Source organism: Pinus tabuliformis, chromosome 4_1 (assembly GCF_031772625.1).
Source record: "Pinus tabuliformis cultivar Carrire ecotype Pingquan chromosome 4_1, CPIR1, whole genome shotgun sequence".
NCBI lineage: Eukaryota > Viridiplantae > Streptophyta > Pinopsida > Pinales > Pinaceae > Pinus > Pinus tabuliformis.
In genome coordinates, this window is record NC_142303.1 from 257,314,831 (window position 1) to 257,386,919 (window position 72,089).

The 72,089-nt window shown below is 40.5% G+C and overlaps 1 protein-coding gene and 1 pseudogene across 1 annotated transcript; both read left to right on the plus strand.

Moving 5' to 3' along the window:
• Positions 1-29,069: 29,069 nt before the first annotated feature.
• LOC149175252 (callose synthase 10-like) lies at positions 29,070-30,110 on the plus strand. Its single transcript, XM_089421089.1, has one exon. It carries the CDS (start codon positions 29,070-29,072, stop codon positions 30,108-30,110), a length of 1,041 nt encoding a protein of 346 aa, XP_089277215.1.
• A 17-nt stretch (positions 30,111-30,127) lies between these two features.
• Positions 30,128-30,934, plus strand: LOC149175253 (heat shock 70 kDa protein, mitochondrial pseudogene; annotated as a pseudogene).
• Positions 30,935-72,089: the final 41,155 nt, after the last annotated feature.

The following is a 72,089-nucleotide window of genomic DNA, read 5'->3' on the forward strand; positions in this document are numbered from 1 at the left end:
ATACTTGTCGTGAGTGATAGTGAAGCATAGAAAGGTTATGCTGCCGTAGAGGAGGTACATTGCAAGACACATATAGTTGCTCGCCCAGCCAGAGGAGAGGTTCAACGTCAGAACCTTGGTTGTAACTTTTCCTGTCTATTATTTATTAATGAACGACTGCTGTTATGGTTCCAATCTCATTTTCTATTATAGTGATGTTTGATTTATTTCCTTTCTGACTGAAATATAGTTGTGCCTTGGTGGATTTTATGCTTGTCTTTGTCTCTTCCTTTGCATGTGCAGGTGTCCATTTGCAAGGATCGCAAGGATTGTGACCTGCCGGAGCGAGGGACCGGGAATACCAACTCTGCTTCGACTATAGCGTTGGATTTCAGGTTGGTCTTCTTAATTCACCTTTAATGTACAACTAGGAACTTGCGTGGCAGCGTGAATTGATTGTGGCTAGTTCTGTTTTAGGCTAGTGGGATCGCCTCTATCCGCAGAGGGGATTTACCTATCCAACAATGACTATCAATGTAAAGCTGTTGTACATATGATTTAGTACTCCTAATATCACAGCCTGGATGGATGAAACTAGATCCGGGGTCTTCAATCTCATTCAACCATTCACTCAAGTACGAGTCTAACCATGTGAATATGTGATTTGAAGTCGAACATGGGAAGACACCATCTCATTACCAGCCGATGATGTAAGCTGTTAACATATGCGAGAGAAATCACCGATAATGATAATGATACTCAAGTTATTGCAATACATTCTACATGGTGTGAATTGATGATTTGATGTCAAACACCATATAAAGTCTTTTGGTCGAAGGCCATTGATGTATGGCTATCATTGTTATAGACATTTTTGTGCCTTACAGCATTGAGCATGAAATGTCCATAATCTAAGGGATCCAAAGTCCCTAAACATGTTGTTCCTACCCCTAGAGGAACAAGGCTAACAAACCACAACAATTCACAGAAGTTCTCCACCAGAAACTGCTCAAAAACAAGTCAATTCAGAATCAATTCAGTGGCTCCACTAGCTGTTTGCGCTGAATGTCAAAGCCAACACTGGCTACCTGCGCTGAATGTCAAAGGCAACACTGGCTACCTGCGCTGAGTGAGAGTGGACATGTGGAAAGTTCATTTCTCAAGGTGTCAAAACCCAGGAAGCTTCCAAAATTACACTTGCCTCAGGGAATTCGACTGGTGATGAGTAAGAGGTTCCAAATCTCCAAGTGGAAGCAAGAACCTCCAAGTGGAATCAAGAACTGACAGAGGGAGAGGACACTAGTCAGATCTCAAGCTGACTCATCCTCTCTCCAAACATCTATATATGGATCTCTCCTCCAGGAGATCTAGGAGGCTGGAATTTTGTTATTGCAAAGAATTGTTGTTGGTTTGAGATTGGAATCATTGGGTGCTTAATGCTTTGAAGGGGGTGAAGATAGGAATTCCATTTGCTGGGAAGGAGATGCTGGATTGGAGCCCTCTGGGTTGTATCTCTTCCTGAACCTTGTTATTCATCAATAAAGCTATCTTGTTTTCTCCTATATACTGATGTATCTTTGATGTATGATTGCATTAGTATGTTTAGTTTATCTCTAATCCTGAACTAGTTATGAATATGAATCCATGTCTTGTGTAGTGTTCTCTTCTTGTGATCTTGCAGAAACCTCTTGAAGTTGGGCGAGCGAGAAGGCAAGTAGCTGGGAACTCTCCAAGAGAAGAGAAGCCGGATCGAGGGACAAACGGAAGACACCGGTTAGTCCATCCTTCTCTCTCTTCATTCTCAATTCATAAAGGAAGAATACTAGAATAGCTGTCTCTGTTTGTTGCTAAGGCACTGTCACACCTTAAGTGGATAGGATCGTCTTGCATAGGCATTTTTCCCCACAACAAATTGGCGACTCCACTCGGGAGATCTGTTTAGTCATTTTATTTGTGTTTCTATCATTGTTTATTTCATAGACTCAACAGCAACAATCGAACTGCATCTGCTATTCTCAGATGCAAAGTAGACAGCTGCTGCTTTGATCCAATCACTGGATTTGTCTATGATCTGAACAATGGACTCACAAATGATTTGATGATCCTTTGTGATAGATCTTAGCCCTCCCTCAAAGCATCCCTTTGATTGTACCTTGCTTGTTGCTTTTATTTGGCCTGAAACTGTAGGTTAAATAGCAAACTGTGACCCAGAACCTAGTGAGAAACTCTCGTTTCTCCTTCAGCGCAGACCCTGTAAAGAGGTTCTGCATTTCAACGCAGGTCCCGTGAAGGCTACCTGCGCTGAATTTCAAAACCCCTGTGTTGAGGGTGCGCTGATCCAGTTAGGCCTTGTGCAGCTGGGGTTCTCTGCTCTGTTTTTCCTTGTTTTGATCTCAGTTTTTTGCAGCCTGTAACCAGCATAGGTACCAGTCTAATAACTCCTTTTATCTGCTTAGATTACGCCTCCTTTTGTACAAAAAGACTATGAGTGTTTTTATGTGTTTGTGGCATCATTTACAATTTTCCTTTGCATGAGTGAAATAATCATCCTGTAGCCCTTGATTCAGATCTGTTGATTGTGATCTTAGGAGAGAGTTCATTGGCTGTTTGCAGTTGATTATACATTTACTTTTGCATTTGGTTTGAGTTTGTCTCTTTTAAGTGTCGAAACAAGTATTCATTTCGAAAATTGTTAAGTGTTGTAATCTCTTCTACCCTCTCTGATTTCGAAAAAGTAAACTTGTTTGTATTTGTCATTTAAAAGCAAATTCAAAGTTGTACAAAAAGCTTTCTGTGTAGGCATCAATAATAAGAAAGCGGAAAACAAACACCTGCATTGTGCATTTGCATCTTGATAGTTTGCATGTTTGATTTAGGAAAAGTGAATTAGAGTGTGCTAATTGCTCTTTGAGAAAAGATGGTGTCTTTCTTTTCCCTTAGTAGCTAGGATTTTCAAAGTTGAAAAGATATAAAGCTTGCTTATCATCTTTAGACTGCATTTAGGAATTGTATCATACATCTCGTGGTGAACCTCAAAAGGCAAACTTCTAAAAAGATCAACCTAAAATATATTGAATGAACTTAACAACGCTTTGCAACATAACCCACAACATAGAGGTCTAGGTTAGAGACGTGTTCCGGCGTCGTAAAGCCTGGTGACTGTCGATCTCGTTGATGGTGGGTGATTCCTCCTGAGGGACGATAGCGCCAGTATGGATTGTGCTCCCACGTACCGTCGCATATATATTGGGAGACCCCTATAGGCATAAAACCTTTATCCTTAGGAAGCCGTGTCGGCCGCCCTACTGATCGCAATGCACTGAACACAACATTCAGGAAGATCGACTGCCCGTACCCTAAAAAGTATTCTGCGGTTTTGCGAAAAGTTTGGCACACCCTCTGCCTAGAACTCCAGAGCAGTTCCTTTTGGCCTTTTTCAGACTCTATAACAGAAAAAGTCCATCCGAGCATTTGTCACTTCGGGCTCGTTAAAACATCGAAGGAGACTAGAGTCATCTTTAGCTTTTTCTCGACTCTTTAAAATTGAAAAAGCAAGTTGTGTCTAAAAGCGTCTAAAAAATTCATTTAATTCGGAAACACACTTCCCCCTTTTTGTATTTTGGTTGATTGAGTAATCCGTAATCGTGGAAGAAAGTCAATTGAAACCCCGTCGTTCGTGGAGGCTTACGAGTCAACCGTCTTTGTCTCCGGCATCGAAAACAGTACAGACAAAGCGAACTCGTTTAACCGGTTCGAAATCTCCTATCAAAGTTAGAACAAGTGTTCCAACGACATCTGAGATTCCGGTTACTCCAAACATTTCTGGAAACCCTGCTTCTATAGAAGAAGTTCAACAGCCACAGAGGGACAGTAACACTGATCCTAGTCTGGGAGAAAATACTTGCGTTACTGAACCAGTTCCATCTGTAACTGGTTCAGAGAGTCTTGCTCCTCAAACAACTGTCGCTGTCGATTCAACCCCTTCTTCGGCACCAGAAATATTTTACGGACCTGACGGTCTTCCTCTTCCACCTAGTTTGATTGCGATAGAAGAAATTGTAGAGGATCCGCAAGCAAGTACTCCAACACATTTTGGATTCGGGGTCATCTATTTCCTTCATCAGAAGTTAGTCTACCACAAGTGGAAGTTCCTGTAGAATCGCTAGGTAATCTCTTGGATAGACTCGAAATGTCTAAACAACCATCAACATCTAGGACTGTGTCGAACGACACAGCGACAGCAGAAGCCCCTGCCGTCACTCCGACAATGTTTTTCGGCACACCATCTGTCCCGATTAGCTCACAACCGCTAGAAGGAGTCCACCAAGGGACTATTTCGACAGTTTGGTCTGTTCTAGTTTGTTCCTCCGGAATAATATCCGGAAACTCTTATGTTGAGACTCGCTAGATTGATCCATTTGGAGGTCAATTTGGGCAATCCAGTCCCCAAGGACAAATAATACCCTTGAGTTCCGGATTGCTACCGTATGGGGGGCAGTATGCCCTTTCATTACCCCCTCTGGGAGGCTATCCATACGGGAGTTCACAACAGTATTCATGTTATACTGGAGTTACATCAAATGGTTGGGTACCTATGCTACCTCAACAACCAAGGGTTGTATATTCTATGCAACAGTGTGTACCTATGTCGAACATCCCAACCACACCAGCTATTGTGACGGTGTCACAGGTTCAAACGTTGCCTATTGTATGTCAACCTCAGATTTCTCAGGTTGTAATGCAACAGCCCCTTGACCCTGTGACACAACCACAATCGCCAACTGGTGGGGCGACACAGGTCCAAACGGGTACAATTACCCCACACCTTGGTCCAATGGTTAGTATAGCGCAACAAAACATGGCTTCACAACCGTGGCTGGTGCAATACCAACAACCGCGATTCCAGCAAGTGTACCAAGGTTCTGAGCAGCAGATCTTTGCGAACAGTGGACAACTGTATATTCAAAACGGTCAAAACCAACCGCTTTACAGTGTTCAAGTCCACAAACCGTATCAATCATACCAACATCAATTACATTATGCTGGTATGCAAAGGCCCACTGCTCAAGCGATTCCATCGTACCCTGGTATGCTTCACCTAACCTGAATCAACAGTTACGATTCGTGGCAACTTTAGAGTTACCCGATTTACACCGGTTAACCAAAATGCAAATGAGGAACTTCTTGCCTCGGAAGTAAATGCCGCGTCGACCGACAAGGGCAAACAACTGAAGAAACCGGGGGGCAAGAAGAAAAAGAAAGGGAGAAAAAGGAAACCCCCTACAGGGTGTCATATATACGATGAGGATCATTGGACGAGAGATTGTCCACATATAGCTGAAGTTAAGAAACTCTTTAAGAGTTCAAAAACCTCAGCAGTATTGACTGATCCGTTTCCAAGCCCGGGTACCAAACTGGTTGCTAATCAAAATGCTTCCCGATCCCAAGTGCTTATGTTTTCTATCTCAAAGCAGCAAAATGATGCTTTGGCAAGGAATAAAGATTACGGGAATCCACAGGTGTCGAATAACAAGGCTAATGAACAACCTAGTAGTTCGACAACAACTTTGACCAAAGTGGTGCCACCCACCATTCCTGAACAAATGATAAAGTCGCCAAAGGGAGTAGTGTACAAGTCGACATTTAATCCTCGTGCAAAAATAGCACAGAATTATAATATAATAGAGGACCTGGCCCAATCGCCGTCTGCTATGTCGATGCTTGAGGTACCGCAAAATTGCCTCTCCCAAGAGCAAGCTTTATTATCAGCAATAGGTGAAATTGACCCAATGGACTCCAATCTTGTGGCCTTTGATCATAAAGGATATGACCCTCAGTTACCAGCTCAACTAGCTTTCCTTATTCAAGTGAAAGCCCTCAACAAAACTGTTCATCGAACAATTATTGATGAGGGGGCATCTACGTGTATTATGTCGATGAGTTGCTGGAAGAATTTAGGCTCACCACCCTTATCGAGATCATCAACGACGTTAAAAGCATTTGATGGACGATCATACACTCCATACGGGATTTTAAGTAACTTGCAAGTTGAACTAGGGGGCAAAACAGTAGGAATTGATGTTGAAGTAATTGATGGAAACCTCGATTACAACATCCTACTGGGAAGGCCCTGGATATATGCCATGGCCGCATTTGTGTCGACCTACTTCAGGAAGATTGCATTTCCCTTTCAAGGAGGAATTACAGTCGTCGACCAACAAACTTTTCTCCCCGACAGTTCACAAGTTACGGGAAGCATTCCAATGATCCATGGAAGCAATCATTCGCTTCAAAATATTGGAGTAGGTCTCCTAAAAGACCCTGCCTTAATGGGTACTTTTGCCCTACCGCCTGCAAGTAATCTAGCGGAAGTGGCCACAGTGGAAACCTACAATATGAAATCTTCTATATCTAATGGATTCAGAAGATTCATAAACATTTTGTCAGCGTGGATCATTGCCCTAATAGAAATACTGTAAATACAGTGGGCTCCGAGGACGGTTCTAATCTCGTGTCAACCTCGTTAAAAAATGAAACAAGGAGTCATGAGGATAGTTCTTTTACTATGTCAACCTCATTAAAAAATGAAACAAATCCCCTTTCCAAGTCTCAAAGGTAAACCTTCATTCCAACCACCGAGTTGAATGCAATGAAGCTTGGGGGGCATGCACCTCGATTTGCGTTATTATGCTGGGGGCATGCAAACTTATCGAGCAGTTTTAGCACACAGTTCATGCTCGTTAAAAAATAAACGCAATATTTGAGCAGATTTAGCGCATAGTTCATGCTCGTTAAAAAATAAATATAAGATCGAGCAAGTGTTTCAATCCACGTTTAAGCTCATTAAAAAATGAACTACCCGGTAAATAACCACAGTGAATGTAATATCATCAGCCATTAAAGCCTTGGTCGTGTTTGCACCGTCACCTCCACTTTTCATTGGTCGATTGTTCACCTCCATATGTTTGTTTACCCATTTTGAGGAACAGCTGCGAAGAGTGATTTCACTAGCCATCCTTGTGACACTGCCATGATTGGAAAATTCCAACCTGTACCTGGAATCAACTGCCAACCCTTTTATCACTCGTTCCTCAAAAGACGAGTCTTCTTTAAGCTATTTTCATCTGACTCGTAAAATATGAAAAGATTGCCGAGTCCTTGGCCTTCCAACTCGTTAAAGGGACAGGAAGTGCTATCCCTCCTCTAGATTTTAATCTTTTTGGACCTGAGGGATTATTGCACAAAAAGATCGAGTGCTTGTTTTATTCGGCTCGTTAAAACTATCGAAAACTCATCCCTTCTGTATTGTTTTATACCTTTTCGGACCTAAGGGATTAGATGACGAAAAATGACTTTTGGAGTTAACTTTACGTACCTTTTCAGACTCTCTAAAAATGAAAAGGATCGAGTTATCTTTGTCGTTAGACTCGTTAAAATCATTAAATAGCGACAAACTTGTCTTTAGACAAGAACGAGTTTCACTATCGCTAGGCTCGTTAAAACATAGAGATGGGCTTGCCCAAAGGGCAGGTTATAGAACAAGCATATGTTATCCTCCTCAAGCTTGACAAAAATAAAGAGGTACTGGTCAGCAATGACTGGGGAAAAATTGGGAGAAACTCGAGAAAACTTTGATGGTAGCAAGTTGCTCTTGAACATGACACTTTTCCTCCGTACCACAATCGGGTTGGGTTGTTTCATCCACCGGTCACATCACCATGGTCTCGCCATACCATCCATATTTGGGGTAATGCTACCGATCCATCGCATCAGTGTCTCCATATGTTCAAGAGAAGTCGTTCAGAGAAGTCAACCGTGTCCCATCCACTGCCATACATTATCCTTCATCCTTTCATGACCGCCACCCTGAATCATATGTCACAGATCGTTTTCACCTCCATCAAAATCATTAGCTCCGTTCCGTGTCATTGATGTGGGATTCATTAAGGCCCTCCTTTGACAGATCGCTTCTTGTCGACATCATCTCATTATCCAAGAAGTTGATCTAGGAACAACCCCTTCAGTACTTTGAAGCTTGCATGCCTCAATGGCAAGTTTCTCACTTTCGGCGACAGGTATACATCAATGACCTTCGACCGAAAGATTTTGCGTGGTGTTCGACACCAAGTCCTTTATTCACACCACGTGAATTGTACTGCAGTACCTTGAGGGTCATTATCATTATCGGTGATTCCTCTCGCGCTTGTTAACGGTTTACCTCATTGACCGGTAATCAAGCGATGTCTTTCCATGTTTGACTTCAGAACATTTCTCACATGGATCGACTTGTACTTAGAGTGAAGATTGAACGAGTTTGAAGACCCCGGATCTAGTTCCATCCATCCGGGCTGCGATATATATTCAGGAAAGATAAAGACATTGACATGTACATCATTGCAGCAGATAATCATCCTACTCAAAGGATGATAATTTCATCAAAATTATCAGTCTACCATCAGACGATTGTCTGTTCTATGTACAGAAAAATGAATTTATAAAGCTGAGCATGGGAATGCCCGCCTCAGCTAGATCATGAAAGCATGAAAAATAATGTATTGTATTGTATCTTATTACAGGTCTCCTCCCAGCATTGGATGAACTTCGAATCCCCCTGATAAAGCATTTCACCCGATAAACGGCCTCATACTTTAGGGGGCAACTGTTATAGACATTTTTGTGCCTTACAGCATTGAGCATGAAATGTCCATAATCTAAGGGATCCAAAGTCCCTAAACATGTTGTTCCTACCCCTATAGGAACAAGGCTAACAAACCACAGCAATTCACAGAAGTTCTCCACCAGAAACTGCTCAAAAACAAGTCAATTCACGATCAATTCAGTGGCTCCACTAGCTGTTTGCGTTGAATGTCAAATCCAACACTGGCTACCTGCGCTGAATGTCAAAGGCAACACTGGCTACCTGCGCTGAGCGAGAGTGGACATGTGGCAAGTTCACTTCGCAAGGTGTCAAAACCCAGGAAGCTTCCAAAATGACACTTGCCTCAGGGAATTCGACTGGTGATGAGTAAGAGGTTCCAAATCTCCAAGTGGAAGTAAGAACCTCCAAGTGGAATCAAGAACTGACAGAGGGAGAGGACACTAGTCAGATCTCAAGCTGACTCATCCTCTCTCCAAACATTTATATATGGATATCTCCTCCATGAGATCTAGGAGGTTGGAATTTTGTTATTGCAAAGAATTGCTGTTGGTTTGAGATTGGAATCATTGGGTGCTTAATGCTTTGAAGGGGGTGAAGATAGGAATTCCATTTGCTGGGAAGGAGATGCTGGATTGGAGCCCTCTGGGTGGTATCTCTTCCTGAACCTTGTTATTCATCAATAAAGCTATCTTGTTTTCTCCTATATACTGATGTATCTTTGATGTATGATTGCATTAGTATGTTTAGTTTATCTCTAATCCTGAACTAGTTATGAATATGAATCCATGTCTTGTGTAGTGTTCTCTTCTTGTGATCTTGCAGAAACCTCTTGAAGCTGGGCGAGCAAGAAGGCAAGTAGCTGGGAACTCTCCAAGAGAAGAGAAGCCGGATCGAGGGACAAACGGAAGACACCGGTTAGTCCATCCTTCTCTCTCTTCATTCTCAATTCATAAAGGAAGAATACTAGAATAGCTGTCTCTGTTTGTTGCTAAGGCACTGTCACACCTTAGGTGGATAGGATCGTCCTGCATAGGCATTTTTCCCCACAACAATCATCGAAAGCGAGAAACCTGCCATTGATGTATGAAAGCCTCAAGGTACTGAATGCGTGTTTCTAAGTCAACTTCTTGGATAATGAGTTGATGTCAACAAGAGGTGACTCATCACAGGAGGGCATTGATGTATCCCACATCAACAACACGAAATGAGTGTAGTGATTTTAGAGATGGAATTTGACTGACAACACAAGGTTCAAGAACGACAATCATGAAAATGAAGGTTTATGGTACTGTAAAGGATGACTTCTCTTGAACATATCAGTGACACTGAATGAATTAGTATCATTGACCCAAAACCAAGGTAATGGATGGTGTGATAGACCATAGGTATGATAACCATCAAGCAGACAACCCAACTCAAATAGTCTGAATGAATTGGTAGCATTGACCCAAAACAAAAGTGATGGATGGTGTGATAGACCATGAGTATGATAGCCGTCAAGCAGATAGCCCAACCCAAATAGTCGGTGATGGAGTCAAAGTGTCATGTTCAAGAGAGACTTGCTACAATAAAGTAGTTTTCCCTTTTTTCCCATTTCCCCCAGTCATTGTTGACCAGTACCTCTTTATTTTTATCAAGCTTGAGGAGGATAACATATGCTTGTTGTATAATTTCACCCTTCGGGTGAATCCATCGCTATTTTATGTTTTAACGAGTCTATCAAAGGTGAAACTCAGTCTTGTCTAGATGGACAAGTTTGTTGCTATTTGATGTTTTTAACGAGTTTAACGACAAAGATAAATCGGTCCTTTTCATGTTTAGAGAGTTTGAAAAGGTACAAAAAGAAAACTCCACAAGTTCTTTTTCATAAATTAATCTCTCAAGTCTAAAGAAACATAAAATAATAAAAGAAAGATATCTTTTCCAATCTGTTAACGAGCTAGAAAGGACAGGCACTCATCAATCTTTTCCTATTTAGAGAGTCTGAAAAGGGCTTAAAGAGGACTACACTTTGAGGAACAATTGGTAATATTCCATCTAGTAAATAACAATGAAAATGATCCATGTTTATGAAGGAATGAAATAAAATGAAGATTCAAACCAACACACATAGATACAGTGAAACAAAAAATCAATTAATAAATAGCAATTGTTGACAATTGTTTACATACATCAGAGAAAAAACTAGTTCAGCGATGATAGCTTATCTCTGAGAAGAGATGTAACAATTCCATACATTCTGAATTTTGTTCAAATGAGGCTCGAAGGTCTTCTTATAATCAAGAAACAATGCAAAACCCTAAAACTCCAAAAATCTAACCCTAAGCGATGAAATGCTAAACTTTTGTGGGCCAGCTAAGGTCAGTTGGAATATCAACTTCCCAAGGTCATACCTTTGGCATACGATGTATCTTTGGCACACATGATACCTCATTAGAAATATCTATATGAGGACAACATTGTTTTACTGCAAAAAATATTGTTGGCTTCCAATTTTCCCATTTCTTCAAAAAACACCATTTGAGGCCTCAAAACAACGCCCAAAGTTTAGGACCCGAAAATTTGACAAAAATAGAAAATTGTCGAAATAGGACAATGCTCTAGAAATTAGGAAACTAAAAGGAAACAGTGTTGGGGGTCCAAAGTGGATATAAGAGAGTCTTACATAGTGATAGTATTTCAATATTTCCATTATTCTTATTTCATGTGGTATTATGCCATTCTAATTTGGATTAAGATCACAACCATCATTGTTCGGTGAGTGAATGGCTATCAATTCAATAATTCTAAGATGTTGTTGCAATTTAGGTTGGAATGACAATAAATGTGGTTGAGTGTTATGATCCCCTAAAAATAAATGTTTAGCTTATGCAAGTTGCCCAAACTCATATGAATCTACATGAAAATGAACTTTTTCCTCCTCCTATCTCTTCAAATTATATAACAAGGCTCATGTCACATCCTCTCATAGTACCATGTGAGTAGCAACTCTAGAAGCTCATCTAACATTAATCATAATATATAAATTACAATATGTTCATCATGTAAATTAATATCAACATCTAGATTTGAAATGAGTGGAATCAATGTGATGGACCAAAACACTTTCAAATGTTTATCTTGTTTTATCATGGTTGGTTGTGTATGAAAAATATTAAGGTGGGTGTACAATTAAGTGCAAGGATGATAGGTCCCTATAATACTAGTGATTGCCCCATTACTATTGTAGTTGTATCCCTTATTGATATCATTGTGCCCCTATTGTCCCCATATTTTTATTACTGTGCCCCATAGAATCCCTCTATTGTTATTTTTATGGCTTTATATTATTATTGTTAGGTCGGCTGGGTTATATTGTGACTCCTTAGACTCCTATATATAGAAAGGAGGTTTTGTCATTTGAATCATCGAAGAATTTCTCATTTATGTAATGTAAAGGAGGTTTCCCCCTCGAAGAGGCTGAATTCTAAGGCGTTGATCTATCTTTTCTATCTTTTTCTTGAGCTGGTTTCATAACATTTGGTATTAGAGCTTTGGATTCTAGGGTTTCGCTGCTCCAAACAGGTCATCACGGTATTTTCACTATAACTTTTTTTCTGCAACGTTTTAGAAGCTAAAAAAAACCCATTTGAGAATAAATTGCGTTGAATCTCAGGTCTGAATTTCAGAGCTTTTAGCGCTATATTTGAGGAGATATTATCTAAGGAAGTTGTTATTTTTGCAGACTCCTGAATTACATTCCAAACGGGTGACCTAGGGAAAATCGTCATAACTTTCTTTCTTAGCATTGGATTGAAATTTCGTAAGAAGGTACAAAAAGAGGACAGAATATAGTTTCTTGTATATATTTTTTAGAGCCAAAAGTTGAAACAGTGACTTGTGGCATGTCGTACAAGTTCGCTCTACTGAACTAGTCTATAATCAGGTCACTGTGGGAGATTGTGCATAACTCTTTCTTGGAGAATCCAATTTGGATCAGAAGTCCTAGACATCCTGAAATTATTTTTAGAATATACCTTGACATGTGTGACTCGTGTTCAAAACAACATTGCTGATGCTCTTGCTAAGGCATTCAGTAGTTTGAAAATTGCAATCAACTCCAGTAATAAATTTGAAATTCATGTCAAGCATCGTCCAACTGCCCCCGAAAATCAGAGGTATTGGCAAGTTTTCCAAGATGATGAAGAGATTGATGATTTTCTGCAAAACAAAGGTAAGTTCAAAGAGACCTCAATTGATGAAGAAAATGATGATGGCAAAGATGAGGTGCAGATCAATCAAATGGACGTGTTGCAGCTAAAGGATAACATTATTCCTAGTGGCTTGATACCTTTAGAAGAACTCTTTGATCAAGATGACGTATCCCGCAAACCAACATTGCAACCAACAGAGAAGGGTGTTGAAGAAGTCAATATTAGAACAACTGCTAATCCTAAAATGGTAAAACTATCTAAGACATTGCCACAAAAGATGAAAGCCAAATATATCAGTTTGTTGTCTTCATTTGCTGACGTGTTTGCTTGGGACTATTCGGACTTGAAGACATATGATAGCAATATAATTCAGCACACTATACCCATTAAGCCTAATCAGAAACCTTTTAGACAGAAGTTGAGAAGGCTAAATCCAAAACTATTGCCACCAATTGAAAAGGAGATAAATAGTTTGTGCAAATCAGGAATCATCGTTCCCATCAGATTTTCGGATTGGATCTCCAATTTGGTGCCCGTGCGAAAGAAGACAGGTGAGATTCACTTGTGCATCGATTTTAGGAATCTCAATAAAGTTTCATTGAAAGATAACTATCCACTGCCCAAAATGGATCATATACTTCAGCGAGTAGTTGGGGCATCTCGTATGTCACTACTTGATGGTTATTCTGGATATAACCAAATTTCTGTCCATGAAGATGACCGAGACAGACAACATTCACCATTCCATGGGGAACTTTTCATTATGCTAAAATTCCTTTTGGTTTGAAGATTGTGGGTGCCACCTTTCAACAGGCAATGGAATTGGCTTTCGCAAATGAGAAGGATGTCTTTTTGGTCATATACCTTGATGATCTGACGGTGTTTTCCAAATCTGATGAAGAACACGTATATCATCTGAAAACTGTCTTTCAAAAGTGCAGAAAATATGGTCTATTTCTGAATCCGAAAAAGAGCTTGTTTGCCATGGAGGAGGGCAAACTACTTGGGCACATCATCTCAAAAGAAGGCATTCTTATTGACCCAGTGCGTGTGCAAGCAATTCAACAAATTGATCTGCCCCGGAATAAGAAGGAGATTCAGTCTTTCAATGGTAAAATGAGTTTTTACGCTGCTTTGTACCTAATCTTATTGAGCACCTAAGAGAGATCACAAATGTGCTCAAGAAGGACAGCCAAGTGAAGTGGACGGAAGAGGCTATAAAATCTTTCAATTTGGTCAAATTGGCTCTTTCCTCAGCTCCAGTTCTAATCAGATTTGAATACACTTAGGATTTTATATTGTTTTCATTCGCTTCGGAGCATACTATAGCAGCGGTGTTGATGTAGAAAAGAGATGATCATGAAAGACCTATTGCTTTCTTCAGCCGAACTATAAGAGATGCAGCCTTAAAGTACAACATCATTGAGAAGTAAGTCCTCGCACTTGTGAAAGCATTGAAATATTTTCGGGTATACATTCTGCATTCTCATATTTTGGCTTATGTTCCTAACGCTGTTGTCAAAGATGTTTTAGTGCAGACCGATCCGGAAGGAAGACGAGGCAAGTGGATTGCAACATTGTTGTAATATGATGTGGAGATAAAGCCCACAAAGTTGGTTAAAGGACAGGGATTGGCAAAGTTAATGGCCGAATCAAACTTGCACGCCTTAGACATAAATCTGATCGTTGCTATGTCCGATGAGAATGAGGAAGGTTCGTTAATTCAGGTATTTGAAATGTTTTCTCTTTATCCGTGGTATTCAGACATCATATATGTGCTTCAAAATTTGTCACCACCATCCGGCATGACTAGAAACAAAGCTAGAACTCTCAAATTAAAGGCTGCCAAGTTTTGCATTCTAAATCCTGCACTTTATTGGAAAGATCCCAGTGGCATTCTTTTGAATTGTTTGGTGGAAGAAGAAGCAAAGCAGGTCATGGAGGATTTCCACGAAGGAGATTGTGGTGGTCACCTTTTTTGGAAAACAATAGCAAATAAAGTTCTGAGAGCAGGATACTATTGGCCAACATTGTTGGCTGATGTATATAAGGTTGTCAAGAGCTATCATAAATGCCAGGTTTTTGAAGGAAGGCAGAAATTACAGCCTTTGCCGCTTAAGCCCATTGAGGTGAGTGCCCCTTTTCAGCAATGGGGGTTGGATTTCATTGGTGAAATTCATCCCGCTTCTTCCGGTCAGCATCGATGGATTCTCACGGAAACAGATTACTTCATGAAATGGATCGAAGCAATTCCCACCAGACAAGCTACAGAGACGGTAATTATTTCATTCCTTGAAAATAACATCTTGTCTCGCTTTGCTTTCCTGAATAAATTAATCACTGATAAAAAAATAGCTTTCAAATCGAAAAGGATGGTATAGTTTTGTCATAAATATCACATCATTTTGGGTCACTCAACTGCCTATCATCCACAAGGAAATGGATTGGCGGAGTCTTCTAACAAATCTTTGGTCAACATCATTAAAAAGATACTGGAAATCAACAAGAAGAGTTGGCATAAGAAGTTGGTCAATGCACTTTGGGCAGATCGGGTCAGTCAGAAGAAATCCATTGGTATGTCCCCCTTTGAGCTTGTGTATGGAGTTGATGCCTTGTTTCCTACCTCTCTTGCAGCCCCGGTAGTCAAACTTCTTCAGGAAGCTGGCAGTGAAGATGATCCTATGCAGAGAAGATTGAATCAAATGATCCATTTGCAGCAGACCAGAGAAGAAGTGTTCCAAAACACATCCAAGTTGCAGGAGAAGATTAAGAAAATTTATGACAGAAAAGCAAAGGCGGACAAATTTCAGCTAGATGATGTAGTGCTGAAGTGGGATGCAAGGAATGAGGAAAAGGATAAGCACAGTAAATTCGAGAATCTCTGGAAAGGTCCCTTCAAGATTGCAGCATATCGGGGTCAGAATGCTTTTCTTTTGAAGGAAATGAACAGGGAATATTGTCCAAGAGGGCCGATCAATGGTTGGCTGCTCAAGCGGTACCACTTCTGAGTTGTTTCTACTATTTCCATTGTCACTGTAAATACCATTTTGTTTCAGTTTTGGTTTGAGTTTGTCTAGTCAATCTTTGAGTCATTTTAAGTCCAAATTTGAGTCAGTCTGAGTCAAATTTGAGTTAATAAATGAATCAAGAGTTGCATGTCGTTTGTCGAAATGATGACTCCATAGCCCAATGGATGAAGGCACTCTCTTCTCTCCCAAAGATCTGCCGTTATTGGCACCTCCAAGGAGCTACCATCCCCATTTGGAGCCAATGCTAGATTCGGTCTTGTCAGTCCTCCACCAGAGATCAAAACTCTTTCTGCATTTCATTTGTAGGTGTCTCGCTCCATTCACTAAGTTGCATTCCACTAGGGGCATGCCATAATCTGACAAAAGGGCCTTATCATTCATTCCCCTCATGTCTTGTACCTGCTGGCTTAGGTCTTTTCATCAATGTGTATTAAAGTCCATGACAGTAATGCTTGATATTTTAATGGACAAGAGTCATTTCGGTTATTAAGTCTAAGGATTAGTTAGTTGGTCTTCAAACAATGTCCAATAAAGCCAACAAGGCCAGAGGGAGGCTCTTATAAAGTTGTGATTCAAAGATTTTCATCATCATATCGATAGATTATGACTGTTCTTCAAAAGTTTGCCATTTGTAATAATTTTCAAAAGTTTCTCAGTGAATTTCTCCAAGTGCAACCCTGGTCTCCTTAGCCAAATTCCATGTCGGCTACCCCTGCAAAAAAATTGACAAAAATTCCATCATTTTAGTCAAACAAATCAAAGGGAAGTGTGAAAAGCAGAGTTGTATTAATTGTGAAAAAGTGCCAAAGTGAAAACATTACAAAATGGGTTTTGGAGAAAGAAAAAATCAAATCCAACTCTTGCAAGATATTTCTCCAAGTATATAAATCATTTTTACCAAGTTACATTCATGAAATCTTATAGCAAAGTCGAATTTGGAGGTTGAAGAACTAATCGCAGTTGAAAGGCCGTGACTGTGTCAAAGGTTGGAGCACGGCGCACTGGGGAGTTCCGCCCAGTGTTAATTTGAACGGGCGCGACGCACATAGAGGGTACGACGCACTGGGTTCTTGGCGCGGTGCACACAATTCAGAGCCCGAAATTGTGTCAAATCCTTTCAAATTGCTCATCCCTTGCGTGGAGTTGTCAAGTAGGGTCTTCCATCTTAACATTGCTTCAGATTTTATGATAAGAGATGGTGGTGTAAGGGTGAATAAAGGTTGAAACAAAAATTCATACCCAACACAAACAAATTTGCTACCAGGGTTTCAGAGCTCACAATTTTGTCACCAAGGACTCTCCTCCTTCCCCATTCTCCCCTGTTGCCTCATTTCCTACCCCCCCGCCAAGTTGATCAATCCTACATTACATTCAACATCCCAAAACCCTAGCCCTTATTAAAACCTCCTCAACCCTATATGACTAATCCCAAACCCTAAACCTTATTCCCATATATAAATCCCCCTCCTCTCCCTAATTAAAATTATCCCAATAATTCTCATTCCTCAATATTGTTCCCACTTCCTAACAATCCCTAACAGTCCCTCTTGCATTGGTTTTTTCCCTTGGTGGTGGAAATTGAAATACAACACCAAAAAGAGCAGTTCAAGCGCAGTTCATACACAACAGTCATCTTGTCTTCAAGGTATTTTTTATAGCAGTCATGGATTCTGAGCATTCATCGGACTATGAGGTAGAAACCCAAAGTGACTATCCCATGGAAGAACAGGCACCCCGGAGGCCTCATAAGAGTGGCAGACATGTTAGAGAAGAACTGATGACCCTTACAGAATTGCAGGCCTGCCCTCTTGCTATGTCCTGTTTTCAGCATCAGTCATGCTATGAGTTTTGTCAAAAGGTGGCTAGTGTCCAATTTCATCATGAGTTGGCTCATCTTTTTGTGCTACACTTGCACAGAGATCAAGCTATCCTCGCTGGTGTCACCTGCACACTTACACCAGAATCTGTCTCATTAGCAACCGGTATACCGCACATTGGTGAACCATGGCACAAGAAACAAAAGATTGACCGGAAGCATTATGAGCCATACATCAAAACCAGTTTCTTAAGGCAGCTCAAGAAAGTGTTCCTGTTCCGATATCTGAAGGATGAATATGCTCCACTAATGAGATTGATCATGAAATATTTCAGCTGTGAGGGATGGTTCTCTCGTCTTTATGCTTACCACATCAGGTTGCTCATGCATTTCACCAGGGTACAGATGATGAACATTCTGTATTTCATTTGCTGGAACATAGAGAGGATGAACACCTTTATACAGTGCAAAACACCTCAACAACAACTTAACAATGTCTATCATTTTGCTCTTATTAAGATTTTGGTGGTTCATCAGCTTGGATTGCAGGGCATCACTTGGGATGATTTCATCTCGCGTGATTTCTTCAGAGCTTCACGGGGAGTATCAGAGGTTAAGCATGAGGGTGAACCTTCTCATCGGTATGAGCGCCATGAGACTGCTAGTGTGTCGGTTTTCATCACATATCAGAAAGGCACCAGATGTTTGCTTGCAGCGGCAAAGCAAGTGTTATCTCCACCCAGGGTGGAAGGGGCCTCGCTTCCTCCATCAGCATCACGGGAACAAGAAAAAGGCAAGGATCCAATGCAGGATGAGGGGCCTTCAGGTGAGCCATTAGGTGAACGAGAGACCAACTTCATTATCCTTCATGATGATGATACAGATACGGGTCCACAAAGCACCAAACTTAGAGAGATCATCCAGGAGTAGCAATTAGAGATCGAAGCCTTATCCCTTGACCTAGAGAGGGCTAAGTGGAACATGAAATATCTGGAGCAGAGGAACAAATAGCTTGAGGATCAGTAGGCAATCGTGGAGCTACAAAACATTCGCGAGAATCGCCAAGGTGCGCAAAGGAGAAGAGTTGAGCTCACGTCAATGGAGCAAGAGATTAATGAAGATCGGGAGGCCAATCTTGAGAGAGTTAACATGCACTTAGAGAGGCTGTTAGACAAGGCTAACAAGGACCATGCATTGCTGGGACACATGGCATTCCACTACATGGCGCGAAACAAAGTGTGCAAGGCTCGAATCAGGAATTTGAAGGCGAAATTGAGGAAGGAAATCAAGAAGCAAAAGAGGCAAAGGGAGCTCGATCGACATAAGATATTGGCCAAAGCCTCTTTAGCCCAGAATAACACTTGATGAGGAAGATCCAGCCCAAATTTCAAGAAATTTGGGGAATTTTTGGTATTTTTGGAAATTTTTGTGCAAAAAACAAGGTTTTTCTCCCTATGCGCCGCGCCACGTGGCGCGCGCTTACAATAGAAAGCTCCAAACGAAAAAAGGTTTATATTTTTGGATTTTCCATGGAAAAGCATGACTATTGGTGCATGGCCAAGAATTTTGGGCCAATTTTGTGTCCTCAGAAGGTCAAAAACACCCAAAAAATGACCTCTCTGCCCCTATTTTGACACACAGGAAGCAGTCTTGGGAGATTGCAGTTTTGGGGGTGCAAATAGGCACCAAATTTAGAAATTTCACTTGTGTTGGAGAGTAGATAGGTAGGGATTTCTAAAAATCACACTTGGGCTCAATTGGGACTTCAGAAGGTGCCTCAAAAACAGCTCCAAAGTAGCGCGACGCATATAGTTTTTGGCGCGGCGCACAGAGACCCAAAGGCAAAATTCACTCCCGCTTCGCGAAATTTCGATTCACAATTTTCTCCAAGTGGGCCTGCTGATTTACAATACATTTTTCCCGGCATAAAAGGCAAAGTTTAAAAAACCTTTTTGTCTTCTATCCAAGTGGCCAAATGAAGGCGAACAGCCACCCAAAAAATCTACGCTCATATTTTCTTTTTTCTAATTGGTCTTCATAGAAAATTAAATGTAATTGCTGATGGTTGGCTCTTCATTTCCTGGGTTGATCGACTTTCTCATGGCAAAGCTTATTTATTGTATTGAGAGTCATTTTGTAAAGGGTTGGAATTTCTGGGAAACTGTGGGAGAGAAACCCAGTCACTCATTGTACATTTTGACATAGAATTAATGAAAGATTGCAGCTCTCGTTCATGAGATTCCTGTGGCGTGAGTTTAGCAAATGTATCTTCTTTATGTTTCATATGTATTTCGTTATGTTTCGTATTTTCATTCATATTCATTTCCAGTGAAAGCTTTCTAAGTAAAAAAGGTAGAATTCAGTGTACTGCTCTGCCTTGGGATAGTTTTCACGTTTTATGTTTTCTTCTATTGAAAAGGATTCATTTATTTATGCCCATTTCACACTCTTAAACAATCTCTCCACTTCATATTATTTTGAATCTAATTGCTAGACTTTCCGCTTGTCTTGCCTCATGAAATAATCTGCGTCTTTGAGTTAAATTCTCTGCTCATGTTGTTCCTTGGCCCCACACATCCCAGAAAGCTCAATCATTCTTCAAAATACCTCCATCACATTTTTTTACCTTGCCTAAAATCAGTATCCATTTTTGCGTCATCTCAGACCCTATTGTTTATTTTCCTGAGCGTGACCCGGAGAGAGCCCTCTCCTGTTCTGGTAGGGCTAGCTACCAAACTGAGCGTGGTTTGTGGTTACCCTGAATTTTTCCCTCCTTCAGCCTAAGGCAGATTTAGGCCCTAACAGGATGCAAGGGACATATCAGGCATACTAAAACCCCAACCAAGTCACCTCCATACCTTCTTGGCCCCCCCTGCTCATTCTTCTTGGTCCATGCCTCCTCCTTGGTCCTTCACATCTCAATATCATGCCCAACCAGCCACCCATTCATTTCAATCCTATGCTCAGCCACAACCTCAGTGGAATGCATCTCATCAGGGGTGGAGGCCCCAATACAACTCTCTTCCCACCCTTCTTCCTCCACCACTTGCCCAACCAAAACCGTTACCTTCTGCTCCACCAAGGAAACCACAAATGCCTACCTAGCCAAATCCGAACCTGAACAATAGACAGGTTCATCAAGTGTATAGTGGGGAACCATCATGCCCAACTTATGTTGTGGAGATTCAAGAAATTAAATTGTGATCTGGGAAAGTTCTCCCAGATAGTCAACCTCCACATAGGGAGGTTGAGGAAGATAAAGAGGAAAGCAAACCTAAAGCAAATCCACCCTTTTCTAAGAGACTATCCATGACAATCCAGCCTATCCCAGAAGAGACTGAACTCCTAAGAGAATTGAAACATTTATGTGTGAAGATACCAATTCTCCAAGCCATAAAAAATGTTCCTATCTACAATAGGTTGATCAAAGAGAAGTGCTTTAGGCATCTAGGAAGGCGCAAGAGAGATGCCCCAACCATCAATGTCATAGGACAACTGTCCAACCTGATGTTGGGGCAAATAATCTGTCTAAAATATCTGGACCTTGGAAGCCCAGTAGTTGATGTCCACATCAATGGCACAATGGTCCCACATACCTTGATTGATCTGGGAGCTCCCATTAATGTGATGACAAAGGACACAATGCTCAAACTTAACCTCCAAGGCTCCTTGAGGAAGACCATGACAGTGTTGCAGCTAGCAGACCGCTCCACAGTGACCCCTGAGGGGATTGTGGAAGATGTTATGGTCTCCGTTGATTCTTGGGAGTACCATGTTGACTTAGTTCTCCATCCAAAGGCAAAGCTCATTGGGTATCCTCTCATTCTAGGAAGACCCTGGTTGGCTACAGTCGATGCCTACATTAGCTGCCGAGCTCGAAACATGTCCATAAAGAATAGGCACATGTCCAAGCAGTTAATCCCGTATCCTCCTGCCCAACACTTGCTAGAACATGATCTATCTCTCTGGTTAGAGGAGAAGGATGAGGATGAAGTTTATTCTACACCACTTTGTACATTAGAAATTGCCATGGGGGGGAAACTGCAAGATGAGGATGATATGATTGAAAATTTGATTCAAAATCCACCTCCCAATGTATCACCATTAGAAGACATAATAAGAGAAACCCAAAACAACCCCTCAAATGATCTCGGTGTGGTTGACCCCACTTATCTCTGTGTTAAAAATATAGATTTCGGCCCAGAAAGATGTAGAAATTTCTCATTTCCCACCCCAGTTTTCAGTTTCTCCTTATTTCTCCCATATATTTAAATGCCCTTTCCCATAACCATACATTTAACAAGCCGGAAAAAATAAATTTGCTGAAAACACAAATTCTGGAAATTTTACAGAATGATGGAAATTGCAGAAATAAAAATCAGCAGTAATAAACAGCCATTAAAAGACATTTAAACACTGAGATTTTTGGTCAATGTGACCCTGGAAAAACCCCCTACAACTCTTGGGGAAAACCAATTTGAGAGCTCTTCTTTATTTATGAAAATTGCCTTTTTACAGTGAGAAATATTCAGCAAAAAATCAACAAGCAAATTTACACCTTATCTCTTTTCCCATGCCTCACAGCAAACTGGAAATTACAGCAAACAGGACAGCAATAAATGTTGTACGGCCTCCTCGATTTTTGTGCCCACTTTCAGAATTAAATGCTGTTGTACGGCCAGAATTAAATGCGCTGTACAGATTGCAATAAATGCGCTATACGGACTACAATAAATGCGTTGTACGGCCCTCGTTTTGTGTGCAGAAAAATCAGCAAACTGCTCCTCGATTTTTGTGCAAACCACTCCTCGAAAATCGTGCCAAAATATGCCTTTCACTGTGTGTTGAATCAGCTGTACAAATCTACTCAACTGCTACCTTGGAATGTGTGCCAAGCTGCTGTCTCCTTCTCCTCCCTGCTTAGAAATCTCTCTTGCTCTCTTGCTCTCCTTCTCCCAATCTGCTCATGAAAGAATGAATGACCTTTTCCTCCTTTTCTTCCTTTAATATAACCCCAAGTGACTTTTGGGTGATCCAAGTGACTTTTGGGTGATCCCTAAATCCAATGGCTGAAATAGATTGAGATCTAAGGCTGAGATTAAATGCTCATTTAAAACTCACTTTTTATTTTTAATTCACCCCACTTTAATAAAGACCCACTTAGTCATTTATTTCCAAAGTCATTTTTCCTTTCTAAATTTTCATTGACTTTATAAAAGTCACTTTAAAATTAGACTTAGTAACTTTATCACTTAAAGTCACTTTCACATTAGATTTAACTTTATAAAATTATAAAGTCACATTAGGAGAAAAATTAAATTCTTTTGGACACTTTTTCCTAGGCCAAAGATCAAAGCCCAAGGGAACCACCTGTCCTCTGGTACCAAATTTCAACAAAATAACATTAAAAATCAATCCATCCCTATCTACTTCCTAGGAGGAGCTATGCACCATACTAAGAAAGCATCCAGATGCCTTCGCCTGGAGTTATAAGGAGATGAAGGGAGTGCACCTTTTAGTATGTACTTTGTTAGTGTTGGTATCTTCATCCCTCCATCAATGATCATAAATTCTCTTTTTGCATGCATTTTGGGTGTCTCATCCAATCAGCTACATTCCATTAGGTCATGGATCACCTGATGGTAGTGGTTCTTTGTCAATTTCCCTCATGGTTTTCATCTGCTGGCCTATTTGCACATGTACAGATCATTTGTTGTCATTTTTATTTCATTTCAGTTGCAGATGTCATTTTAGGGTTTCAAGTCTCATTAGGTCGAGGGTTTGCCACCATGATCTTCAAAAGCTCAATAACAGGCCATTAGTCACATGAGAATGTTCAATAAGTTCATAAAATCACAAATTCTACTGACGATTTACTCCATAAAGGGTTTTCACCTCAAAACTTTGTTTTGAGGTGAAAACATGGTTTTTCCATTTTTTGTGTAAATTTTATGTAATTTTATCATTTTCATATGTAATAATGCATCATCTGCAGCCCTAGGTCACCTTGCCAAACTTCTGCACTCCAGCTCCTACAAAAGAGACAATAAAATCCAAGCATTAGTCCATCAAATGACAAAAAGAGAGCCAAACTCCAAAACAGGGTTTTAAAGAACAAAGTGAAAAGGAAAACGTTAGAAAGCGGGTTTTCTAAATGAAAAATTAAAGTCAAAAGTATATAAGGGATCATTTGTGTTAAAGAATTCATTTGTGCTAAAAGTGAGAGAGAACAAGGAGAAAATTGCATTTTGAGGTGAAAAGAGGGAAATTGCAGCAAGTTTCGAGATTTCTCTTGGCACGGCGCACATGGGCATTGGCGCGACACACCTACCTGGCGCAGCACACTAGGCACAAGATTTACACATAGTTTTGAATGAGTGCGATGCACATGCCAGGCGCTACGCCGCTAGGCATTGGCGCGACGCACCAATCTACCAAACCAAAACTCATTCAATCGAATTTCTAAAGCTCCAAATTTTGCATTTCTCCAAGTAAGTAAAACCTCCTATTTGCCATAGCAAGACATTTTATCATCCTTGATTGTGTTTTGATAGGTGAAAAATCAAAACCTAAATTTCTTCACAGTTGCATTGCAAAACTGTCTAAGGTTTTTTTTTATCATTTTTGTTGTTTATAATCCCTTGCATCATTTTCTCATATCCCATTCCTTTCCACTAAATTTCCCTAATTTTATTTCCCCTTCCCTCTCTCATTTGCACTCATCTTACCCCCTTTTTCCTAAACCCTAAAACCCTAAAACCTAATTCCCACTATTCCCCAAACCCTAATCTTCGTTCCCAAGACCCTATCATTCCCTAGTAACCCTACAACCAGTATCAAAAACTTCATTTCCCTTATATTATCAGTCCACTCGTCAAGTCCTCAACAATCACCTATTCTTGAGAAAATCTCTTCATACTCATCATTTTACAACATACATTGGAAAATATGGAAACACATTCAACTTATGAAAGAGATGAAGAAACTGAGTGGTTCCTCCCAAGAAATTCATGGACCAAGAAAACCACATAAGGGAGGAAAACACATCTGTGAGCAGCCCACCACACTCACAGAGTTACTAGCTTGTCCTCTTGTAGTAACATGTTTTAAAAATCAGTCTTGCTACCCGTTTTGTGAGATGGTGGAGAGGGTGAAAAACCACAATGAACTTGCCAGGCTATTTATCCTTCATCTTCAAAATGGCTAGGTGAACTTAGCAGGTGTTTCCTTCACGTTGACACCTGAAACCATAGCTGCAGCAACAGGTATTCCAAATGTGCGTGAACAGTGGAACAAAGGGCAAGTTGTGGGCAAAGAGCATTATGAGCCTTATGTCAAGGCTAGTTATCAAAAGCAAATTAGTAGGGTCTTTACTTTCAGATACCTACAGGACACTTATGCTGCACTCATGAAGCTTATTATCAAATACTTCAGCTGTGAAGGGAAATTTTCTCGCTTGTACACTTATTATGTTAGATTATCGATGCATTTCACTAGAGTGAGGATGATGAACCTCCCCTATTTCATATGCAGAAATATTGAGAAAATGGATACAATGCTGCAAAGAAAACCTCTTCATCAACAGTTCAACAACATTTATCGTTTTTCATTGATCAAGATTGTTGTTTTTCATCAGCTGAGTTTGTTGAATGTTTCATGGGATACTTTCATTTCACATGATGTTTTCAAAAGCCCTCAAGTGACCCCATCAACATTTCAAGAGGAAGGAGGGCCTTCAAATCGACCAGAGGTTCATGAAACTCAAGGTACAAGTGTGCTAGTATTTTTCACTTATGAAAAAGACATAAGGAGATTATTTACAGTTGCCAAACGAGTACTATCTCCACCTGGGGTGGAAGGGGTCTCGTTTCCTTCATCAAACCACAGGCAGATGCTATCTTCACATGGGGTGAAAGGGGCTTTGCCTTATTCTTCAGTAGAGTAGGTACATGATAAAGGGAAGCAACCATTATATGAGGAAAGGCCTTCTAAAGGTCAGGAGAGAGATTTCATTTTGATTCAAGAGGAGGATACTGGTTTGGGCTCCCAAAGCTCAAAACTCAAGGAGATCATCAAAGAACAAGAAGCTGGCATCCATGACTTATCTCTTAACCTTGAAAGGGCTAAGTGGATCATTAATTACCTTGAGCAATGGAACAAGCAGTTGGAGGATAAATAGACAATCATGGAGCTGCAAACCATAAGGGAAAACAAGCAAACAGTAAAAAGAAAGAAAGTCAAATTGACAACCCTTGAGAAAGAGATTGATGCTGACCAGGAATCTTGTCTAGAGAGGGTGAATATGCACTTAGAGAAGCTGCTTGAGAAAGCCAATAAGGAGAAAAATATGTTGTGGCACATGGCTTATCACTATTTGGCACAAAACAAAATTTTTAAAACTAGGATAAGGTCCCTAAAACCCAAGTTGAGGAGACTTTGAGGAGCAAGAAAGAGCAAAATAAGCTCAAGATCTTAGCTAAAGCTTCATTGGCCCAGCATAGTACTTGATTCGGATCATTCATGCCAAATTTCAAGAAATTTGGTAAACTTTTTGGCAATTTTGGAATTTTCAAGGAAAAAACAGGTTTTTTCGGGAAGTGCATAGCACCACCTCCAAGTCAAGAGTTTTTTCCAAATCTTTCACATTTTGCTCCATTATTTCTTCTTGGGTGAACTCTTCAACTAGTGTCTCTTCCACCCACTCATCTTGGTTCGAAAATTGATCTATCTGTGGGATTTTGCAATGTTCATAGGCTGACAGCCTATATTTTATTTTTTTGGCATTGATAAAGCCACTTGGGTCATAAGGTACCCACCAAAAACTTATTTTTAACCTGAGTTTCTCCCCCAATATTTGATCATCATCTGGCCATCCTTCTTTTTTGTTCATGACAAAGGGGCCTAGTTGGTCTTTGAATTTCAACTGAGCCTTTTTCTTGGTGCTATGAAAATTAGTTAAATCTGAGTTGATAAATTGCCTGTAATATTCCAAGGCAAATAGTCTCATTGGCACATATCTTGGCAGCCTGTAGGGACACAACTCACAGCCATATCCTGATGACAATGTGATTCTGGTAAAAGTACCAGTCACCTATTTTGTAGTTTTTTGAAAGCTGCAATATTTTCTGAATGTCATAGGATAGCCTAGCAGGAGGAGTTCTCATCAGGAGAGAAGAGACTGGATAGACAAACACGTCAATGAACTCACAGTAAGAGTAGGGAGAGTTGCGGACTTCATGAAAGACTGAGGTTCAAAAAATCACAGACCTCTTTTCTCCTTTGGAGTCCAATATTTTAATGGGGCATTGGAAACAGTCTCGCTGATAATACAGGAATAGATGATAGATGTAAGATGAATACTTGAAGACTCCCTCCCTATCCAGTTTCAGTAGTTGGTCATGTATCTTATTGGCAATGAATTTGGCATAATTGTATTTGATAGTAGGGGGCTGTCCTGGGCTAAATGAAGATAGCAAGACCAATATAGTTTGATCAATATGTTCACTTGTCTTGAAACCCATAACATAAGATATCATGTCAACTAGTAATTTACCCACTTCATTGAAATGTACATAGAGAAAAGGAGGTGGCCCTGTAGGTTGGTGATCTGCTCTCATGAATACTTGGGCAATTCGGGCTATCTCTGAGCTGGAGAGTTTGGGACCTTCATCGAGCAGGAATTTCATAGAAAGAGGGAACAGAAGCTGAGTTTGCTTGAATTTTAGCATTTGATTGATGGAGTCAGGAGTTATATGAAAGAGGATGCTCCCAGATGGAGACTTAACTGCCCTTTGAGTTGGCTCATAGTTTTCACAGCAGAGGCGAATCATTTCAGGGAAGATATTGACAGAAGGGAGGAAGTATATGGGAAAATTTGATTCCCATATGCCATAAATGTCACTGTTCTTCAAATAATTGTTCCTCAGCTCACAAAATGTCTGCAGGTGGTTTCTGTCACCAACCAAGTCTTGGATTAAGTAGTCCCTATCAGCCAAAGGTAGTGCTTCTAATTCCTTGTGGGGTGCATTGAGAGGAGTGATATTCAAGGTTGCTGGAGTGGCCATATTTAAATTCTCTGTGTTTGTAATTTGGAACTCGGGTTTGTGCAACAACAGACAATAGAACACCGGCTCTGAAGCCTTTCCCAGGGAATTTGTAGACTAAGCTTTGATATAGAAATGGCCTCACTAGGTAGAATTCAGAGGAGAAAGACAAAGTCTACAGGGTAAATTGGGAAGCTGGAAAAAACAGAGGAACTGGTGCTTTTTTGCAGTGGATTTTGACAAATTAACTCACTATTTGGGCAGTTTTGACTCTGCCGGTGGAAATGGCTCGAAGTGTGGTTTAATGGCCAATTTTCCAAGGAGGGAAAAGTTTGCAGGTTTTCTTTTGAACAATGGCTCACATAGTGAATTAAAAGGTGGTGATTCATAGGCAGGAGCACTTTTTACTTTGAATTCTAGTTCCTCAGTCGATTTCAAATGGAGAAATTTCGGAAAACAGGGTTTACGGGTGAACAATGGGTATGTTATCACTTAAGAATTCTAATTTCCAAACTGCTCACATTAGTTTGATGCTCTGTCCCAAGACCTATTTTTCAGCCAGAACAAAAGCTTATATCTCATGTCATCTTCACTTACCATTATATCGGCAATGCAAGAAAAAGGAGGTGAGATACATCAGAATGGTTAACAGGCAACTGAGAGCTGGGATTAGAAGCAAGAAGAAACAAATTGAAGACTTAAAGATACAGTTGAGAAAACTAAAAGAATCTCCATAAAGAAATTTCACTTCAAGTAAGGATATGTTTCAGAGTTTTGATGGTTTTTCTTGGTATTAATCTTTTCAAACGTTCCCATTCAGATTTGAAGGTTTTAACAGTAAAGTGCTTAAATAGCAAAGTTTTGGGTTGAAACTATGATGTTTGAAACAATTCAGCAGTTTTGTAGCGCGCTACGAAACTGCTGACGGTGATGATTAAATCTCAGCAGTTTCGTAGCGCGCCACGAAACTGCTGAAGCTAAATAATCCAATCTCAGTCACTAGTTTTGAACTGCAAGTGGAAATGTTGAAAAGGGAATATCTTCAAGGGATCCTGCAAAATTATCAATCTTCAGCAAAGTTAATACAGGTGGAGGAAACATGTATTCGAATGCAACTTTAAACTTTTGTCATAAAGTGAACACATTTACTACAGTCCAAAATATGTCAGGCAGCTTGGAGGAGCTTTTGTCTTCACACATGGACAAAGGTTGACAGCACACAAAGATGTGGCATTCTGATATTTTTGTATAATCAAAGGAGAAATACATGTTACAGTTTATTACAAAGCTTGCTGCAGCTCGCAATGAACTCAGAAGTTATTACAGCCAGGTTATAGATGAAAAATTGACATGAATCAAGACAACTATTTCGAGGAGGCTCTCAAAATGCGCAATCTTCTTGAAGAATTTCATGGTGATCATGGGCTTCGCCCCCCAATAATACTTAGTGTTCGTGAGCATGTATTTACTGGAAGTGTATCATCTTTAGCCTGGTTCATGTCTAACCAGGAAACAAGTTTTGTGACTTTGGGTCAACGTGTCCTGGCAAATCCTCTCAAGGTCCGTATGCATTATGGACATCCAGATGTCTTTGATAGGATTTTTCATATCACACGAGGAGGCATAAGCAAGGCATCTCGTGTCATTAATATAAGTGAAGATATTTATGCAGGCTTCAACTCCACTTTGAGACAGGGAAATATCACTCATCATGAGTACATTAAGGTTGGAAAAGGACGAGATGTGGGACTTAATCAAATTGCTCTGTTTGAGGGTAAAGTCGCTGGTGGCAATGGCGAACAGGTTCTTAGTAGAGATGTATATAGACTTGGAATGCTTTTTGACTTTTTCAGGATTTTGTCGTTCTACTTCACGACTGTTGGCTTTTATGTTTGTACGATGTTGACAGTCTTGACAGTCTACGTTTTTCTTTATGGTAAAGCATACCTGGCCCTGTCTGGTTTGGATATTGCAATCACCGACAAAGCTCGTTCTTTGGATAGCACAGCTCTGGAGGCAGCTCTCAACACACAGTTCCTGTTCCAAATTGGTGTATTTACTGCTGTGCCAATGATCATGGGGTTCATCTTAGAACAGGGACTTCTGAAGGCTGTTGTGAATTTCGTGATAATGCAACTGCAATTATGCCCTGTGTTTTTTACATTTTCCCTTGGAACAAGAACTCATTATTTTGGCCGGACTTTTCTCCATGGAGGTGCCAAGTACAGAGCAACTGGAAGAGGATTTGTTGTCCGTCATATCAAATTTGCAGAGAATTACAGGCTTTACTCTCGCAATCATTTTGTCAAAGCGTTTGAAGTGATTTTACTACTTATAACAAGGAGAATGCTATTCTTGTTTATGGTAGAGGTTGGAGAAATGCCGTGGTAAAGGTGTGAACCCCGATGAGGCCGTTGCCATGGGTGCTGCCATTCAGGGTGGTATACTTCGTGGTGATGTGAAAGAGTTACTTCTTCTTGATGTTACTCCTCTGTCGTGGGGAATTGAAACTCTTGGTGGTGTATTTACACGGCTTATCAACAGAAACACCACAATTCCAACAAAGAAAAGTCAGGTGTTTTCAACTGCTGCAGATGGTCAAACTCAGGTAGGAGTGAGAGTATTGCAAGGTGAGCGGGAAATGGCTTCAGATAATAAGCTGCTTGGCGAGTTTGAGCTTGTTGGCATTCCACCAGCACCCAGAGGTGTACCTCAAATAGAGGTTACCTTCGACATTGATGCAAACGGTATTGTGACTGTATCTGCTAAAGACAAAGCCACGAATAAGGAGCAGAATATCACTATCCGGTCGTCTGGAGGACTGACAGAAGACGAGATACAGAAAATGGTGAGAGAGGCTGAGATGCATGCTCAAAAAGATCAGGAAAAGAAGGCATTAATCGATGCTAGAAATGCTGCAGACAGCACAATATACTCAGTAGAGAAGAGTTTGAGCGAATATAAAGACAAACTTTCTTCAGATGTCATTTCTGAAATAGAGTCAGCTGTAACAGACTTAAAGAAAGCAATTGCTAATGATGATGTTGAAGATATCAAAGCAAAAAACTGATGCAGCAACTGCGGCATCCTTGAAAATAGGCCAGAGTGTACAGCAACGATCTGGTGGCTCATCCTCTAGTTCTCAAGGTGGATTTCAAGGTCGAGCCTACTGTTATCATCAAAGCAGCAAGTGTTTGCAGTGGTGCAACACCTAGACAAGAACAGGGTTTCTCTGACTATTATGCTGGATGATGGTCAAAAGAATGAAATTTTGAGGGAGATTATTGAACTAGATCCTCAAAAGGGTATCTTACAAAAGGTTTTTATAAATAACTATCTGCGTGTAAATATGTCTCATGAATTTAGGGCCTTGATAACCGCAGAAGACCATTCTCTTGCATTATTGCAACAAGGTGAAATCGTTTGGAGCAAATTCAAGACACAGCACTCATTCCAATGCTGAAGTTATCTCAGTTCTCAGGTTCTTTAAAAATATTTCAGATAGCTGAGTATGCCCTTAGTGGTATTTAGCTGACAAGTTCTTGATGCTGATTGCTTTCATTTCCAGATCATGCATATCTCTTATCAAATAAGAGAAGTAGATGAGGACCAGGGACCATTAAAGATACAGTAGAATATATTATACATATTACAAGACTGTGTTATGGACAGTGTGAGGAAAAATAGCAAGGTTGCAACTGATGAAGAGAGAAGAAAGCGGCAAATCTTTTTGAAAGTTTTGGCAGCACACATGTACATGGGAAAAGCTTACAACGCATCAAGGACGTGGCAGACTTCTACATTTTGGGTGATTAAAAGATAAAGGACATGCTTCTTTGCATTCGAATATTTTGGGGAAAACTGAACCCGAGAAGCAAGGATAGTCTCCTAATATTTCTGGGCAGTTAAGAAGATTCAGCATCCAAGGTCAACATGGAGCATTAAACACCCATCTCAGCCAAACTGAAAGAAAACCAGATGTCAGAGAACGAGGAGAAGCCATCATGCATGTAATATGGAGTTAGAGTCATAGTTGAATTAGATCTCTAAAAAAAACTCCAGTTTGCACTTTTTTGTATTTATTAGTTAGTTAAATGGTTGATAGGTGTCATTAGAAGTAGTTTTCGAGTTCCCCTCATGCTGGAGGAGGAATCTCGATCAGTTAGAATAAAAACTCTATATATAGCTGAAACAACAATGTAATCAGGGTTGGAAAATTTTATGACACAGCTTGTATTTGGCTTATGTAAAGACTCATTTCAGTAATAGAATTTTGATTTTACTTCTCAGGATTCATGAAGGATTTCTTATATTCAGAATGTGTGATATTGTCCTTTCCTTAGTTTTGTTTACAGTGGTATAGATGTATAATCACTCAGAACTCACTGAATGTGCTCTGATTTCCTGTATGCATTTATAAACTGTGGTCCTATATGAATTATGTTCTGAATATCTAAATGCTGAGTGCCCTGACTTCTATGTAAGGTTGAGTTCACTGTTATGTTGAGGTGTTGTTGACTCCATAGGCCCAATGGATAGTTGTTTAATATGTTTCCAGCATTCATATTTGTCATAGTTGTTCTACAAGAGTTAGCCATCTTATCTTTAATCAAAATCATTAATCCATCAAGAGAGAGCCCTCTCAGGTTGAGGAGGCTAAGCCTCAGCCTAAAGTCGGTTTGAGATAGTTACTTGAAGTCTTCCTGGTCAGCAGCCTTCCAGGGCCTGATTTTGAGATAACAGGGTAAATACCTGTTTCAGAGGCGACTCGTACAAATTGCAGGTACAACACTGAGCTGAGGGGGCCGAGTTTGCAGGGTGAATTCGTCTAGGTGGCGAATTGGTCATAAGTTGCATGCACGGTCTCCATAAGCGAACAAATAAAAATGAACATAAACCATCACTTTCATGACTTTTAACAAAATTTGGGCATTTTAGCGCTTTTTGTCGCTTTTTTGTGATGACGTCATCATGACGTACTTTTGTCGTGTAGCAGGTACGAAGGATGACATGGAAGCTGACGTGTCAGATGACGTGGCGAACGACACGGTGGCGGGGTGGTGATGTGAACAGATGACATGGCACTGGTGCAGAGCAGTGGTGGGCGACGTGGATGCGACGTCATCATGTGACGTGGGGATGACGTCAGGGGGTAGGCAGTCGGTCGGTAAGTGGTATTCCCCGCACCACCTTTGGGCAATGGTGGTTTCACAGGAGGGGGCTCCGATCACGCCGAGAAGCCAACACGTGGCAGGAGGCAGCAATACTGCCCATCCAATATTGCCACCAGCCGTTGGATCTACGACGCGGGATTGGACGGTGGACGGGAAATGCATATAGCGGGTGGTTATGATACGGGACCTGCGGTAATTTTTTAATGTTTTTAATATTCGCGGGGGTATAAAAATTTGGGTTATGGTAATTTATATGGTTCATACAGGCGGGTATGGTTATTAGTTTAACTGAATGTAAAACTAATCCCTTTTTTATGTGTGCCAGGTTAATGTATGGTTCATGTGAGGGGTTCAGCGTGGTTTTTAATTTAACCAGATGTTAAATTAACCCCTAATGATTTATGAACGAGGAAGGGTTATTATTAAAGCCCCAGATGGATTAATAATTCCCGAACTTGTGTTATATGGCTATAGTTGCCAAGGGTAGGGATATTTTAAGTATTTTTTGGGTTTTTTGATATAGTTTTTATAAAATAGGGATGGGGAATGATAAAGGAGGTAAATAATAGAGTTAATGTCAATATGATTTTATGGATAGGTAACGCTAAGTTCATGAGGTAATAACTTAGATTTTAAGGGAGATGAAAAAACGGTAAGATCTTTTACACAAGAAATGTGGCTTCTTTTCACTAAGTAAACTCAGAGTTCAACTTAGCACTTCTCATAGAATGAAGTGAAATAGGACTATTGGGCAGATCCCAAGGTCCTTGAGGGGTTGTTGGTAAATGATTTCCGGGGGAATGAAACGGGGAGTTAGTCATGCTTCCACTATCCTGCAGTCACTTTCCCGTGGTATTTGTGACATACATGAGATAAGTCTTTCTTGACAAGACAAAAATGATCACAAACTTGCTTCTGCAACCTCAAACTACCTACCCAGCCTAATACACCTAGCATTTTTTCTTTCTTTTGATTGGGTGCATTTGGACTAGCAAACCCTGATTTTCCTCTTTTTCTTTGAATGCCCTCCTATCTAAATCTACCCTTATCTCTTCCAAGGGCCCAGATTAAGCAGTTGGGCTCCTTTGTTTCTCTACCTTTTCACTCATCTACCAAGCTTGAACTGTTTGGACAGATCTTTATTCTCTATTATAAAGACAAGTAAATTCAAACATGATCTCACCAGGATTGAACTATCTGGCTATTCATCAACTGTGTGCAGAACTAGCCACATGTACATAATGAAGTTCTGCAACAATGGAACAATAGTGGCATTTAAACTAGCACGCTTTCTTGGTCTTTCGGTTTGGGGTTCATTTTCATCATTTTTTCTCACCAATTTACTCTTTTTGCCCTTTGATTTTTATTTTAGGGCATACCCTCTTTTTATTTTTTAATTTTCTTGATTTGTTTACAAAATATTGAACCTTTGCAGCATGCAAGGATGAACATATTTGGCTCTTATACAGTCAATCATGAAAAATGAAACCTATTGGTATAGGAACCTAACAGTAACTACAGAGAGCCAAAAGTGTCTACAGGAGGTAGTATGAGGGACAAAAAAAGCTTCATGAGGAATCTATAATCCCTCTTACCATCTTCAAACCTCCTTGCCATCATTTCCAAGCCTAAATCACACTCCAAGAATCATTATTATTATTTTTTTTCCTTTCCAAGAAAAAACACAGAAAAACAGTTTTTCAATTTAAAAAAAAAACAAAAATAAAAGGAGGAAAAGGCACCATTAACTTTTCATGAAGCTTACCTACTATCCCTCCATCAGTCATCTCCACCTCTAGCATCATTATCAATCTCCAAGCATAGGGAAATAGCTAAATTTTCAAGGGGAGAAGCAGCTACAGGAGCTCCTATAGGAATTCCTGTAGCAGTTGATCCTATAGAAGTTCAGCACCAGCAACAAGGGACAGCACATCCGAAGGTTGAAAAGGCACATGAAGCTCAGCTCTAGCAAAAGAAGAACCTACAAAAAAACACAACAACACATTAGCAAGCAGAGACATCATGCATGAGTGAAAATGAAAGCATGCAACAGAGGAAGCCACAACACCTCACAGTCGACGGCAGCAAATACACTTGGATTACAGGGAAGTAGCTAAGTCAATCCTCTATCTGCATTTGTGTAATTAGGAATCATATGAAGGAAACAAGATGGTTGAAATCGAAAAAGGGAAAGGTGGCCATTTAACTTGGCCACCTTCATTTAATTGGTTCCACTTAATCGAGATATCACCCACATGTGCGCACAATCAACTCAAGCAAAAGATGCGAAGGATAGGTAGTGGGAGGAAGAGTTGACTTCGATGTAGTAATGAGGGGATGATTATGAGGGGGGTCATGATGACCAAGTAGGTGGGGACCAACGGTCCTAATCTGGGAAACGTACACCTTGCCAGCTCATCACTCATAACCGAAAACAACCATAAAAGGTAATGAGCACTCCTCCCCACGCATTCTCACCACCTTTTCTTTAGTTTCTCCTCGTAACTCAGCCACACAGTAGTCTTCTTATGCCCCCACAGCCTCATATCCACCATCCTCCATCGATTTCCTCCATATTTTTTCTCTCGGCATCTTCTACAAGAGCCCTATAGGTTTTCTACAGGAGCACCTACAGGAAATCTACAAGAGGGACAACAGGCTTCTACAAGAGGGGTAATGAGTCATTTTGAAGGGAGGAAACATGATTTTTGGCACGAATTTTAGTCTGAAGAGGTAGGGTTCATGAATGCCCTCTTTTGAATATCAAAATGAGAAGGAGTTGGTCTCAAATTGAAGATAAAATGAGTCTTTAAGAGGGTAGAAATTCATTAAAAAACAATTGTTTTAAAGAAAACACAGTCCCCTCTATTTTTCTATTTGACTCAAAATTATTTGTCTCCACCTCCATATCTGGTTTTTCAAAAGAAGTACAGGCATTATGAGAGGGGGGTTTATGAGAAAGGGGCCCTCTAACTCGACTAGACTCCATTCACATCCTCAAGTGGTGGAAATATTTACAAGTGCAAACTGGATGAATTTATTTGAGAAGCTTAGAGGGTTTGATGATGAAATTGCCCATGAATTTGCTCTCTCTCTAGTCCCTCACACAAGAACTCATGCTACTGTTACCATTAGATGTCTCTCCATTGAAATAACTCCCGAATTCATCAGTAAGGTCACTACCCTTCCTCTTGGGTTGCCTTGGAGTAAAGATGAGAAAATAATTGGCCAGGCTACCAAGAGGAACTTCTCCCAAGATAATGAAACCCCTGTTGAAGACAAAAATGGAATTAGGAGGTCTAGTGTACCATATCCCTGGGATGATGTTAGCTACCAAGTGATCAAATACATTTCTTGTGAGGGGAGGCACAACATTGTTTATGGATATCATTTTAGAATCCTCCAAGAATTGAGATATGGCATGGATACCCCAGCACATCAAAAGCTCAGTATCCCTTACTTTCTCCTTCAGTCCCTCATTGACTCCAGCACCAAGGTACAAGAATGAAATTCATAGTATCTAGCTCACCATGGGAAGTTTTCAAAAATATGACAGTTGAGGATGACTTCAAGGCATTAACCTATGATGTCAGTCCTGTTGTCAGTGAGGAGGGAGAACAACAAGGAGGAGATGATGAAGCTAGTGGTGACATAGTAGAGCAAGAGAGAAAGGAGGAAAGAAAATAAATAGAGGAGGGGAGATTTGAAGAGACAGAATAGGAGGTAGAAAAAGAGACAGATCAGGAGGAGGAAAAAGAGACATAAGATGGAGAAAAGGTAGAGCAAAGAGAAGAGTCCCTTGAAACTTTGGAAAGAGAAGCAGCAGCTACCCTCACTGCCCTCAGTACAATAGTCCAGCAGAAGCAAAAGAGGAAAAGAAAATCCTCCATGTATTTCAGGGCAAGGAAGAGTACCAAAATTAAAACAGGCAAACCTCAACCCTAATCAAAGACTCCCATTAACATTGAAGATTCTTCATCTACCAAGGTGAAATAATCTCCTTCCAAGACACCTTGTGAGCACCAGTATTGCAACAATAATGTTGCAACTCCTGCAGCTTCCTACTTTACTTTTATTAACCCGGTAGTTTGTAACAAACTTGGAAGTGACGGTGTTGAATGCACAAGTACTAGCTCTTACTGCAGGCTGTCACTTGGTCAGCTAGTGCAAGATCACTAGGATCTTAAGCCAACTTCTATGAATTCTCAAAAGAAGCTTTTAACTGTGATGAAAGAAAGCCAACTCTACGAGGACTATTCTACTTGTAGAAAGAGAAAGAAGATTGGAATGTAAAAGCAAACCCTAGCAAACCTTAATTCACCCACTAACCCTACTTTCGCAGGAAAAGAGATGAAAACTGATGAAAGGAGTGCCATTGACTACTGAAAAGTAAATTTCATTTATCCAAACTACTTCTGAAAAGAAATGAGAAGAAAACATATTTTTGTGCTTTTATGCATTTTTATGTGAAATTATTATGCTTGTGATTTATTTGGTAGTGATTGTACAGAGGTTTGGTGGTGAAGGAAGATGGAGTTGAATTTTGCAGAGGTGGAGGAAGGTGTGGAGAGGTCCTAAGAATCCCCTAGTACCCTTATGAAGACTTCCATTACAATTGGATTTCAAAAGACCACTTACAGGGAATTCTACAGGAGGCTGTAGGGGATCTACATAAGGATCTACAGGGGGAGGCCAAAAGCTATTTTTGGAGTTTTTAAGGTGCAAAAACGATGGGAAAGGGTAATTGAAAGCTAGATGAAGGTGTTGAAGTGTCTGGAGCTTGTCAAGGAAGATCAAGAAAGAACATGATGGTTGGATTTATTCAAATGGCAAGAGGGAAGCTTATGGAGAAAAATGCAAAAATTAGGGCAAACTGGCGAAATGTTGCGAATGACTTGGGAAATCTATGGAAAGTGAGTTGGTGTTGGTTGATTTATGGATGGATGGTGAGCTAAGGTGTCCTGTAAGAGATCTACACATCTACTTACAAAAACTGATCAAAGAAAGGACTAACTATACCATGAAAACATAAATTTCTCTAGCTTGACCTAATTTCCGACCTACAAATAGAAAATGTTGAACAGTAACCTTTGAACAGAAAAGCATTCAGAGAGATCTATTGTAAAAGAATAGGAAATGATCTAGGTAACAGAATATGAATCAATATATCAATCTTTCCAAATCAAGTCAACACACTATAAATTGCATGGAAGAGCAAAACTGTGTTTTCGGTGGCAGCAGTAGTGCCTTGACCTCAAATAATAGTCCCAACAAGGAAGAAAGGAGATCAGAGCCTACTATTGGCCTTTTTGAATCTTATTCTATCACTGCATTAAACAGAAGCTTGGCTACTTGGATTGGGCCCTAACCCAAGAGCTTCAGCCCTCTGAGGTAACTTAGTGCTAGCTCAAAAAGGATTCCATCTTCATTATCAAAAAATATCAAGATTACATAAACCTGTCATAAAATAGTAAGCTCGAAATTTGAGCAGAGTTTACACATATTGAATCTTAGTGTTGGGAAGTGTCTGGTACTTAGAAAATCGAGCTTCTTTCCACATGATTAATGAGCCTCGGAAATGGGAATTATATAGGCTCATTTTACCTCCTAACCTAGTCAAATCAACCATTCTCTTAGCTTATTGTATGATTTTCTGATTATATTTATGCTTATAGGGTGAGTTGAGTTAGTTATTATGCCATGTGGTCTAACATGTATTTAATGCACATTATTGATGGATTTCGAGGTCAAAGTCAAGGATCTAATGGTCAAACTATAGCAATAACTTGAAGTAGACAAAGGAGAGGAATTATAGTAGGGAATCCCCCTCATTTTTTTCTCCTCACTTCGAATTCCCCTTCATTCAACTCAGAGTACAAGCAGCCGAATCATGCACTAGAAGGCAGTCGAGCAAGTGGAAGATGATTGATAGTTATCTCGAGTTTTGGGAGCCAACCCTCCATGATTTTCAGGAAGTTATTGGTAGCTTCAGATGTATAAGTAGAGAGGCCTAGGGCCTCACTAGGGTTGATTTTTTTTTGCTTGTGTAAACTCTGCTCAAATTTCGAGCTTACTATTTTATGACAGTTTTATGTAATCTTGATATTTTTTGATAATGAAGATGGAATCCTTTTTGAGCTAGCACTAAGTTACCTCAGAGGGCTGAAGCTCTTGGGTTAGGGCCCAATCCAAGTAGCCAAGCTTCTGTTTACTTGTATTTGTATGCTTTACTTCAGTTTGTAGTTTAGTTTGCTGTTAGACGTATTTCTCTTATGTTTAAGAATGGGTTGCTTTTGATGATTTAGTAGCTTGCTTCCATTTGTGCTTTCTGTAGTAGGTTAAGCAATGATCAGAGAAGATTCAAAAGGATAGAAAAAATTCCTTGGTCTCTCTTTCTCCCTCTCAAACCATGATTTGAGGAAAAGATTCTCTTGTTGCCCCAAAAACACAGATTTTCCTCATTCGTAGGACTTCTAGTGTTTACATCTCTCTAGTAGGTTGATAGTCTAGTTTTGCTTTACTTTAGATCTTATTTATCATGTTCACTTCCTGATTTGCAATAGTGCTTTTGCATGCTTTCCTTTCCTAGAAAATTTCCCAACATTTCCTTCTATACATCATAGTTTAGGCCATTTTAATGCAAAACTCTGTTTTTCCTAAGATGCACTCATTTCATTGGTTGCTTGATTTTCTTTGTTGACTCTTAGTTTCTATGCAGCAGATCCCTTCCAGAAGTAGGCTAGATTACCAACAACCACACCCTCCATCTGATCCATGCCCCATAGGTCTCCCAAATCTCACCTCAATTCTGCCCTAGTTTCCTTCAATTTTCATAGAACTTCTTCCTCTCTCCTTGAGCAAACCCAATCATCTTTCTCTCTCCTAGTGATTTATGGTAAACCTTAGGCACCCTAAAACCTCATTCCAACCTTCATCTACCTCTTCCACTCACTCTCACACCCTCAAAATAACAAAAATTGCTCTCAACCTCCTCTTGTAGGCCTCCTGTAGTTTCCCTGTTTTCCTCCTGTAGTTTTTCCTGTAGGCTTTCTTTTGAAGGCCGAGTGTGGGAAAAGCTTCTAGAAGGACACCTAAGACCTCCTAGGACTGATACACACCATCCTACATCCTCCCAAGCTCCAAAACCACCCTCTAACGCCACCTGTTCACTGCCACACTCACACATAATAAATTAGATTCATGTTAAATTCACATAAAAACACATAAAAATCCAAAAATATGTTTTCTCTCTTTTACTTCCAGAAATAGCATGGTTAGATGTTTTTTACTTCCTTGAGTAGGTAATGGCATTGCTTTCATGGTTTTCATATGGTTTTTGGTAAAAGTAAAATTAGCTTATTAATTAGGGTATACTAGGTTTTGCTTTACATTCCAGTCTTTCTCCTTTCTGCAGTTAGAATAGCGTCTGTAGAGTAATCTTTCCTTCCTTTCATCACACAGAGCTTCTTCTACAATCTATAGAATTTGACTTTCCCTCCTAGCAATCTTGCCCAAGCTAACTAGGTGACAACCTGCAGTGAGAATTAGTACTTTTGCATATAGCACTAACGCTTCCAAGTTTGTTACGAACTACTGGGTTGATAAAACTAAAGTTGGTAGCCCAGGAGTTGTATCGTTCTTGCTGAAATATTGGCACTCACCACTTTTTGTTGCCTTCGTCAGGGAAGTGTCAGAGTATTTTGTGATTTATATTAAGAAGATTTTCGGCGTAAATCACATTTAGAAAAACCTTTGTCAACGCGTTTGGAACCAACTAGTGTGGTTCATCATCACAACAAGTATTTTGTGATTAATGCTTTCTTCTACTTCCTATTACAACATTCTGCTAATAGTTTATTTTAGAAAAAGTAGACTATTCATTTCTTTTCTTTCAGTTTTGCATTTCCTTTCTTTCCTTTTCAATTATGCAAAATTCCATTCAGCAAGATCATTTCAGCTAGTTGCAATTTGTTTTGTTCCATCACAATTTTAGTCTTTTCAGGTACTTTAAGTGTGGGGAAAAAAACAAAAAGCCAACCAAAAATATTTCCTTTCATACCTCGTAGGAGTAGAGATAACTTGGGAAATTTTTTTCCCAACACTCCCACTGCTTCACATAGCCAACCTTCTCTCTTCTTCAGTGGTTGTAATGAAGAATAACCCTTAGGTGAACATCCAGACATATTTGAAGAACCCATAGGGGAAGAAGAAGAAGAAAACTTTCCTTTGGAGCCAATGGCTGAAAACAGAAATGTTAGGGGAAATGGAGAGAGAATAAAGGGTACCTTCCCCATTCGAGAGACCAATGGGGCCACCAAAATGAAGAATATAAGTCCTTCAGCCCTACCTCGCTTCCATGGTCTAACTACAGGATATCCTAACACCTTCTTGTTCAAGTTTGTTGTCATCTGTTGAACTTATGACTATGTAGAAGATGAGCAAAAGTTGAAATTGTTCCCTTCTACTCTCAAGGATGCAGCACTGCGCTAGTTCATTGGATTACCTGGCAATAGCATCACAACTTGGGCTCAGATGCAGCAGGCCTTTAACAACAATTATCGAGACTATTGTAGGTCAAAAGATACCAAAGAAGAAATATTTTGAATGACCATAGGAAGTGATGAGTCCCTCGAAGACTATGAAGAGAGGTTCCAGCTCAGTTACAAAAGGGCCAGGTGTAGACTTGAGCCTGAGTCTTTGAAGTTGGCCTTGCTCAGGGGAATTTGGGAAGACCTTTTAGACAACCTCCATTTATTGTCTAGGGGAGACATCTACCAACTATCCTATGAGGACATAAAGACTATTTTTAGAAACCATTCTAGAGTAGCCAGAAAGAAAGGTAGGGGGAGTCAACCCACAACCAGTACCTCTTATTCCAATTCATCCATTAAAGGTGAAATTGGAAACATGTTGGAAGACTTCAAGAGTGAGATGCTACAGACTCTTGCCATGCAAATGTATACCTTACATATCAAAAGAAAACAAGAGGAAGCACAGAGGGATTTGGCCAATTTTTGCCCTAGATGCACTAGGAGGCATCCTAGGAATGAATGCACATTGAGCTCTATAGAGGTTTGTTCAGTTTGTGAATAATATCATTCTATAGATAAGTGCCCTTCCTTGATCGGACTTCAAGCTGTATACCAAGGGGCTGAAGTAGTCACTGAATAGAGCTATTACATAAACCAAAGGAGGTCACATGGACATAGACCATACTAGCAGAGGATGTGTTAGAGTCGGTCTTGTCAGTCCTTCGTCAGAGATCAAAACTCTTTCTGCATTTCATTTTTAGGTGTCTCCCTCCATTCACTCAGCTGCATTCTGCTAGTGGCATGCCATAATCTGACGGAAGGGCCTTATCATTCATTCCCCTCATGTCTTGTACCTGCTGGCTTAGGTCTTTTCATCAATGTGTATTAAAGTCCATGACAGTCAATGTTCGATCTTTTAATGGACAAGAGTCATTTCGGTCATTAAGTCTAAGGATTAGTCAGTTGGTCTTCAACCAATGTCCAATAAAGCTAGCAAGGCCAGAGGGAGGCTCTTATAAAGTTGTGATTCAAATATTTTCATCGTCATATCGATAGATTACAATTGTTCTTCAAAACTCTGTTTTGGAGAAAAGTCAACAGTTTGCCATTCGTAATAATTTTCAAAAAGTTTTTCAGTGAATTTCTCCAAGCGTAGCCCTGGTCTCCTTAGCCAAATTCCATGTCGGCCACCCCTGCAAAAAATTGCCAGAAATTCCATCATTTTAGTCTAAGAAATCAAAAGGAAGTGTGAAAAGCAAAGTTGCATTAATTGTGAAAAAGTGCCAAAGCGAAAACATTACAAAATGGGTTTTGGAGAAAGAAAAAATCAAATCCAACTCTTGCAAGATATTTCTCCAAGTATATAAATCATTTGTACCAAGTTACATTCATGAAATCTTATAGCAAAGTCAAATCTGGAGGTTGAAGAACAAACCGCAGTTGAAAGGCCGTGACTGTGTCAAAGGTTGGAGCGCGGTGCACTGGGGATTTCCGCCCAGTGTTAATTTGAATGGGCGCGATGTACATAGAGCGCGCGGCACACTGGGGATTTTTGCCCAGTGTTAATTTGAACAGGCGCGATGCACATAGAGGGTGCGACGCATTGCGTTCTTGCCATGGCGCACACAGTTCAAAGCCCGAAACTGTGTCAAATATTTTCAAATTTCTTATCCCTTGCGTGGAGTTGTCAGGTAGGGTATTCCATGTTGACATTGCTTCAGATTTTATGATAAGAGATGGTGGTGTAAGGGTGAATAAAGATTGAAACAAAAATTCATACCCAACACAAACAAATTTGCTACGAGGGTTTCATAGCTCACAGTTTTGTCACAAAGGACTCTCCTCCTTCCCCATAATCCCTTGTTGCCTCATTTCCTAACCCCCCACCAAGTTGATCAATCCTACATTACATTCAACATCCCAAAACCCTAGCCCTTATTAAAATCTCCTAAACCCTATATAACTAATCCCAAACCCTAAACCTTATTCCCATATATAAAATCCCCCTCCTCTCCCTAATTAAAATTATCCCAATAATTCTCATTCCTCAATATTGTTTCCCCTTCCTAACAATCCCTAACAGTCCCTCTTGCATCGGTTTTTTCCCTTGGTGGCAGAAATTGAAATATAACACCAAAAAGAGCAGTTCAAGCACAGTTCATACACAACAGTCATCTTGTCTTCAAGGTATTTTGTATAGCAGTCATGGCATCTGAGCATTCATCGGACTATGAGGTAGAAACCCAAAGTGACTCTCCCATGGAAGAACAGGCACCCCGGAGGCCTCATAAGAGTGGCAGATATGTTAGGGAAGAACCGACCACCCTTATAGAATTACAGGCCTGCCCTCTTGCTATGTCCTGTTTTCAACATCAGTCATGCTATGAGTTTTGTCAAAAGGTGGCTAGTGTCCAATTTCATCATGAGTTGGCTCGTCTTTTTGTGCTGCACTTGCACGAATATCAAGCTATCTTGGTTGGTTTCACCTTCACACTTACACCAGAATCTGTCTAATTAGCAACCGGTATACCGAACATTAGTGAACCACGGCACAAGAAATAGAAGATTGACCGGTAGCATTATGAGCCATAAATCAAAACCATTTTCTTAAGGCAGCTCAAGAGAGTGTTCCCGTTCCGATATCTAAAGGATGAATATGCTCCACTAATGAGATTGATCATGAAATATTTCAGCTGTGAGGGACGGTTCTCTCGTCTTTATGCTTACCACATGAGGTTGCTCATGCATTTCACCAGGGTATGGATGATGAACATTCCGTATTTCATTTGCTGGAACATAGAGAGGATGACGACATTTATACAGTGCAAAACACCTCAGCAGCAGCTTAACAGTGTCTATCATTTTGCTTTTATTAAGATTTTGGTGGTTCATCACCTTGGATTGTAGGGCATCACTTGGGATGGTTTCATCTCGCGTGATTTCTTTAGAGCTTCACAGGGAGTATTAGAGGTTAAGCATGAGGGTGAACCTTCTCATCGGTATGAGCGCCATGAAACTGCTAGTGTTTCGGTTTTCATCACATATCAGAAAGGCACCAGACGTTTGTTTGCAGCGGCAAAGCAAGTGTTATCTCCACCCAAGGTGGAAGGGACCTCACTTCCTCCATCAGCATCACGGGAATAAGAAAAAGGCAAGGAACCAATGCAGGATGAGGGGCCTTCAGGTGAGCCATCAGGTGAATGAGAGACCAACTTCATTCTCCTTCATGATGATGATACAGATAGTCCACAAAGCGCCAAACTTAGAGAGATCATCCAGGAGTAGCAATTAGAGATCAAAGCCTTATCCCTTGACCTAGAGAGGGCTAAGTGGAACATGAAATATCTGGAGCAGAGGAAAAAATAGCTTGAGGATCAGCAGGTAATCATGGAGCTACAAAACATTCGCGAGAATCGCCAAGCTGCGCAAAGGAGAAGAGTTGAGCTCACGTCATTGGAGAAAGAGATTAATGAGGATCGGGAGGTCAATCTCGAGAGAGTTAACGTGCACTTAGAGAGGCTGCTAGACAAGGCTGACAAGGACCATGCATTACTGGGACACATTGCGTTCCACTACATGGCGCGAAACAAAGTCTGCAAGGCCCGAATCAGGAATTTGAAGGCGAAATTGAGGAAGGCAATCAAGAAGGAAAAGAGGAAAAGGGGGCTCGATCGACTTCATATATTGGCTGAAGCCTCTTTAGCCTAGCATAAAACCTGATAAGGAAGCTCCAGCCCAAATTTCAAGAAATTTGGGGCATTTTTGGTATTTTTGGAAATTTTTGTGCAAAAAACAGGGTTTTTCTCCCAGTGCGCCGTGCCACGTGGTGCGCGCTTAAAATAGGAAGCTCCAAATGAAAAGGGGCTTACATTTTTGGTCTTTCCATGGAAAATCATGACTGTTGGTGCATGGCCAAGAAGTTTGGTCCAATTTTGAGTCCTCAGGAGGTCAAAAACACCCAAAAAATGACCTCTCTGCCCCTATTTTGACACACAGGAAGCAGTCTTGGGAGATTGTAGTTTTGGGGGGTAAATGGGCACCAAATTCAGAAATTTAAATTGGGTTGGAGAGTAGCTAGGAAGGGCTTTCCAACAAGCACACTTGGGCTCAATTTGGACTTCAGAAGGTGCCTCAAAAACAGCTCCAAAGTAGCACAACGCATACAGTTTTTGGCGCGGCGCACAGAGACCCAAAGGCCAAAATCACTCCCGCTTCGCGAAATTTCGATTCGAAATTTTCTCCAAGTGGGCCCGCTCATTTAAAATACATTTTTCCTGGCATCAGAGGCAAATTTTAAAAAACATTTTTGGCTTCTATCCAAGTGGCCAAATGAAGGCGAACAACCACCCAAAAAATCTACGCTCATATTTGCTTTTTTCTAATTGGTCTTCATAGAAAATTAAATGTAACTGCTAATGGTTGGCTCTCCATTTCCTGGGTTGATCGAATTTCTCATGGCAAAGCTTATTTATTGTATTGAGATTCAATTTGTAAAGGGTTGGAATTTTTGGGAAACTGTGGGAGAGAAACCCAGTCACTCACTGTACATTTTGACAAAGAATTAATGAAAGATTGCAGCTCTGGTTCATGAGATTCCTGTGGTGTCAGTTTAGCAAATGTATCTTCTTTATGTTTCATATGTATTTCGTTATGTTTTGTATTTTCATTCATATTCATTTCCAGTGAAAGCTTTCTAAGTAAAAAAGGTAGAATTCAGTGTACTGCTCTGCCTTGGGATAGTTTTCACGTTCTATGTTTTCTTCTATTGAAAAGGATTCATGTATTTATGCCCTTTTCACACTCTTAAACAATCTCTCCACTTCATATTATTTCGAATCTAATTGCTAGACTTTCCACCTGTCTTGCCTCATGAAATAATCTGCGTCTTTGAGTTAAATTCTCTGCTCATGTTGTTCCTTGGCCCCACACATCCCAGAAAACTCAATCATTCTTCAAAATAACTCCATCATATTTGTTTACCTAGCCGAAAATCAGTATCCATTTTTGCGTCATCTAAGACCCTATTGTTTATTTTCCTGAGCATGACCCAGAGAGAGCCCTCTCCTGTTTTGGTAGGGCTAGCTACCAGACTGAGCGTGGTTTGTGGTTACCCTGAATTTTGCCTTCCTTTAGCCTAAGGCAGATTTAGGCCCTAACATAGTGGCGACTCATACTGGGGACGAAATTATTCATTTGTTAGTCTTCTCCGTTGCGTAAACGACAGGCTTAACCTACAAGCACCCCATACTTCTGATAATTCTAAGCTTCCGGATGATAAGTTTAGGATTTGATAGGTTGAGTAAGTTGTTCATGTCCTGTTGATTTTTTGAAAATAACACGATGGCTTCAAGAAGATATACCAGAGCCAATACAGATCCTAATCCTCCTCATATCTACGAAAACCCCAATTTTATTCCAAGACTCCTTCATCAAGAGAGCACTATAACTCTCGTGTTCAAATCCCATTCATGTCCTGACATTTTTGAGTATCTTGAAGAGCTTGAGTTTGATGAGCGGTTTAAAATATCATTGTTCGAGACCAAATCTGAAAGGGCTATTAACTACTGTCCCCAATCCATAGTTTCTTGTAGACCTAGAAACCGAAAGGGCTAACCAGTCAATTGATAATTCTATTGTGACACAGCTTCAAACTCAAATTTTTAATTCCCTACAAACTTCACACACCTATCCAACACCTCCAAGACCAAACCCACCAAGAGTGATGGCTGCCCGTTTTGCACCTATTGTGCTGCCTCAAGTTCTAGATGACATTCCCGCAGATTATCAAAGCAAAATCCCTTTGTTTGATGGCACTCCTAACAGCATTACCGCTCAGCAACATGTGGATAGAATGGCAGATTTCTATGACCTTCATGAGATTGATGCAGAGAATGTGACAATGAGACTCTTTGCGTAGACATTTGCCGGTGAAGTTAGGAAATGGTTCAGGGGTTTTCTGACTGCACGAATCGCTAACTTGGCTGAACTGCAAAGATAATTTTTAGACCGTTGGGAAGTGAAAAGGAACCCTCTTCAAATTCTAGCTGAGTATGAGAAGATCAATCGAAACGCTGGTGAGTCGGTCCAAGACTATTGAATTAGATTCAATTCCATTTATAATGAAATTCCTGATCATCTAAGGCCACCTGTGGGACTAGCCATGATGAAATTCCCATATGGTTTTGATGCTGAAATGGCTTATCAACTAAGAGAAAGAGAGCCGGCCACAATGGAAGACATGCAGAAAATCGTGGTCAGCGTTGAAGCAAATCTGCTGACCAAGAGGGCTAGAGAAAAAGTAGAAAAGAAGGTCACAGTAAAGGAAGAGTCTTCCTCGATGGATCAATTACTCAGGAAGGTAGAGTAGATGCTTGAAAGGGTGAAACTAGATAAACATGAGCCACAAGTTAGAAATTCTAACTTCCATGGCCAACAACAGCTACAATATAGGATAAGGCAGAGAGATCAACAAGCCCAAGATCAGACAGCACAGCAGCCAGTACAGCCACCTCTGCAGCAAAATTTTGTGAATGGACCAGAGCCTAATGAGGAAGGGGAGGTAATAGGGGAAGAGAACCACTTCTTTACTCCGGATGATTTGCCTACTTACATTACTGAAGAGGAGGAGTATGCGGAAAGTTCAGCGTCACACAAAGACACAAATTTCATTCTAGCAAGTGACACAGTTTTAGAAGAAGAATCAGAGGAATATCAAAGAGGCTATATGAATGCTCTATCCGCTCAGCATCGGCAATATTCACTTAGAAACAAAGACATGCCAATTAACCCAATTCATAAGAGGAAGGAAGTTTCGGCATCAAAGAATGATTCGTTAGTTGCACAAAAGAAAGGCAAAGAGGCACTTGGACCTGACAACAAAAATCAAATCAGCAAATTGTATCAAGAGAAACGGAAAGGAAAGAAGTCTCGGTCAAAGAGGTAGAAAAGACTTCCGTATTTGGTTTAGAGAATGAAATTTCTAAATTGAAGGTATCCATTCCCTTGACTGAAATAATGAAGAACAACAGTTATAGAGGGCAGGTTTCTAAAATTTTAAACTGTGATCCAATGTCTGATATGGTGAATGTCGAAGATGATCAACCCGAAATGATTTTTGGGCCAGCATTGAATGGTGAGTCTCCAGATAATGATGTGCCACCTTTTTATATCAGTTTAAGGTTGCATGATTTTGTGTTACACAATGCCATGTGCAATTCTGGAGCTTCTCACAATCTCATGCCCAAGGCTATCATGGATAAGCTGGGTTTGGACGTCACCCGGAAATACCATGATCTCTATTTGTTTGATTCCAGCAGAGTAAGATGTATCGGGCTCATCAAAGACTTGGTTGTAAGTCTGGATCAAATCCCAGTGAAGAATGTTTTGATGGATATTGTGGTAGCGGATATTTCTCCCAGGTTCGGCATGCTTCTTTCCAGGTCTTGGGAAGCAAAATTGAAAGGGACATTACAACTAGATTTCTCCTATGCAACAATTCCGATGTTTCGTCAAATGAGAAAACTGCATCGGGAACAAAAAATGAAATACATGATCACAAGCAAGGAGAAACCCATTAATCATCCAATTAATTATGTACATACAGATCTAGAGTCTTTTGTTTTGTATTCAGATAGTTTAATGATTTAGATAGTCAGTTAGTTGAAGCAGAAAGTATTCCAGAAATAGTATAAAATTTCACAGAAGTTTTGAAGAAAGAAGGACGAGAACAGCAAAACACCGTTGAGAAATCAGCTAAAGATAACGGACAGCAAGCAGGAAAAATAGAGCCAACAGAATTTCGGCACTTGGAAGAAGAGGAAGAAGGTTTGTGGACCACGGATTTAGACAGTGCAGTGGGGAACGATGGTGCTGGGATTGGTATTTGGGTACGTAGTCCTTTCTCCGCCCCGAACAAGGTGCCTAGTAATGTGTAGGTATGCTCCTACAAATTAGCTTTTGATTGTTCAAACAATGAGGCTGAGTATGAAGCTCTGATTGCTGGCCTAAAGATTCTAAGAAAGCTGAATGCTAAGAGGATTGCAGTATATGGCGACTCCGAATTGGTGATTAAGTAGGTCAGAGGCGAATATCAAGCAAAGCATCCTCGAATGCGGGCTTACCGGAATACAATCCTAGACATCTTGAAATTATTTTTAGAATATACCTTGACATGTGTGCCTCGTGTTCAAAACAGCATTGCTGATGCTCTTGCTAAGGCAGTCAGTAGTTTGAAAATTGCAATGAACTCCAGTAATAAATTTGAAATCCATGTCAAGCATCGTCCGACTATCCCCGACAATTAGAGGTATTGGCAAGTTCTCCAAGATGATGAAGAGATTGATGATTTTCTGCAAAACAAAGGTAAGTTCAAAGAGACCTCAATTGATGAAGAAAATGATGATGGCAAAGATGAGGTGCAGATCAATCAAATGGACGTGTTGCAGCTAAAGGATAACATTATTCCTAAAGGCTTGATACCTTTAGAAGAACTCTTTGATCAAGATGACGTAGCCCGCAAACCAACATTGCAACCAATAGAGAAGGGTGTTGAACAGGTCAATATCAGAATAGCTGCTAATCCTAAAATGGTAAAACTATCTAAAACATTGCCACAAAAGATGAAAGTCAAATATATTAGTTTGTTGTCTTCATTTGCTAACGTGTTTTCTTGGGACTATTCTGACCTGAAGACATACGATACCAATATAATTCAGCACACTATACCCATTAAGCCTAATCAGAAACCTTTTAGATAGAAGCTGAGAAGGCTAAATCCAAAATTGCTGCCACCAATTGAAAAGGAGATAAATAGGTTGTACAAATTAGGAATCATCGTTCCCATCAGATTTTCGGATTGGATCTCCAATTTGGTGCCCGTGCGGAAGAAGATAGGTGATATTCACTTGTGCATCGATTTTAGGAATCTCAATAAAGTTTCATTGAAAGATAACTATCCACTGCCCAAAATGGATCATATACTTCAGCGAGTAGTTGGGGCATCTCGTATGTCACTACTTGGTGGTTATTCTGGATATAACCAAATTTCTATCCATGAAGATGATCGAGACAAGACAGTGTTCACCACTCCATGGGGACTTTTCATTACGCTAAAATGCCTTTTGGTTTGAAGATTGCGGGTGCCACCTTTCAGCGGGCAATGGACTTGGCTTTCGCAAATGAGAAGGATGTCTTTTTGGTCATATACCTTGATGATCTGACGGTGTTTTCCAAATCTGATGAAGAACACGTATATCATCTGAAAACTGTCTTTTAAAAGTGCAGAAAATGTGGTCTATCTCTGAATCTGAAAAAGAGCTTGTTTTCCATGGAGGAGGGCAAACTACTTAGGCACATCATCTCAAAAGAAGGCATTCTTATTGACCCAGCGCATGTGCAAGAAATTCAGCAAATCGATCTGCCCCGGAATAAGAAGGAGATTCAGTCTTTCAATGGTAAAATGAATTTTTATGCCGCTTTGTACCTAATCTTGTTGAGCACCTAAGAGAGATCACAAACGTCCTCAAGAAGGACAGCCAAGTGAAGTGGATGGAAGAGGCTGCAAAATCTTTCAATTTGGTCAAATTGGCTCTTTCCTCAGCTCCAGTTCTAATCAGCCCGGAATACACTCAGGATTTTATATTGTTTTCATTCGCTTCGGAGCATACTATAGCAGCAGTGTTGATGCAGAAAAGAGATGATCATGAAAGACCTATTGCTTTCTTCAGCCGAACTATAAGAGATGCAGCCTTAAAGTACAACATCATTGAGAAGCAAGCCCTCGCACTTGTGAAAGCATTGAAATATTTTCAGGTATACATTCTGCATTCTCATATTTTGGCTTATGTTCCTAACGCTATTGTCAAAGATGTTTTAGTGCAGACCGATCCGGAAGGAAGATGAGGCAAGTGGATCGCAACATTGTTGGAATATGATGTGGAGATAAAGCCCACAAAGCTGGTTAAAGAACAGGGATTGGCAAAGTTAATGGCCGAATCAAACTTGCATGCCTTAGACATAAATCTGATCATTGCTATGTCCGATGAGAATGAGGAAGGTTCGTCAATTCAAGTATTTGAAATGTTTGCTCTTTCTTCGTGGTATTCAGACATCATATATGTGCTTCAAAATTTGTCACCACCATCCGGCATGACTAGAAACAAAGCTAGAACTCTCAAATTAAAGGCTGCCAAGTTTTGCATTCTAAATCCTGCACTTTATTGGAAAGATCCTGGTGGTGTTCTTTTGAATTGTTTGGTGGAAGAAGAAGCAAAGCAGGTCATGGAGGATTTCCACGAAGGAGATTGTGGTGGTCACCTTTTTTGGAAAACAATAGAAAATAAAGTTCTGAGAGCGGGATACTATTGGCCAACATTGTTTGCTGATGTATATAAGGTTGTCAAGAGCTGTCATAAATGCCAGAATTTTGAAGGAAGGCAGAAATTACAGCCTTTGCCGCTTAAGCCCATTGAGGTGAGTGCCCCTTTTCAGCAATGGGGGTTGGATTTCATTGGTGAAATTCATCCCGCTTCTTCCGGTCAGCATTGATGGATTCTCACGGCAACATATTACTTCACGAAATGGATCGAAGCAATTCCCACCAGACAAGCAACAGATACGGTAATTATTTCATTCCTTGAAAATAACATCTTGTCTCGCTTTGCCTGCCCGAATAAATTAATCACTGATAACGCATCAGCTTTCAAATCGAAAAGGATGGTAGAGTTTTGTCATAAATATCACATCATTTTGGGTCACTCAATGGCCTATCATCCGCAAGGCAATGGATTGGCAGAGTCTTCTAACAAATCTTTGGTCAACATCATTAAAATGATGCTGGAAATCAAGAAGAAGAGCTGGCATAAGAAGTTAGTCAATGCACTTTGGGCAGATCGGGTCGGTCAGAAGAAATCCATTGGTATGTCCCCTTTGAGCTTGTGTATGGAGTTGATCCCTTGTTTCCTACCTCTCTTGCAGCCCCGGTAGTCAAACTTCTTCAGGAAGCCAACAGTGAAGATGATCCTATGCAGAGAAGATTGAATCAAATGATCCATTTGCAGCAAACCAGAGAAGAAGTGTTCCAAAACACATCCAAGTTGTAGGAGAAGATTAAGAAAATTTATGACAGAAAAGCAAAGGTGGACAAATTTTAGCTAGATGATGTAGTGCTAAAGTGGGATGCAAGGAATGAGGAAAAGGATAAGCACGGTAAATTTGAGAATCTCTGGAAAGATCCCTTCAAGATTGCAGCATATCGGGGTCAGAATGCTTTTCTTTTGAAGGAAATGAACGGGGAAGATTGTCCAAGAGGGCCGATCAATGGTCGGCTGCTCAAGCGGTACCACTTCTGAGTTGTTTCTACTGTTTCCATTGTCACTGTAAATACCATTTTATTTCATTTTTGGTTTGAGTTTGTCTAGTCAGCCTTTGAGTCATTTTAAGTCCAAATTTGAGTGAGTCTGAGTCAAGTTTCAGTCAAAAAATTAATCAAGAGTTGCATGTCGTTTGTCGAAATGATGACTCCATAGCCCAATCGATGAAGGGACTCTCTGCTCTCCCAAAGATCTATCGTTCTTGGCACCTCCAAGGAGCTACCATCCCCCATTAGAGCCAATGTTAGATTCGGTCTTGTCAGTCCTTTGCCAGAGATCAAAGCTCTTTCTACATTTAATTTTTAGGTGTCTCGCTCCATTCACTCAGTTGCATTCCGCTAGGGGCATGTCATAATATGACAGAAGGGCCTTATCATTCATTCCCCTCATGTCTTGTACCTGCTGGCTTAGGTCTTTTCATCAATGTGTATTAAAGTCCATGAGAGTAAATGTTTGATCTTTTAATGGACAAGAGTCATTTCGGTCATTAAGTCTACGGATTGGTTAGTTGGTCTTCAAACAATGTCCAATAAAGCCAACAAGGCCAGAGGGAGGCTCTTATAAAGTTGTGATTCAAAGATTTTCATCGTCATATCGATAAATTATGACTGTTCTTCAAAACTCTGTTTTGAAGAAAAGTCAACAGTTTTCCATTTGTAATAATTTTCAAAAGTTTCTCAGTGAATTTCTCCAAGCTCAACCCTGGTCTCCTTAGCCAAATTCCATGTCGGCTACCCCTGCAAAAAATTGCCAAAATTCCATCATTTTATTCAAACAAATCAAAAGGAAGTGTGAAAAGCAGAGTTGTATTAATTGTGAAAAAGTGCCAAAGTGAAAACATTACAAAATGGGTTTTGGAGAAAGAAAAAATCAAATCCAACTCTTGCAAGATATTTCTCCAAGTATATAAATCATTTGTACCAAGTTACATTCATGAAATCTTATAGCAAAGTCGAATTTGGAGGTTGAAGAACTAACCGCAGTTGAAAGGCCGTGACTATGTCAAAGGTTGGAGCGCGGCGTACTGGGGATTTCCGCCCAGTGTTAATTTTAACTGCCACGACACACATAGAGGGTGCGGCGCACTGGGTTCCTGGCGCGACGCACACAGTTCATAGCCCAAAATTGTGTCAAATCCTTTCAAATTGCTCATTCCTTGAGTGGAGTTGTCAGGTCGGGTCTTCCATCTTAACATTGCTTCAGATTTTATGATAAGAGATGTTGGTGTAAGGGTGAATAAAGGTTGAAACAAAAATTTGTACCCAACACAAACAAATTTGCTACCAGGGTTTCAGAGCTCATAGTTTTTTCACCAGGGACTCTCCTCCTTCCCCATTCTCCCCTGTTGCCTCATTTCCTATCCCCCACCAAGTTGATCAATCCTACATTACATTCAACATCCCAAAACCCTAGCCCTTATTAAAATCTCCTCAACCCTATATAACTAATCCCAAACCCTAAACCTTATTCCCATATATAAATCCCCCTCTCCCTAATTAAAATTATCCCAATAATTCTCATTCCTCAATATTGTTTCCACTTCCTAAAAATCCCTAACAGTCCCTCTTGCATTCGTTTTTTCCCTTGGTGGCGGAAATTGAAATACAACACCAAAAAGAGTAGTTCAATCACAGTTCATACACAGCAATCATCTTGTCTTCAAGGTATTTTGTATAGCAGTCATGGCATCTGAGCATTCATCGGACTATGAGGTAGAAACCCAAAGTGACTCTCCTGTGGAAGAACAGGCACCCCGGAGGCCTCATAAGAGTGGCAGACATGTTAGAAAAGAACCGATGACCCTTACAGAATTGCAGGCCTGCCCTCTTGCTATGTCCTGTTTTCAGCTTCATTCATGCTATGAGTTTTGTCAAAAGGTGGCTACTGTCCAATTTCATCATGAGTTGGCTCGTCTTTTTGTGCTACACTTGCATGGAGATCAAGCTATCCTCGTTGGTGTCACCTGCACACTTACACCAGAATCTGTCTCATTAGCAACTGGTATACCGAACATTGGTGAACCATGGCATAAGAAACAGAAGATTGACTGGTAGCATTATGAGCCATACATCAAAACTAGTTTCTTAAGGCAGCTCAAGAGAGTGTTCCTGTTCCGATATCTGGAGGATGAATATGCTCCACTAATGATATTGATCATGAAATATTTCAGCTGTGAGGGACGGTTCTCTCGTCTTTATGCTTACCGCATCAGGTTTCTCATGCATTTCACCAGGGTACGGATGATGAACATTCCATATTTCATTTGCTGGAACGTAGAGAGGATGACCACCTTTATACAGTGCAAAACACCTCAGCAGCAACTTAACAGTGTCTATCATTTTGATCTTATTAAGATTTTGGTGGTTCATCAGCTTGGATTGCAGGGAATCACTTGGGATGATTTCATCTCACGTGATTTCTTCAGAGCTTCACGGGGAGTATCAGAGGTTAAGCATCAGGGTGAACCTTCTCATCGGTATGAGCGCCATGAGACTGCTAGTGTGTCAGTTTTCATCACATATCAGAAAGGCACCAGACATTTGTTTGCAGCGGAAAAGAAAGTGTTATCTCCACCCAGGGTGGAAGGGGCCTCACTTCCTCCATCAGCATCACGGGAACAAGAAAAAGGAAAGGAGCCAATGCACGATGAGGGGCCTTCAGGTGAGCCATCAGGTGAATGAGAGACCAACTTCATTCTCCTTCATGATGATGATACAGATACGGGTCCACAAAGTGCCAAACTTAGAGAGATCATCCAGGAGTAGCAATTAGAGATTGAAGCCTTATCCCTTGACCTAGAGAGGGCTAAGTGGAACATGAAATATCTGGAGCAGAGGAACAAAGAGCTTGAGGATCAATAGGCAATCATGGAGCTACAAAACATTCGGGAGAATCGCCAAGCTGCGCAAAGGAGAAGAGTTGAGCTCACGTCATTGGAGCAAGAGATTAATGAGGATCGGGAGGCCAATCTCGAGAGAGTTAACATGCACTTAGAGAGGCTACTAGACAAGGCTGACAAGGACCATGCATTGCTAGGACACATGGCATTCCACTACATGGCGCGAAACAAAGTGTGCAAGGCTCGAATCAGGAATTTGAAGGCGAAATTAAGGAGGCAATCAAGAAGCAAAAGAGGAAAAGGGAACTCGATTGAATTCAGATATTGGCCAAAGCCTCTTTAGTCATTTTTATTTCATTTCAGTTGCAGACGTCATTTTAGGGTTTCAAGTCTCATTAGGTCTAGGGTTTGCCACCATGATATTCAAAATCTCAATAACAGGCCAACAGTCACATCAGGATGTTCAATAAGTTCATAAAATCACAAATTCTACTGATGATTTGGTCCATAAAGGGTTTTTACCTCAAAACTCTGTTTTGAGGTGAAAACAAGATTTTTCCATTTCTTGTACAAATTTTATGTAATTTAATCATTTTCATATGTAATAAAGCATCATCTATAGCCCTGGGTCACCTTGCCAAACTTCTACACTCCAGATTCTTCAAAAGAGCCAAGAAAATTCAAGCATTAGTCCATCAAATGACAAAAAGAGAGCCAAACTGCAAAACAGGGTTTTAAAGAAAAAAGTGAAAAAGAAAACTTTAGAAAGTAAGTTTTCTAAATGAAAAATTAAATTCAAAAGTATATAAAGGGATCATTTGTGTTGAAGACTTCATTTTCGCTAAAAGTGAGAGAGAACAAGGAGAAAATCGCGTTTTGAGGTGAAAAGAGGGAAATTGCAGCAAGTTTCAATATTTTTCTCAGCGCGGCACACCTCAGCATTGGCACGGTGCACCTGGGCATTGCTACAGCACACCTAGGCATTGGCGTGGTGTGGCACACTAGGCGCAAGATTTACACATAGTTTTGAATGGAAGCGGCGCACCTGCCAGGCGCTACACCCCTAGGCGTTGGCACGAGCAAATGAGCCTTATGTCAAGGCTAGTTATGAAAAGCAAATCAGTAGGGTCTTTCCTTTCAGATACCTACAGGACACTTATGCTCCAGTCATGAATATTGAATAATGGAGGCTGCAGTGGCCCTTAATGTTGCCCCCCTCAATGCACCACACAAAGAATTGGAATGGTTGCCCCTTGCTGATAGAGATTTCCAGATTAATGACTTAATTGGTGACAAGCCTCACCTCCAAGCAGTTTGTGAAATTAAGAATAGCTACCACAACAATGCTGATGTCTATGTAATTTGGGAGTCCAACATGCCCATATATTACCTCCCCTCAGTAAATGTGCTTCCTGATATCAACCACTTATGCTGTGCCAATTATGATCCCACTCAAAGAGCGTTATGGCAATATCTGGGACTATCCTCTTCTATATTACCCCTGAATCGATCAATGAGATGCTACACTTTAAGCCAACTCAGCCTTTGGCTCCCCTTTCCATGGGATTCTTGCTTGACCAAGGTGCCAAATTGCCTAGTTCAAAGATAACCAGAATAGCTCAATTATTCATGAGACCAGATCGCCAGCCCATGCAACCACCTCCTTTTAACTAAGTCTGGTTCATTGAAGTTGGAAAATTCATTACTGACATGATATCCTACATATTGGGATTTAAAACCAGTGAGTATGTTGATGAGACTACCTTAGTTCTGTTGTCCATGTTTACTCTAGGACAGCTCCCTACCATCAAATATGATTATGCCACCTTCATAACTGATAAGATCCATGAGCAATTCATGAGCCTAGATAGAGAAAGAGTGTTCAAATACACATCATACATATATCATCTGCTGCTAAACAATCAACGAGATAGTTTTCAAATTCCCCTTAGAAAATTGGATCTCAAAGGAGAACGCAGGTCTGTAATATTCTAGATCTCAGTATTCCATGAAGTCCATAACTCTCCTTATACTTATTGTGAATTCATTGACCTGTTCATACATCCATCCTCTTCTTTATTGATGACAACTCCTCCTGCCAAGCTCTCTGCTGAAGTGCAGAAAATTTTGCATCTCTAAAAAGGCTACAGTATAGGTGACTAGTACTTTTACCAGAATCACACTGAGATCAGGATATATGGCTATGAGCTATGCCCCTATAAACTGCCAAAGTATGTACTTATGAGACTGTTTGCCGTAGAATACTTTAGGCAATTTATTAGCTCAGATTTGACTCATTTTCTATGCTGCCAAGAAAAAGGCACAGCTAAAAATAAGAAATCAATTGGGCCCATTTGTCTTCAATAGAAGGGAAGCGTGGGAAGAGGCTGACAAGATTTTAGGGGAGCAACTTAAGTTGAAACAAAGTTTTTATTGGGCACCTTATGACCCTGATCATTTCATAAGTTATAGAAAAGTGAAAAACAAGCTAACAACATATGTTCACCACAAGATCCCTGAAATTCAGCAGTATGCTAACCAACAAGAGTGGGTAGAAGGCACATTAGTTGAAGAAATTAATGAGGAAGAGAAATTGGAAAAAGCCATGAAAGAGCTTGAAAAAATGCTTGAACTGGACTCTTTTGGACAGGTATCCTTCAAGCTGCCCCACCACACAGGAGGTGATACATCTTTTGCCGAGACTTCTCAGCAGCCCACACAAAAAGCGAGCACAGGGTCAGCAAAGGGAAAAGAGGTAATAGGTTTAGAGCAGGACATAATGACAGACCAGCTAGTTACATCAAAGGAACTAGGCCAAGGGCAGGTTCCTCCATCTCAAACAAAGGCCCCAAAAATCCCTGTGCTACAAACTCCTCTAAATGAGGAAAGAGGCAAGAAAAGGGACAGGCAAGAAGACACACTGATCAGCAGTTCTGAGGAGCAACCAGGAGAGAAAGGGCAAAGATTGAACCCCTCATCAGAGGAGGAATTCATTCAGGAGACCACAGAAAATCTAAGGGAAGAAAGAGTGGTCAGCCAGGATACATCCCCGGTCACAGAAACATTGGCCAGTTCACACAAGCAGGAGATTGGAAGACAACATAGTGTGGAATTCTCTTCTGCCAAGCCATAAAGCAGGCAAGGCTCTGACATTAAGAGAACATTTACTGAAATAAAGCAAAGAATGAGCCAATAAGAATTCAACTTTATAATCACTTGCTAAAGATGGCCCCCACAAATCAGCAAAGGTTAATGTCATCATATGACATTCAAGAACGAAAGATGATCCTGAGTCACTTCAAGCCCAAAATGCAGCAAGCACAGTGAGCTGATGATTACATTAGGACCAATCTGGAAGTATTAGCCAAAGACATTCAACCAATGGACTAGATTGAGTTGCATAAACAAAATGGAGATATGGTATACTCCACATTGGCAAATAAGGCATTGTTGGCCCACAAATTGCAGAATTCTTTAAATAATACCTCTACCCAATTGGAGTTGGAAAAAGCTTCCTCTTTAGCCAAGGATAACAGAATCAAGTCCTTGGAAGAGATTATCATAGAGTTGGGACATGATCCCAAGGATGCCAAAGGCATCAAAGCATTAATAAAAAAGAAGGAAGAAGACATTGCAGTTCTCAGGAGGCAACTCAAGCTTCCCATTACCATGCATCCCCAAACTACAAAGATTATTGAAAAAAAATCACAGGAAGATACAATGGACCTGCTAATGAAAATGAATGAGAGATTGGCAGAAGTGAGACATCTTTTCACAGTCCAGCCTACTTTCTTCAGGTACACGGATGCTGATGAAACTCTAATAAAAATGCGTAGACACCAATTACCAGATGAGCAGTGGTGGCAGAGTATGCTCGAAATTTTGTAGGCAGATTTCAAAGTTTTGTTCATTTTTCACAGAACACAACAAGATATTATAAAGTGGAGAAAAATAGCAGATAAAAATCGCACCGGGAAATAGTCTAATAAAGCGCTATTAAAAGCACCAAGGAAAGCAAAGCCAGCAGCACAGAATTTTAGTAAAGTATCCGTTGGCCGACTCACTGAGTAAATAATCAATGCATCTCACCAACTGAGCGGCCAACACAACATCTCTTACTTCTGCATTCATTTCTCTCTGTTCCCAAGATCAATTACTTCTCCTGTAGAGTAGGTAGAAGAATTTATTGCTAGATATTATCTCACTGAGATATTTTGTAAACCTTTTTTTACAAATACCTCTCCAAGCTAAGTATTAGGGGTTGGTAATACAATTCTGGGACTGCGCTGTAAATCTAAGAACTCTTTTTAAATAAAAGGTTGTTGGGATGTGTTGTTGCCGAACTCTCTAGTTGTGGATTTGATGGCAGAGGATCATGTTACATAATTCTCAAATTACTTCATGGATCAATAAGTCTTTTTAACTCATGTTTTTCTGTTTCTGTGTTTTATATATTATTTATATATCATATCCTAAATTACAGGGAAAAGGAATAACTCAGAACTTACTTAAATGTACTTTGTGTTCAATCCCTGTTATTTTAAATGTTTTCTTCAGGACTAGCATAAGAAGGAATTCTTAATTGCTCCTGTTTCCGCTGGTTCTTACATCTCAAATATAGCTAAGGAATTCTTAACTGATCCCTCGTAATATTCATCCACTTTCCCTCTGTTAGCATGATGAAGGATTCTTAGTTTCCCTTCACCCCCTGACCCCATTTTCACCTAATTCCAGCTTACAGTTTGTTCCATGGTTAATTACCTTGCTCTGTAGTTCCTCCCTCTGTCAAACAAACCATATCCAACAATTCATCTTCATAGACTCCATTAACCCAATGGACTGAACTTTTAATATATTGCACCCCTGTTCTATTGAAAAATCACCATCCAAAAATCAAACAAATACTTGCACTTCATAACTAGCCCAATATACCCCAAAACAAAGCTAAATTATAAAGAGAGAGCCCTCTCTTACTGCAGATTGGCTAGAATCTGCATCTAATAGATTGGTTAGAGGCTACCTCAGCCGTATTCCCTTTTCTCACAACTTTTGGGGAACAACCTGAGTGATAACATCATTGGTGACTCCATTGGGGACTTGAATGACTGTTTGTTACTGCTGTCTATTTTCTAAAGCTACAGATGGAGCCTCAAGTTAGCCAGGCAGCCTTGGAAACTATTTTTGCTATGCAATTACAGGAGTAAATAGAAGTTGCTTCAGTCTATCTCCAGTCTAGTTTTAGGCTTTAAACAACTGTCTCAAAAATTTGATCAGTTTCCTTTTTTGATTTGAAAAGATCTTCAGGAAAATTCAAGGCTCTCACAATTCATAATTTCCTAGAAAGATATTTTCAAAAGTAGTGTTCTTCAAATACTTCCAGAAAATACCAAAATAGATTTAGAAGCTGGCTCCAAAGAAGAAAATCCGTTACGCTAGATCAAATCTAGATCCAAATCCTCCAGCTATCTTTGAAAATCCTAACTTGATCTCTAAGAACCTTAGAAGACAAGACAATCTAGAAAATTCTGTTGATTTAAACCTTGGCACACCTCAGCATAATTCTTTCCAAACTGAGCTTACTCCCGGAAAAGCAGCAGTCCTTTCTACCATTACTGCAGCTTCTTCTAGTTTACCATTATTACTCCAAAACATCTTTGCCACTCCTCCATCCACTACACTTATCTTAGCTGTTATCCCTATGCTTCCAGATGTCCCATTTATACCTGTTAATATGGAAAATCGATATGCTCCCCTGCAGTTGCCTACGAATCCAGGGGCTATGCCTCAAGATTATCAAAGAAAAATTACCTATTTTGATGGTACTAGCACCTACACAGTACAACAACATACTAAGAAAGTGATGGATTACTTTGAGAACTATGAAATTGATGATAATGATGTCACAATGAAAATTTTTGTCCGAAGCCTAACCGGTGATGTAAGGACCTGGTTTAGGGCACTCCCTGTAAACACAATTGCTGATCCAGATTCCCTTTACCAAACTTTTTTGAATAGATGGGAAAAGAAGAAGGACCCATTACATATCCTATCAAAATATGAAATATTGAAAAGGGGTCGACAAGAAACTGTCCAAGACTATTGTGCCAGATTCAATAATGTGTACAATGCTATTCCTCAGAACCTTAGACCTCCACCAGACTTGGCCTTCATCAAGTTCCCTGATGGATTTGATTCTGACATGGCATATCAGCTAAGGGAAAGAGCTCCTCCAAGATTAGAGGACATGCAAAACATAGCTGTCAGTGTAGAGGCCAATCTGATCTCTAAACGAGCTCGAGGTAGAGCTGAAAGAAGGACTCCCTTCAAAGAAGAGCCTTCCGCATTTGAGCAAAAACTAGAAGAAATTATCAAAGGAATGGATAGGCTCGGTGATAGAGTAGAAATAATTGAAAGGAAATCCTCTTGGGAGGGTCAACCAGGCAACACCGGAAGAAATCCAAACTTCAGGAAAAATCAGAATCCTAATGCTGGAAAAGCTAGTCCTGACCAAAACCTTAGACCTCCATTCCAAGAAAACTATGCTGAAGCTTCAACCTCTAGTGAGCCAATAGAGGATACTCAAATCAACCTAATGGGTCTAAATAGTGAACAACAAATCTTTTTAACCCAGGATGACCAAGAAGCTCACACCTTTAATCAATTTCAAACCAAATCCGGAGAATCATTTGATTTTAGAGAGGGATATGATGTGGCTGTCTATGAGGTTCATAAATAATATAAACTGAGAAGCAGAACGGTAGATGTTCCTGAAACCAACAAGCAGAAAGATACCAAGCAGCCTAAAAAAGCAAAGGATAAAACTTCCCCTATAGAACTCCCTGCTAGAAAAGACCTCAACCCAAAAGAACCCACGGTTGAGGACATATCAGATTTACAGCCATCAAACAATCAGCCATCCACCTCCTTTCCTCCAAAAGAAAATACAAACAAATCTCCTGAAATTGATTTTAAAGCAGATTTATGTTGTGGGGAAAAATGCCTATTTAGGACGATCCTATCCACCTAAGGTGTGATAGCGCCTTAGCAACAAACGAATGCAGCTATCATGATTTCTTCCTTTATGAAATATGAAAGAGAGGAGATCGGCAGACTTACCGTTATCTTCCGGTTGTCCCTCGAACTAGATCCTCTTCTCTTTGTGTGTCCACAGCTACTTGCCTCCTCGCTTGATCAAGAGAACAACTACTTGAATCCCGCGAGATCACAAGAGAGCAGCTACCTGTGACAAGAGAACAACTACTTGCAACAAGAGAAGAACACAATACAAAGGCAAATATACATATTCATAACTGATTCAGGATTAGAAGTAAATCAAATATACTAATGCAATTACACAAAATACACCAGCATATAGGAAAGAATCAAGATAGCTTTATTGAAAGTAACAGTGTTCAGGAAGAGATACAACCCATAGGGCTCCAACCCAGCATCTCCTTCCCAGCAGAATGGACTTCCTTCTTCAGCTCCTTTCAAAGCATAACACACCCAATGGTTCTAAACTCAAACCAACAGTAATTCTTTACATTCACAAGATTCCAGCCCCCGGATCTCATGGGAGAGAGATCCATATATAGGAGTTTGGAGAGAGGATGAGTCATCCTGAGATGTGACTAGTGTCCTCTCCCACTCCAGTTCTTCTTCAGTTCTTGAGTCCACTTGGAGGTTCTTGCTTCCACTTGGAGATCTAGAACCTCTTACTCATCACCAGTCGAATTCCTTGATCCAAGTGTCATTTTGGAAGCTTCCTGGGCATTGACACCTTGAGGAATGACTCTGCCACATGTCCAAACTCACCCAGCGCAGGTAGCCTTCTTTGCAGTTGACATTCAACGCAGGTAGACAGTGGAGCACTTGACATTCAGCGCAGATGCTCAGTGGAGCAGTTGACATGATCCAGAATTGCCTTGTTTTTGAGTGTTTTCAGGTGGAGAACTTTTGTTCAGTGCTATGGTTTGCTGACCTTGTTCCCCTAGGGGCAGGAACAACATGTTTAGGGACTTTGGACCCCTTAGATTATGGACATTTCATGCTTCATGCTGTAAGGCACAAAAATGTCTATAACAGTTGCCCCCTAAAGTATGAGGTCGTTTATCGGGTGAAATGCTTTATCAGGAGGATCCGAAGTTCATTCAATCGCTGAGAGGTGACCTGTAATAAGATACAATACAATACATTATTTTTCATACTGCTTTCATGATCTAGCTGAGGCGGGCATTCCCATGCTCAGATTTATAAATACATTTTTCTGTACATAGAACAGACAATCGTTTGATGGTAGACTGATAATTCTCTGTTGAAATTATCATCCTTTGAGTAGGATGATCATCTGCTGCACATGTTAATGTCTTTATTTCCTGAATATATATCGCAGCCCGGATGGAGGAAACTAGATCCGGGGTCTTCAAACTCGTCCAATCTTCACTCTAAGTACAAGTCGATCCATGTGAGAATTTCTTGGAGTCGAACATGGAAAGACATCGCTTGATTACCAGTCAATGATGTAAACTGTTAACAAGCGCGAGAGGAATCACCGATAATGATGATGACCCTCAAGGTACGGTAGTACAATCCACGTGGTGTGAATAAAGGACTTGGCGTCGAACACCACGCAAAATCTTTCGGTCGAAGGTCATTGATGTATACCTGTCGCCGAAAGTGAGAAACTTGCCATTGAGGCATGCAAGCTTCAAAGTACTGAGGGGGTTGTTCCTAGATCAACTCCTTGGATAATGAGCTGAAGTCGACAAGAAGCGATCCGTCAAAGGAGGGCCTTAATGAATCCCACATCAGTGACACGGAACGGAGCTAATGATTGTGATGAAGGTGAAAACGATCTGTGAAATATGATTCAGGGTGGCGGTCATGAAAGGATGAAAGATGATGTATGGTAGTGGATGGGACACGGTTGACTCTTTCTGAACAACATCTCTTGAACATATAACGACACTGATGCGATGGATCAGTAGCATTACCCCAAATGTGGATGGTTTGGCGAGACCATGGTGATGAGACCGGTGAATGAAACAACCCAACCCGATGTGGTACGGAGGAAAAGTGTCATGTTCAAGAGCGACTTGCTACCATTAAAGCTTTGAGGTTCTCCCAATTTTTCCCCAGTCATTTCTGATCAGTACCTCTTTATTTTTGTCAAGCTTGAGGAGGATAACATATGCTTGTTCTATAACTTGCCCTTCGGGCAAGCCCATCGCTATGTTTTAACGAGCCTAGCGATAGGGAAACTCGTTCTCGTCTAAAGACAAGTTTGTCGCTATTTAATGCATTTTAACGAGTCTAGCGAGAAAGACAACTCGGTCCTTTTCATTTTTAGAGAGTCTGAAAAGGTACGTAAAGTTAACTCCAAAGGTCCTTTTTCGTCATCTAATCCCTTAAGTCTGAAAAATTATAAAACAATACAGAAGGGATGAATGTTCGATAGTTTTATCGAGCCGAACTAAACAAGCACTCGATCTTTTTGTACAATAATCCCTCAGGTCCAAAAAGATTAAAATCTAGAGGAGGGATAGCTCTTCCTGTCCTTTTAACGAGCTGGAAGGCCAAAACTCGGCAATCTTTTCATATTTTACGAGTCAGTTGAAAAGAGCTTAAAGAAGACTCGTCTTTTGAGGAATGAGTGATAAACAGGGATAGCAACTGATTCCAGGTACAGGTTGGAATTTTCCAATCACGACAGTGTCACAAGGATGGCTAGGTGAAATCACTCTTCGCAGCTGTTCCTCAAAATAGGTAAACAATCATATGGAGGTAAACGATCAGCCAAATGAAAAGTGGAGGTGACGGTGCACAAACATGACCAAGGCTTTTATGGTTGATTCAGGTTACATTCTTAATGGTTATTTACCGGGATGGGTTCATTTTTTAATGAGCTTGAATGCGCCAAAACACTGCTCAATCTTATGTTTATTTTTTAACGAGCATGAACTATGTGCTAAAACTGCTCGGATCTTGCGTTTATTTTTTAACGAGCATGAACTTTATGCTAAAACTGCTCGAGATAAGTTTGCATGCCCCCAGCATAATAACGCAAATCGAGGTGCATGCCCCCCAAGCTTCATTGCATTCAACTCGGTGGTTGGAATGAAGGTTTACCTTTGAGAAAGGGGATTTGTTTCATTTTTTAATGAGGTTGACACAAGATAAGAACCGTCCTCGGCATCCAAAACCATCAGATGTAGAAGGTTTCATATTCCACTGTGGCCACTTCCGCCAGATTACTCGGAGGCGGTAGGGTAAAAGTACCCATTAAGGCAGGGTCTTTTAGGAGACCTACTCCGATATTTTGGAGCGAATGATTCCTTCCATGGATCATTGGAATGCTTCCCGTAACTTGCGAACTGTTGGGGTGAAAAGTTTGTTGGTCAACGATTGTAATTCCTCCTTGGAAGGGAAATGCAATCTTCCTAAAATAGGTCGACACAACAGCTGCCATGGCATATGTCCATGGTCTTCCTAGTAGGATGTTGTAATCAAGATTCCCATCGATGACTTCAACATCTATTTCTACCGTTTTTCCCTCTAGTTCAACTTTCAAGTTATTTAGTATACCATATGGGGTATATGTCCTTCCGTCGAATGCTTTTAACGTCGTCGCAGACCTCGACAAGGTTGGAGATCCTAAAGTTTTCCAGCAACTCATCGGCATAATGCATGTAGATGCCCCCTCATCAATAATTGTTCGATGAACAGTTTTGTTGAGGGCTTTCACTTGAATAAGGAAAGCTAGTTGAGCTGGTAACTGAGGGTCATATCCTTTATGATCAAAGGCCACAAGATTGGAATCCATTGGGTCAATTCCACCTATTGCTGATAATAAAGCTTGCTCTTGGGAGAAGCAATTTTGCGGTACCTCAAGTGTCGACATAACGGACGGCGATTGGGCCAGGTCCTTTATCTGTGCTATTTTCGCACAAGGATTAAATGTCGATTTGTGTACTGCTCCCTTTTGCGACTTTATCATTGGCTCAGGGACGATGGGTGGCACAACTTCGGTCAAAGTTGTTGTCGAACTACTAGGTTGTTCATTAGCCTTGTTGTTCGACAGCTTTGGATTCCTGTAATCCTTATTCCTCGTCAAAGCATCATTTTGCTGCTTTGATACAGACAACATAAGCACTTGGGATCGGGAAGCATTTTGATTAGCAACCAGTTCGGTTCTCGGGCTTGGAAACGGATCAGTCAACACAGCGGAGGTTTTCAAACTCTTAAAGAATATTTTAAGCTCAGCTTTGTATGGACAATCTGCTGTCCAATGATCCTCATCGCATATATGACACCCCGTAGGGGGTTTCCTTTTTCTCCCTTTCTTTTTCTTCTTGCCCCCTGGTTGCTTTAGTCATTTGCCCTTGTCGTCCGACACGGCACTTACTTCCGAGGCAAGAAGCTCCTCATTTGCATTTTGACCGGAAATCATACAGGCCTTTTTAGATATAGCCTTTGTCGATTTCATGTCTGTTGCGCCAATCACGCCATCGCCGGCATGAGAGTCACTATTTGATTTAGGAGGAGGAGGAATTGAAAATTCCGGTCTAGGGGCGTCAGGTATTTTATCATAGAGCGTGCCAGACTGAGTATATACTAAGTCTAGATATTGTGCACGAGCAATAACTTGCTCCTCCGTTACGACTCCCCCCTTGGCCACATCTTCCGTTATGGCAGGAAGTAACGACTTTATAAACCATTCAGCTAACAGCTGATCTGGAACGTAAGTCTTTACCATCTTGCGACGACGACGCCACTCATGTATATGATCGGATATATGTGTGGCCGTCGTCTGCTTGAAGTTGGTTAAGATTTCCGTTCCAGTTTCATACCTTATCGATAATTGAAAATGGGTTAAGAAAGTCGTGGCTAGGGAACTGAAATTGTCGAAAGAGGCTCTAGGTAATTCAATATACCATTTAGCCGCTGGACCCGTCAATGTCCTCTGAAAAAGGCGAAGCCTTATCGAATCATCGTTCAGGGTGTTCGACGAACACCACAGATGAAAAGTAATGACGTGATTCGATGGGTCTTCACCTGGATTTCCATTGAATTTAGGAATGTCCGATGGAAGTTTATGCGGAATCGCTGGCCACCAAGGGGAATAAGCAATTGGATCATTCGTCAGCCGGTTTAGATCTGGTAATTCTAGACTTGCTACAAAGGGCAACTGTTGATTCAGGTTAGGCGGAGCATACCCAGGATAAGATGGAATCGCCTGAGCAGTGGGTCTTTGCATACCAGCATAATGTATTTGATGCTGGAAACTTTGACAAGTTTGATGGGCATAACCGTTATTATACGGTTGCCCATTACTTACAAAGACTTGTTGCTCGGGTCCTTGATATGATTGCTGGAATTGCGGTTGTTGAGTTTGAACCAGCTCCGGTTGTTAGACCATTTGCTGTCGTCCAATACTGGATGATTGACCAAGATGAGGAGTCATAGTACTTGTTTGAGCCTGAGTCGGTCCAGATAAGGAGGCACTAACCGGAGGTTGTGATTGAATTGTCGAGACAAGAGGTTGTTGTATGGCAACCTGAGAAACTTGGGGTTGACATACAACAAGAAGCGCTTGTACTTGCGACGCAATCAACATACCAGGTATAGTGGCAACATTCGACACAGGGTGGACTGGTTGCATTGAATATGCAACCCTTGGTTGCTGAGGCAGTATTAGTACCCAACCGCTGGATGTAATTCCAGTTTGACCTGAACTTTGTTGTAAACTCCCATATGGTTGTTCTCCGGTAGAGAACAATGAAAAGGCATACTGCCCTCCATATGGTGGCAGTCCAGTACTTAAAGGACAAATTGGCCTTTGAAGGCACATTGGATCAATTTGTTGAGCTTCAACATAAGAAATACCAGATGATAATCCGGATGAAGAGATAGGAACTAACCATGTCACCGAAGAAGTCCCTGATGGGACTCCGGCTTGTTGTTGATAACTTGCCGGGACAGATGATATACCATCGAACATCGTTGGGGTAGCAGCAGGAGGCTGTGCCATTGCTGTGTCGGATGACACAGTCCTAGATGTCGACGGTTCTTCAGACATATTTAGTCTATCCAAAAGATTTCCTAGCGATTCCACAAGAACTTTGTGATGAAGGTAGACTAACTTCGAAGATCAACGCAAGAATAAAGGGTGATTGTTCCGTTTAAAATAAATTGTTAACGACGCTTTAGACACAACTTGCTTTTTCAGTTTTAAAGAGTCGAGAAAAAGCTAAAGATGACTCTAGTTTCCTTCGATGTTTTAACGAGCCCGAAGTGACAAATGCTCGGATGGACTTTTTCTGTTATAGAGTCTGAAAAAGGCCAAAAGAAACTGCTCTGGAGATCTAGGCAGAGGGTGTGCCAAACTTTTCGCAAAACCATAGAATACGTTTTACGGTACGGGTGGTCGATCTTCGTGAATGCTGTGTTCACTGCATTGCGATCAGTAGGGCGGCCGACACGGCTTCCTAAGGATAAAAGATATATGCCTATAGGGGTCTCCCAATATATACGCGACGGTACGTGGGAGCACAATCCGTATTAGTGCCACCGACTCTCAGGAGGAATCACCCACCTTCTTCGAGATCGACAGTCACTATGTTTAACGACGCCGGAACACGTCTCTAGCCTAGACCTCTATGTTGTGAGTTATGTTACAAAGCATTGTTAGGTTCATTCAGTTTATTTTAGGTTGATCTTTTTAAAGTTTGCCTTTCAAGGTTCACCACGAGATGTGTGATACAAAACTTCTAAATGCAGTCTAAGATGATAAGCAAGCTTTACAATCTTTCAACTTTGAAAATCCTAGCTACTAAGGGAAAAGAGAGCGACTATCTTTTCTCAAAGAGCAATCAGCACACTCTAATGCACTTCTCCTAAATCCAACATGCAAACTTATCAAATGCAAAATGCACAATGCAGGTGTTTGTTTTCACTTTCTTAGTATAAATTCCTACAAAGAAAGCTTTTTGAAAAACTTTGAATTTGCTTTTACAATGATCAAAATAAACAAGTTCACTTTCTTCGAAATCAACAAGGGTAGAAGAGATTACAATCACTTTGAGATTTTCGAAATAAAGACTCGTTTTTGATACTTTGAAAGAACAAACTCAAACCAATAAGCAAAAGTAAAACTATGATCAATCTGAACAAACAGCCAATGAACTCTCTTCTAAGACCAATCTCAATCAGATCTGAAACAAAGGCTACAGAAAGACCACTTTACTCATGCAAAGGAAGACTGTAAATGACGCCACAAACACATAAAAACATTTACAATCTTTTTGTACAAAAATGGGGCGGAATTCAGGCAAAGAAAAGGGTTATCAGACCAGCACCTATACTTGGTTAAAGGCTGCAAAAACAGAGATCAAAACAGGGCAAAAGGACAAAGAACCCCAGCTGCACAAGGCCACACTCGTTCAGTGCAGGTAGAACACTGTTAGTTTGACATTCAGCGCAGGTAGCCCCTTCGGGACCTGCGATGAAATGCAGACTGCCTTCACAGTGCCTGCAATGAAAAGAGAAACTCTCGTTTCTCTTGGTTTCTGGGTCACAAAATGTTCAAAAATCAACTGTTTCAGGCCAAATCAGAAACACAAGCAAGGTATAAACAGAGGGATGCTTTGATAGGGTACTAAAGACTATCACAAGGATCAATCAAATTGTTTGTGGATCTAGTTTAAATCATAGACAAGTCCAACATACTGGATCAAAGCAGCAACTTTTTACTTTGCATCCGGGAAAGATGCAGTTCAAGAGTTGCTGTCAAGTCTATGAAGTAAACAAATGACGGAAACACAAACGAAATGAATAAACAAGTTCTTCCCCAGCGGAGTCGCCAATTTGTTGTTAGGAAAAGTATCCAATACAGAATGACCCTATCCCACTCTAAGGGTGATAGTTCCTTAGCAACAATCAAAGCAAAGCTATTTGAGATTACTTCTTTATGAGATGTAAAAGAGGGGAGAAAGATATCCACTAACCGATGTCTTTCGCTAATGGTTGATCCAATCTTCTCTCCTTGCTGCTTGCCCCCAGCTCCTTGCTCTTTCACTGGCCTAGCTACACCAAGATCCTGCAAAATGGCAAGAGAGGGAAACTACAAGAAGCATACATTCATAATTGATTCAAGGATTAGAATAAATCAAATACACAAGTATAACAATACACCATTGAGACACATGCATATAGAAGAACCTCAAATGCTTTATTAATGGAAGAAGTAAGGTTCAGGAAGTGATACAACCATAAGAGGCCCAATCCAGCATCACCTTCCCAGGAGAAAGAAATCTCCTCTTCACCTCCTTCAAAGCAAATCACCCAATAGTTCTAAACTCAAACCAACAGCAATTCCTTACATTCACAAGATTCCAGCCTCCGGATCTCATGGGAGAGAGATCCATATATAGGAGTTTGGAGAGAGGATGAGTCATCCTGAGATGTGACTAGTGTCCTCTCCCACTCCAGTTCTTCTTCAGTTCTTGAGTCCACTTGGAGGTTCTTGCTTCCACTTGGAGATCTAGAACCTCTTACTCATCACCAGTCGAATTCCTTGATCCAAGTGTCATTTTGGAAGCTTCCTGGGCATTGACACCTTGAGGAATGACTCTGCCACATGTCCAAACTCGCCCAACGCAGGTAGCCTTCTTTGCAGTTGACATTCAATGCAGGTAGACAGTGGAGCATTTGACATTCAGCGCAGATGCTCAGTGGAGCAGTTGACATGATCCAGAATTGCCTTGTTTTTGAGTGTTTTCAAGTGGAGAACTTTTGTTCAGTGCTGTGGTTTGCTGACCTTGTTCCCCTAGGGGCAGGAACAACATGTTTAGGGACTTTGGATCCCTTAGATTATGGACATTTCATGCTTCATGCTGTAAGGCACAAAAATGTCTATAACAATTTAGTTCGTAACAACACTCTTGATAGAGAAAAAACCACTGAAAACACAGTAAAAAAAGAAAATCTTGCTGCCCGGAATGCAAAAATTCAAGTGGAAAAACCTTTCAACCTAGAAACCGAAATAGACAAGTTAAAAATAGCCATTCCACTATCCGAATTGGCTAAACATGAGGTCTATAGAGAACAAATCAGCAGGACACTTCAAATTTCCGAAAATAGAGATGTAGTGAATGTCCTAGATGACCAGCCAGAGTTAATTTTTAGCCCTGAAGTAAATAGTAAATCAGTATATGGAGGAGTTCCTCCATTCTATGTAAGCCTAAACATTCATGACAAAGTATTTCACAATGCAATGTTTGATTTAGGAGCCTTCCATAACCTAATGCCGAAGTCGGTGATGGAAAAGTTGGACCTAGATATCAGAAGGCCATATAAAGACTTGTTTTCGTTTGATTCTAGCCAGGTCAGGTGTCTAGGCCTAATCAAAGATTTATGTGTATATCTAGTCCAATACCTTGCCAAGACAATTTTAATGG

Bases quoted from the DNA above. Each gene is read 5' to 3' on its own strand.
- LOC149175252 (XM_089421089.1), top strand. From the start codon at position 29,070: ATGAATCAAGACAACTATTTCGAGGAGGCTCTCAAAATGCGCAATCTT.